The sequence below is a fragment of the Felis catus genome, chromosome F2 (genome assembly GCF_018350175.1).
Source record: "Felis catus isolate Fca126 chromosome F2, F.catus_Fca126_mat1.0, whole genome shotgun sequence".
Classification (NCBI taxonomy): Eukaryota; Metazoa; Chordata; class Mammalia; order Carnivora; family Felidae; genus Felis; species Felis catus.
In genome coordinates this window covers 8,623,651-8,695,739 of record NC_058385.1, presented here as the reverse complement: position 1 = coordinate 8,695,739, position 72,089 = coordinate 8,623,651, and the positions used below count along the sequence as shown (strand labels likewise).

The 72,089-nt window shown below is 43.1% G+C and overlaps 1 protein-coding gene across 1 annotated transcript; it reads left to right on the top strand.

Annotated features, from left to right (window-relative positions):
- Window positions 1-53,744: 53,744 nt before the first annotated feature.
- Window positions 53,745-70,940, top strand: SDR16C5 (short chain dehydrogenase/reductase family 16C member 5). The gene is made up of 7 exons (XM_003999843.6): window positions 53,745-53,894; window positions 57,598-57,944; window positions 61,820-61,951; window positions 64,029-64,128; window positions 66,401-66,545; window positions 67,418-67,543; window positions 69,174-70,940. The coding sequence occupies exons 2-7, from the start codon at window positions 57,612-57,614 to the stop codon at window positions 69,265-69,267; spliced, it is 930 nt and encodes a 309-aa protein (XP_003999892.1). The 5' UTR covers window positions 53,745-53,894; window positions 57,598-57,611; the 3' UTR covers window positions 69,268-70,940.
- Window positions 70,941-72,089: the final 1,149 nt, after the last annotated feature.

The following is a 72,089-nucleotide window of genomic DNA, read 5'->3' as shown; positions in this document are numbered from 1 at the left end:
TCCACAAAACCGTATCAAAAGAGAAATTAGAAGAATTAAACTAGAGTCGAGACAGCTCTACTAAAAATTGCCAGATAAAAAATTAGAAAAATTTGTGCTAAACTGATTGTGCTAGAATACAATCCCCTTGTTACCTGGTAACAGAATGCTAATTTTACTGGAGGGCCAACACGCCCGGCTAAAAGATGATGTTTCCCAACTTCTTTTGCACAGAGAGCGGCCGTGGAAACGTAAGCAGAAGAAGCAGAAACAGGCTTCCATGGAAAACCCTTTGTGTCTGTTGCTTCCCCTTCTCCCTCCGTAGAATTCAAATGTGATAGTTGAGGGGCACCCGGGTGGCTCAGTCGGTTACGTGACCGACCCTTGGTTTCAGCTCAGGTCATGATCTCAGAGTTTCGTGAGTTTGAGCCCCGCTTCCGGCTCTGCCTGCTTGGGATTCTCTATCTCCCTCTCTCTCTCTCTCTCCCTCTCTCCCACTCGTGCTGTCTCAGTCTCTCAAAACAACTAAATAAACTTTAAAACAAAATGTGATAGTTGAAGCACAAGCAGCCACATTGTGCCACCTGAGGAAGGAAGCCAGGAGCTAAAAGGACAGTCTAGAAGGTCAGAAGGAGGCTGGAATCCTAATGACTTTGGGGAGCTATCACACTAGTCCAGGAACAAAGCCACTATATGTGTATCTAAATATAAAGCGCAGTGCCTCCTGCAAAAAAAAAAAAAAAAAAAAAAAAAAAAAACTCAACAGTGAACCAATCTTACATCTTTATTTCATGGATTCAGCAAATACTTACAAAGAACAGACTATGAGCTTTACCTCTTGTTGGGTGCGTGGTACCAAGGTGAATTGGGCCAGCCTCTCCCTTAAGAAATTCATAGTTTTGTGGAGGAGAGAGACATGGAAACCAAAATCACAGTTTGATAAGTAATCTGAAAGATGAGGCAGAAAACTCTGAACTGTATAGTTATTTATACTTCAAAATATTTCTCTTCTGACATACTTAGTTCATACCATTTTCTATTTTCTGAGATCTTGAAAATACATTGAGAATTTATTAACTATATCCGTAATAGCATTTGAAGATCACTGTTCGATTTAATTCAATCAAAAAAAGTTACTGAGTGCCTGTTATTTGCAAGGCATTGGCTAGGTTATGGGGAAATACAAAAAATAAGGGAGTAACAGTCACACTTGTACTTTTCTGTGAGTCCCAGAGGGGCACAAAGCATGATACACCTGCAAGGCCAACAGAGTCACTTTTCTTTAGAATTCCTCATAGTGAAAGATGTTTTCTTAAAAGCATGGCACAATGTTTCCTGTGACACAAGGAGGTCAACTAATAAATATAGAAAAGAAGACAATGCTAAATTAGAAATCACCATTTTGCAATCTCCAGTGTAATCAATTCAGGCAAGGATCATGGGTGGATGTTAAAATCACTGAGTGTTCTACACACCTACTGGTAGGACTACAATGCACGGCATTGACAACACTCGGTCCTGGCCAGGATGCGTTGCGACAGGAGCTCTCATTCATAGCTGATGGCAGTGCAACTGGTCCAGCCATTCTGAGAGACAGTTTGGCGGTTTCTCACAGCACTGAACACACTCTTACCATGCAACCTAGTGACCACTCTCCTCGCTACTTACCCAAAGGAGTTGAAAACTGACATCCACAGAAACACCTGCACACAGGTGTTTTCAGTAGCCTCACTCATAATTATCCACTAAGATACAAACAAGATGGCCTTCGGTAGGTGAATGGGTAAATGCGATGTGGTACCACCAGCCAATGGAATATGATTTAGCTATGCCAAGACATGAGCTTTCAAGCCATGAAAAGACCTGGAGGAAACTTAAACGCGTATTACTGAGTGGAAAAAGCCAATCCAAAAAGGCTACATGCTGTAGCCACACCATGGAATCACCGTATGATTCCAACTATAGGTCATTCTGGAAAAGGCAAAACTATAGGTACAGTGAAAAGATCAGGGATTGGGGGTGGGAGGGATGAATAATAGGTGGAACACAGAGGATTTTTAGGGCAATAAAACTACTCTTGTGGTGCTATAACTGTGGATACATGCAAAAACCCAAGAACAGAATGAGGCCTAATGTAAACTATGCACTTGGGGTGATAATGATGTGCCAGTGCAGGATCATCAGGTGTAACACATGCACCTCTCTGGTGCAGATGTTGATAGTGGGAGGGGCTGTGCAAGTGGGAGATGGGGGAGTATCCAGGAACTCTCTATGCTTTATGCTCAGTGTTGCTGTGAACCTAAAACTACTCTCAAAAATATAAATATAGATGATATAGATAGACAGAGATAGAGATAGAGATAAATAATACATATATTTTTAAATCATTAGGGAAAAAGATTGTTGGAAGCAATATAGTCACATGGCACCCAAGTACCATCCCACAGACCACTAGTACTTATGATTACTGTGCTTTTATATTTTTTAAGGTTTATTTATTTATTTATTTATTTATTTATTTATTTATTTATTTTGAGAGAGAGGGAGCATACACGCATGAGTGAGGAAGAGGGGCAAAGAGAGAGGGAGATAGAGAATCCCAAGCAGGCTCTGCACTGTCCGCAGAGGAGCCCTGTCATCAGGGAGCCTGACATGCGGCTTGAACTCAAGAACCTGTGAGATCATGACCTTAGCTGCAATTAAGAGTCCGATGCTTAACCAACCGAGCCACCCAGATGGCCCATTACTGTGCTTTTACAATGGGGAAAGCTTGTAGTTGCCACCTTCTCCTGGGGATTAAATTCAAGCATCTAATAGTGAACAGCCTAGATATTATGACAGGTTGCAGTATGAACTGTTCAATAGTATATATGACATTTCTTGCCAAAAATGTTTCATCTGAGTATAAGCAAGTCCTTAAACTTAAATTGAAGTTCACAGAAGATACAGGGGATAGAGATCCGGTTGAACGACACCATGAGAACAGTCAGACAAACAGAGAATACAAGACATTCTACAAGACGCCTGGTCTGTTCTTTCCAAAAAGTCAGTGACAGGGGTGCCTCGGTGGCTCAGCCAGTTGAGCCTCCGACTCTTGATTTCAGCTCAGGTCATGATCTCACGGTTCATGAGTTCGAGCCCCATGTGGGGGCTCTGCCCTGGTAGTACAGAGCCTGCTTTGAATTTTCTCTCTCTCTCTTTCTCTCTCTGCCCCTTCCCACCTCCCGCCTCTCTCAAAATAAATAAACTTTTTTAAAAAATGTATCAGTGACATATTAAAAAAAATTTTTAAGATAGAGCTATTCTAGGCAGAAAGTTATTATAGGCAGCCAAATGCAACGCCTGAAACCTGATTGGATCTTTAGGACAAGTGGGGAAATATGAATATGGATTAATATTAGATGGTATTGTAGACTTAATGTTAGCTTTACTAGGTATGATCATTTCATCCTAGTTACGTATGATAGCTTCCCGCTCCAGAAATAAGCACTGGGCACCTGCATTTGTGACTTAAATGCAACTTAACTTTGAAAGGGCTCACCTTGGGGAGCCTGGGTGGCGCAGTCGGTTAAGCGTCCGACTTCAGCCAGGTCACGATCTCGCGGTCCGTGAGTTCGAGTCCCGCATCAGGCTCTGGGCTGATGGCTCAGAGCCTGGAGCCTGTTTCCGATTCTGTATCTCCCTCTCTCTGCCCCTCCCCCGTTCATGCTCTGTCTCTCTCTGTCCCAAAAATAAATAAACGTTGAAAAAAAAAATTAAAAAAAAAAAATGAAAGGGCTCACCAAAAGAGAGGAGATAAAAAGCAAATAGGGTAAAATTTTAAACACTGTTCGATCTAAGTGTAGGTTTTTGGAACACTCACGTACTATTTCTTTAAGTGTGAGGTGTGTTGGAAATTTTTCACAATAAAAACGTGAGGACAATCGTGTGTCCTGATCGGCAAATTGTTTCGACAAATCAACAACTGAGTGTCACTTCCCTAGCTGAGCTAAGAAGTAGTTCTGTCCTCTTACTGCAGAAGGAATGACTTCGTGCACCTGTTGGAGGGCGGACTAGTTGGCGGTGTTGTGCCTGTACATTACTTTAGACATGTGCCTTCACAGGACACACCTTTACCCCAGGCCTCTGTGGGAATTGAAAACACTGGGTATATGCCACACATTGTCATCATGTAAACATAGCTTAGACACAGCTAAATTCTTATGGTTGACACTCCTCTATGTGACAGCCACAGAAATGGTGAACGGTGGAAAAGGACACATAAAACCAAAATCATTTACGAGACAGCTTCTAGCATCTAGCTTGCTTCAGCCCCTCTAAGGACTTGCGTCACCACAGTGCAGCATTTTTGCAGGTAAGATTTAGGTCCTGTGGCCGCTCTGGCAGAAATGCTAGGTGCCCACTGCTGAGGCCATTCTTCTCTGGACACAGTATATAAAACGGTTCCCAAAGAGGGGCATGCGGTAGTTCTGTCATCTCCAACATTCTTCTTTTATTCTTCTTTTCTAGCTGTTTTTGCTAATTTTGCTGACTTTCTGCAGTGTGAAGCTTAAGAGGTGGTGGAAGCTCAAAGGAGAACCAAAGAAGAAAGAGGGACATGTGCGTGGGGGCCCGGCAGTGCGCACTTGTGAGAGCATGTATTTGGCCTGGCGACAAAGCCCCACATTCACCAACAGCCAACGTGAAGAATGTGGCTCCCACGAACCCTTATGCAAACCCCTCTCCCAAGCCCTCAGCAACTTCACAGTAGAGGCACAGTATAAAAAGTCGAGGACACTGGCACAAAAACAGACACATAGATCAATGGAACAGAATAGAAAACCCAGAAATGAACCCACAACTATATGCTCAATTAACCTTTGACAAAGCAGGAAAAAAAAATATCCCATGGGAAAAAGACAGCCTCTTCAATAAATGGTGTTGGGAAAACTGGACAGCAACATGTGAAAGAATGAAACTGAACCACTTTCTTACACCATCCACAAAGATAAATTCAAAGTGGATTCAAGACCTACATGTGAGACAAGAAACCATTAAAATCCTAGTAGAGAACATAGGTTGTAACCTCTTCAAAATCAGCTATAGCAACTTCTTATTGGATATGTCTCCGGAGGCAAGGGTAACAAAAGCAAAAATAAACTATTGGGACTTCATTGAATTAAAAAGCTTTAGCACAGGGAAGGAAACAATCAACAAAACTAAAAGGCAGCCCATGGAATGGGAGAAGATATTTGCAAATCACATATACGATAAAGGGTTAAAATCCAAAATATATAAAGAACTTGTAAAACTCCACACACACACACACACACACACACACACACACCCCAAATAACCCAATTTAAAAATGGGCAGAAGACATGAATAGACATTTTTCCAAGGAAGACATACAGATGGCTAACAGACATGTGAAAAGATGTTCAACATCAACTTATCATCAGAGAAATACAAATCTAAACCACAATGAGTTTACGTACCTGTCAGAGTGGCTAAAATTAACAACTCAGGAAACTACAGATGCTGGTGAGGATGTGGAGAAATGGGAACCCGCTTCCTCAAAAAGTTAAAAATAGAACTACCCTATGACCCAGCAATTGTCCTACAACTGCACTACAATTACTAATTGTAATTGCAATACAAACAATACTAAACCGAAGGCATGCATGCACCCTGATGTTTATAACAGCATTATCTACAATAGCTAAATTACGGAAAGAGCCCAAATATTAATAGATTGATGAATGGATAAAGAAGATGTGGTGTGTGTGTGTGTGTGTGTGTGTGTGTGTGTATATACACATTATATACATATAATGTATATATATAATGTATATATAATATATATAATGTACATATATAACGTGTGTGTATATATATAATATATATAATGTGTATATATATGTATATATATATACATAATATATATTATATATATATAATGGAATATTACTCAACCATAAAAAAGAATGAAATCTTGCCATTTGCAATGATGTGGATGGGGCTAGAGTGTATGATGCTTAGTGAAGTCAGCCAGGGAAAGACAAATACCATATGATTTCACTCAGATGTGGAATTTAAAAGTTTAAAAAACAAAGCAAATGATCATGGGGGAGGAAAGAAGTAAACCAAGAAACAGACTCTTAACTATAGAGAACAAACTGAGGGTTACCAGAGGGGAGGTGGGTGGGGAGATGGGTGAAATAGGTGATGGGGATCAAGGAGGGCACTTGTGATGAGCACTGGGGTGTTGTGTGTAAGTGCTGAATCACTAAATTGCGATTACCTGCGGGAACTAACATTTCACTGTATGTTGACTAACTGGAAGTTAAATAAACAGTTACAAAAAGAAACAAAACAAGGGAAGGAAAGCTTTCCATGTCTCGAAGATGGGGACCTTTGTGATGACTGTCCACAAACCGAGTGACTTATCAGAGTCTCTTGTGCAAACGATAAAAACGCACGGCATTCTATAAAATGCTTTGTTATGTTTGTTATTTCCATATTTTTAACATTCTTGAGAACCAAGGATGGAACCAAGTAAGGAATACTTACTGCATTCTCACAGCCGATCCTCTAACCCAAAGCACTCAGGAAGGGCCAGAGAAAGGAAAGGACACCTTGGGATTCAAAGCACAGTTTATTGCACGTTATTTAGGGAAGCTACGTGTATAGCGGTTAGAGGAACGGGAGCTTTGGAATCACAGTCTGGGCTCAAATCTCACTTCTACTTATGAGAGGTACACCCCTCGGCGAGTTACGTACCTACCTGAGTCCCATGCTTACCCCACAGGGCTATTTGGAGAATTAAATAAAACAAGGCATGGGAAGCGCATAGTGTTTAGTACTTGGTAAGTGTTTGCTCATCAGGATGCTTCTCGAGTTTTTTTTTCTAGCTGCCTGGTTGCCACAGCTGCCCAAGGACCTTCCTGGGAGTCGTGTCTCCTCTGGTCAGAGCTTCCTGCACACAGGCTTACATAAAGCTTTACCTCTGTCCCCAAACTGAATACTTTCAGATGCCTGAGAGTGTGGTCTGTTAGTCCAGGGAACATTTCGGCAATGAATGGCTAGAGAAATGTCAGAACTCTTGTCCTCAGAATGGTCCCAAGGCATAACAATATGTTATTGAAAATTAATAGTTTTTACAGAGAGCTACATGAAGCATCTACTTTGAGAGCAAACTTCCTCCTACAGAAAAACCAGAAAGAAAATCACGATCTTTTCTTGTTCTCCACATAAAAATCCTGTGACCCAGAATGCTTTCTGCATCACACTTGGATTTGTTTGGGGGAGGTTCCCTCAGTTTTACTGACAAATAATTGACATATCACTGTATAAGTTTAAGGCATATAGGATGATGATTTTATTTACATATATTGTGAAATGATTACCACAATATATTAAACTAACATTCACCTTCTCATAGAGATACAATTTGAAAAAAACAAAACAAAACATCTCCTTGTGATGAGAACTCATAGGATTTTTTTTATCTTCTAACGGAAGTTTGTATCTTTGACTACCTTCCTCCAATTCCCCTTCCTGCCACCCTCCTCCTCTGCTAACCACAAGTCTGACCTCTTTTTTCTATGACTTTGCACTTTTTTTTCTTTTCTAGTTTCCATATATAAATGAGATCATATAGTATTTGTCTTTCTCTGAGTTATTTCACTTAGTACAATGTCTTCAAGATCCATCCATGTCAGATATCCTGGGTGGCTCAGTCAGTTGTGTGTCCAGCTCTTGATTTCGGCTCAAGTCATGATCTCAGTGCTCATGAAGGTTCATGAGGGCTCATGAGATCGAGCCCCATGTCGGACTCTGTGCTGACAGTGCAGAGCCTGCTTGAGATTCTCTCTCTCTCTCCCTCTGTCTGCCCCTGCCCTGCTCACTCACTCTCTTAAAATAAATAAATAAACATTTAAAAAAAGATCCATCCATGCTGTTACAAATGGTAGGATTTCCTCATTTTTTATGGCTGAATAATATATACATACACAAAATGTAATACACACACACACACACACACACACACACACACACACACACACACATTTCAGCTTCATTCTCCGATTATCCATTGATGAACACTTAGGTTGATTCTATGTCTTGGCTATTGTAAATAATGCTGCAGTGAACATGGGGGAGCAGGTATCTTTTCGAATTAGGGTTTTTGTTCCCTTTGGATATCTTCCCAGAAGTGGAATTGCTGGATCACATGGTATTTCTATTTTTAATTTTTTGAGGATCCTCCATACTGTTTTCCATAATGACTTCATCAATTTACATCCCCACCAACATGCACAAAGCTTCCTTTTTCTCCACAACCTTGCTATGTGAAAAAAAATGAGACTGGACCCATATTTACACCACTTACAAAAATTAACTCAAAATGGACTAAAGATTTAAATGTAAGACCTGAAACTCCCAGAAGAAAACTGGAAAAAAGCTGTTTGACATGGATCTGGGTGATGAGTTTTTGGATAGGACACCTTAAGTACCAGCAACAAAATAAAAAATAAGGGAGACCGCATCAACAACAGGGCAACCTTGCAAGAGTTAAATGAATTGAGACGTGCAAAACACTCAGAACTTGCATAACATGGGGCGCCTGGGTGGCTCCGTCGGTTGAGCGTCCGACTTCGGCTCAGGTCATGATCTCGCGGTCCGTGAGTTCGAGCCCCGCGTCGGGCTCTGGGCTGACAGCTCAGAGCCCAGAGCCTGTTTCAGATTCTGTGTCTCCCTCTCTCTCTGACCTTCCCCCGTTCATGCTCTGTCTCTGTCTCAAAAATAAATAAATGTTAAAAAAAAATTAAAAAAAAAAAAAGAACCTGCATAACATGTAGGAAGATTCCAGAAGTGTTGTTGCTATTGCTGCTGCTGCTACTACTTACTATACCAGTGGTTATTTCCTCAAGCAGCTGTGGTCTGTGTTAACATGGGTTTTCTAGGTGTGCACATCTGCATGAAATGGTTGTGTGAGTGTTCAAGTCTAACACAATATGATTATCAAAAATCAAGAAAGTGTCACCAAAACCAAAAATTCCTCTATTATTTTTTTTTAAAGGCGGGTCTGGGAAAAGGACACATTAGCTCCAAGAAAAGCCTGCTCTGATGGTAAAGGCCTGGACTCCATTCAGGAGACCTCTGTCCTAATCCTGAAGTTACCTATTTTATTAGGTAGCTCTGGGACCTTGAATAAAGCTACTCGACCTCCCACACACACACACCCCGCCGCCCTCTTGGTCCTCACTATACAGTAGAAATAACTACCTGGCTTGACTTTCAGAGGGATATTTTAAGTATCAGGTAAACATATGTCAAGGCTTTCTTTGTACTACAATAATATTTCCATTTTATTGAACAACTGCCTGATGAAAAGCAAATTTCCGTTAGATAGGAAAACATCAGGTGGCTTCATATAATAGAAAATGACTGGACTGAGAATCCAAAGCCTTGGTTTACCAGTTACATAACATTGGGCAAGCCAAGGCTCAAAGACCTTATTTCGTTAGCTATAAAGCTGTCCTACGAATCTGTGACCTCCTTGCGGGTCAAATTAGATGATGTGTAGGAAAGTACCCTGTGAATTGGTACTATTCTTGTTAGCATAAAATATTTTCATACTCACTACTTACATAATTTAGGAATTCAGTGACTATAGCTGTTGTTGCTGAAATACATTATTTTGGAGAATCAAAGTCTCAAGGATAAATTCCCTTGCACTAAATGCACCACGCCTGTGCCTTCTCCCTTGCCTTCCTATAGGAACGAAGTGATCTTTGAAACACATTAATCAAACCATCACACTCCCTTGACCAGAAATGTTCAGACGGTTCCCAATGTCCTTGGAATAATGTACGGTTCCCTGTCCAGGCCAGGAAGCAGGTCCACGATGTGGCGGTCTTCTTCATCTACCTCCCCCCCTCTCATTTTCTCTACTCCCTGCTCACTTCCTGTGCTCCAAGGATCTTGATAAGACGCCAGAATACATCAAGCTCTTTCCTACAGGAGGGTCTTTGCCCAAACAGTTCTCTCCGACAAGAAGACATTCTTCCTCCTGACTTTCACATTGCTCCTGCCCATCCTTTAGGCCTCGTGTAGTCTCTGAACTCGGCCCTATGGCTCATCCTATTCGGTTGGCTTGATTCCGTTACATAGTTACAGTAGCAGGTACCAGTTAAGCACACAGAGCCTTCTCGTTCAATGTCAGCAAACCTTGGGAGAGATGATGCTGAACATCTAAAACCAGAGAATCAACTTCCACGTGAAGAGTAGGAATCTTCATTTGCTTCTATAAAATTCCAAAGATTTTTTTTTTTAATTTTTTACTGCTGTTATTAACTCCTGTATTCCAGGATTAGGAAACCAAGGAATGTCTCCACTGTGGTTCCTGGGTGACTCCGTCAGTTGGATGTCTGACTTTGGCTCGGGTCATGATCTTGTGGTTTGTGGGTTCGTGAGTTCAAGTTCCGCGTAGGGCTCTGTGCTCACCTGGAGCCTGCTTGGGATTCTGTGTCTCCCTCTCTCTCTGCCCCTCCGCTGCTTGTGCTCTGTTTCTCAAAAATAAATAAGCACTAAAACTAAATTTAAAAAAATGTCTCCACCAAGATTTGCCTGCAGTATTTCTAATTATGGTAGATTTCCTTTTCTTGAGGTCCTCCCATTCTTCCACGGTACCTGGTCTACCAGGAAATGACCTTCCTTGATACCTATAAGGCTGGGAGGAGACCTGTAAGCCCCAGAACAGGTATCAGTCCAGCTTCCTGGGAAATAAGGTTGGAAGGCATTGGTTCCACATATGGGCTATAACCACTGTCCCTAAAAACAGGAGTTTATCGTATATGATCAAATGACACTTTTTAATGACACTTAAAAATGACACACCTGGGCTGTGGTTACAGTATCAATGTCTTCAATTACATCCTGGCAAAGAGAAAGAAGTGGTTCTTATTGAACCTATAAAAATAAGTCCATAGCCATAAAAGAGGAAGGATCTCAGCATCTCAGTAATAGTCACTGTGATAGAATCTGTCTACTGCCCTAAATAGGTTCATGGACAAAGGAAATTAATATTTTTCATGTTACCAATACAATGGCTTGATCATTTATGGATATATGCTGGTTACAGTAAATTTCATTCCATATATTTGTCTAAGCTTAACCCATTAGCAAGACGTTCATCTGAAATCCACGTTCAGAACTAGAATTAGTCCTCTGAGCACATGTTAGTTTACAATCTACACTAAGATTCCCCATAAGACATTTCTCAAAATTCTGAGGGTGTCGGTTGGAACGAGATATCTTTCAAAAAGAGTTTTATGGCAGCTTATGCAAGCATAGCTTCCTTCACTGAGGATCAGACACATATCAAGAAGAAAGGAAAAGGACTTCACATGCCCATCAGAAAATAGAACGTTGGGAGGAGACAAGATGGCGGACCAGCATGGAAGTTTTTTGTGTGTCTCGCGTCCACGTAATACAGCCCGACCAAGCTGTAAACCATCCTACACACCTAGAAAACTGATCTGAGGATTAACACAACCATCTGCACAACCTGAACCACAGAATTCAGCAGGTAGGTGGCGTGGAGAGGTGAACTTGGGGAGTGAGAAGCTGTGAAAGGTAGGGAACCAATTTTGTGGGAGGAGAGAGGGCAGAGACTGCGGAGGGGAAGAGGATATGGGAAAAGCACCCCTCCCCAAAAGCAGCCGGGGAGAAAGTGGAAAATTGGAAACAGCCACAGGGAATAAATGAAAAAGGGAGAAGGGAGAAAGGAGAGGGTTTAAATTCCACGAAGACTGTAAATAAAGGGGAGCGCAGAGACCGCAACTCCGCAGCTCCCTACCTGGCGGTGCTCTGGTGCGAAGGGCGAATCCCCGGGAGCAGAGTGGGGTCCGGGAGGTGCTCGGGCCACACGGGCAGAAGCGGTTCCACTGCTGGAAGGACATTTGGTACAGACGGTTGAAGCCACCTGGTCCCGGCAGACCCCGGAAAACGGCCACACTCGCTGGTGCTGGAACAAGGTCGTTGAGGGTGAAGCCCGCTGCCAGGCGTGTGTTGTGATTTTCCATAATCCCTGAGACGCTGCTGCTACACCATCTCGCGACCTTTTCCTGGGGCGGGCTGGCACCTGGCCGCAGTCTCGGAGCTCCGGCAGCAGCAGGGTCCAGCGGGCGTTCCTGGCTGCAGCCGACATTCGGCCGTTGCTCAATCGGCCAGTGCTCGGAGAGACCCTCCCGCAGAGGGGCGGAACGGGTCCAGTCCGCAGTCCTTCGGAAGTAAGGGGCGGGGAAAACAGACGCATCTGAGACCAAACTTGGGAGAGAGGTACTGCCTGGGGCTTGGTCACGGACAGTGAAAGAGCGGGGAGTGGACAGAAGCTGAAGACAGAGGACAGGTGCGCGATTGCTGATCGGGGAGAACAGACAGGGTAGCTGGAGGACGCCATTTTCACGCTCCCGCGCACGCGCATACTTACGAGCACCGAAACCATCCACCCCAGGAGGCCAGCGGCGCCATCTAGTGGAGAACGGAGCCGTCACACCGAGCCCCGCCCAACTGGGACCACCTTGCTCTTCAAGAACACAAGTCTCACCGACGGCTTAGTTTATGGACTATGAATCGCTACATAGACTGACTTCTAGGGGAAAACGAAGTAATTTCAGTCTGATTTCAATCTGTTAGCAGGTCCCTGTATTCAATTTTCTTTCTTTTTTTTCTCTTTTACTCTTCTTTTTCTTGAATACAGAAAGAGAAAAAATTCATTTTTATTTTCCCTTTTTATTAAAAATATTTTTCTTTAATTTTTTTATTATATTTTTTATTTTGTGTAATTTTTTCAATTCTATCTTACTTCCATCATTTTATTTTAGTCTACTTCAGTGTATTCACCTTTTCAAATTTTCAAACAATTTCCTTTTTTTTCTTTCTTTTTTCTCTTTATCGTTTCTTTTCTTTTTCTGGAATGCGGAAAGAGAAAAACTTCATTTTTATTTTTCATTTTTATTATAAATATTTTTCTTTAATTTTTTTCTACTATATCCTTTACTTTTGTGTAAATTTTTTCAAATTCTATTTTACTCCCATCATTTCATTTTAGTCTACCTCAGTGTACTCATTTTTTCAATTATGAAATGACTTCCTTTCTTTTTCCCCTTCTTTTTCTCTAATCTGTCAAACCACTTTCAACACCAAAACCAAAACACACCTAGGACCTAGCATCATCTATTCGATTTGTGTGTGTTTGTGTGTGTGTGTGTTTTTAATTATTAATTTTAATATTTTTTTAATTTTAATTTTTTATTTCAATTTTTCTACCTCATTAATTCATTAATGAAAAATATTTTTCAAAATATATTTTTTCAAATTCTATTTTACCCCCATCATTTCATTTTAGTCTACTTCAGTGTATTCATTTTTTCAAATTCTCAAACGATTTCATTTTCTTTCTCTAATCTGTCAAACCACTTTCAACACCCAGACCAAAACACACCTAGGATCTAGCATCATTCATTAGATTTGTGTGTGTGTGTGTGTGTGTGTGTTTAATTTTTTAATTGTAATTTTTTAATTGTAATTTTTTAATTTTAATTTTTCTACCTCATTAATTCCTTTTCTCCCTTCAAAATGACAAAATAAAGGAATTCACCCCAAAAGAAAGAGCACAAAGAAACGACAGCCAGGGATTTAACCAACACAGATACAAGCAAGATGTCTGAACCAGAATTTAGAATCACGATAATAAGAATACTAGCTGGAGTCGAAAATAGATTAGAATCCCTTTCTGCAGTAAAAAATAGCCAGAATGAAATTAAAGATGCTATAACTGAGCCGCAATCATGGATGGGTGCAGCAGTGGCAAGGATGGATGAGGCAGAACAGAAAATCTGCGATATAGAGGACAAACTTATAGAAGAAAATGAAGCAGGAAAAAAGAGGGAGATTAAGGCAAAACAGCATGATTTAAGAATTAGAGAAATCAGTGACTCACTAAAAAGGAACAACATCAGAATCATAGGGGGTCCCAGAAGAGGAAGAGGGAGAAATAGGGGTAGAAGGGTTATGTGAGCAAATCATAGCAGAAAACTTTCCTAACCTGGGGAAAGACACAGACATCAAAATCCAGGAAGCACAGAGGACCCCCGTTAGGTTCAACAAAAACCAACCATCAACAAGGCATATCAGAGTCAAATTCACAAAATACTCAGGCAAGGAGAGAATCATGAAAGCAGAAAGGGAGAAAAAGTGCCTAACCTACAAGGGAAGACAGATCAGCTTTGCAGCAGACCTATCCACAGCAACTTGGCAGGCCAGAAAGGAGTGGCAGGATATATTCAGTGTGCTGAATCAGAAAAATATGCAGCCAAAAATTCTTTATCCAGCAAGGCTGTCTTTCAAAATAGAAGGAGAGATAAAAAGTTTACCAAACAAAAATTAAAGGAGTTTGTGACCACTAAGCCAGCCCTGCAAGAAATTTTAAGGGGGACTATCTGAAGGGAGAAAAGATGGAAAAAAAAAAAAAAAAGCAACAAAGATTAGAAAGGACCAGAGAACACTACCAGAAACTCCAACTCCACAAGAATCATAATAGCAAAAAATCCATATTTCAGTACTCACTTTAAATGTCAGTGGACTCAATGCTCCAATGAAAAGACATAGGGTTACAGAATGGATAAGCAAACAAGATCCATCCATATGCTGTTTACAAGAGACCCACTTTAGACCTAAAGACACCTTCAGATTGAAAATATGGGGATGGAGAACCATCTATCATGCTAACGGTCAACAAAAGAAAGCTGGAGTAGCCACACTTATATCAGAAAATCTAGACATTAAAATAAAGACTGTATCAAGAGATTCAGAAGGGCATTATATCAGAATCAAGGGGTCTATTCACCAAGAAGACCTAACAGTTGTAAACATTTATGTGCCAAATGTGACTAAATCAATTAATCACAAACATAAAGAAACTCATCGATAGTAATACCATAATAGTAGGCGACTTCAACACCCCACACACAACAATGGACAGATTATCTGATCAAAAAATCAACAAGGAAACAATGGCTTTGAATGACACACTGGACCAGATGGACTTAACAGATACATTCAGAACATTTCACCCTAAAGCAGCAGAATATACATTCTGCTCCACTGCACATGGAACGTTCTCCAGAATAGAACATATACTGGGACATAAATAAGCACTCAACAAGTACAAAAAGATCAAGATCATACCGTGCATATTTTCAGACCACAACACTCTGAAACCAAAAATCAACCACAAGAAAAAATTTGGAAAGGTAACAAATACTTGGAGACTGAAGAACATCCTACTAAAGAATGAATGGGCTAACCAAGCAGTTAAAGAGGAAATTAAAAAGTATATGGAAGCCAATGAAAATGATAACACCACAACCCAAAACCTCTGGGACACAGCAAAAGCGGTCATAAGAGGAAAGTATATAGCAATCCAGACCTTCCTAAAAAAGGAAGAAAGATCTCAGATACACAACCTAACCTTATGCCTTAAAGATCTGGAAAAAGAACAGCAAATAAAACCCCAAACCAGCAGAAGACAGGAAATAATAAAGATTAGAACAGAAATTAATGCTATAAAAACCAAGAAAACAGTAGAACAGATCAATGAAATCAGAAGTTGGTTCTTTGAAAGAATTAACAAAATTGATAAACCACTAGCCAGTTTGCATCAAAAAGAAAAAGGAAAGGACCCAAATAAATAAAATCAAGAATGAAAGAGGAGAGATCACAACCAACACAGCAGAAATAAAAACAATAATAAGAGAATATTATGAGAAAGTATATGCCAATAAATTGGGCAATCTGGAAGAAATGGACAAATTCCTAGAAACATATAGGCTACCAAAACTGAAACAGGAAGAAATAGAAAATTTGAACAGACCCACAACCAGTAAGGAAATCGAATTAGTAATCAAAAATCTGCCAAAAAACAAGAGCCCAAGGGCCAGATGGCTTTCCAGGGGAATTCTACCAAACATTTAAGGAAGAGTTAACACCTATTCTCTTGAAGCTGTTCCAAAAAATAGAAATGGAAGGAAATCTTCCAAACTTTTTCTATGAAGCCAACATTATCTTGATTCCAAAACCAGACAGAGACCCCACTAAAAAGGAGAACTATAGACCGATTTCCCTGATGAACATGGATGCAAAAATCCTCAACAAGATATTGTTGCCGGATCCAACAATACATTAAAAAAAAATTATTCACCATGACCAAGTGAGATTTATACCTGGGATGCAGGGCTGGTTCAATATCCACAAAACAACGTGATTCATCACATCAATAAAAGAAAGGACAAGAACCATATGATCCTCTCAATAGATGCAGAGAAAGCATTTGACAAAATACAGCATCCTTTCTTGATAAAAACCCTCAAGAGAGTAGGGCTAGAAGGAGCATACCTGGAGATCATAAAAGCCACATATGAATGACTCAATGCTAATATCATCCTCAATGGGGAAAAACGGAGAGCTTTCCCCCTAAGGTCAGGAACAAGACAGGGATGTCCACTCTCGCCACCGTTATTCAACATAGTATTGGAAGTCCTAGCCTCAGCAATCAGACAACACAAAGAAATAAAAGGCATCCAAATCGGCCAGGAGGAGGTCAAACTTTGACTCTTTGACTCCTGAAATCATTGTTTCACCATATGCTAACTACTTTGGATGTAAATTTTAAAAAATAAAAAAAGAAGAAGAAAAAAGAAAATAGAACACTGAACACATTTACATTTCTTTCATTGAGTTCACCATCCAGCCCTATGGCTTTATTTCTGTTCTGGTTGATCCCGATCTGAGTCTGCTTTCACACTGTCAACTGCTTCTGGACGGAAGAGGCCCAAGGGATCAGATTCTGCCTCTGCTGTGTCCTGACGAGAGCAAGAATGTCTGCAGCTCACAATGGGAAGCCCATACCTAGAGTCCACTTGTTGGCCAATCCCTTTCCAGACTGACTTTTTAGTGTTTCGTGTTGCCCTGTGTCTTCCACCAGACATCATTTCTGGCTTGTAGCACCAGAGCCTTTGGGCACATGAGAGGAGCCCACACACTTCCTACTGATGACAAAATTGAATGCACCTAATTCCATTATTTGGGTAACCAAAAGCATCAGTTGGAGAAAGGATAAACTATTTTGGCATAAGACATGACCACTTTACACGGATTTGGTTAATTATTACAACAATCGCCAGAATGTACCAACAATCGCCAGAGCCCTTCTCTTCATCCCGGCGAAGATCTCTGATGACACATATTTGTAGTAATAAATTTTCGTGGAAAAGTTTGAGTTTCTCTTTTTGACTTGACAGCTTTTCCCCACATTTCCTCGGGGCAAATCCTATAATGGGGCTAAACTAAGGAAGAAATAGAGAGCATACCAAATGTATCCCATCGTTCCCAGCATCCCGGTAGCCACTGATTGCCATGTCATGGGTTTCAGCCAAAAGAACGAGCCTTGGGTGGTTTGGTCAACTAAGAAGTGACTCCAAGCGCAGTGACATCTTCAGTTTTATTTGTCTAAACAAAAACATACAGCTGAATGGCTACCCTGGAAGCCTCAATAGCTAGAGTGACAATACAGTTGTTTTTAAATGACGGAACAGAAGGCAACAATATTAATTAATGAAGGGATGATTAATAATAGACTTAAGAAGCTTCCAGCTATGACAAATTTTTATTCTTCGTTTGAACGATTCAATAGAATGACAAAAGTTAGAGAAAGGGCTCAGAGCATTCTGACAAGGTAAGAATCGTCAGTCTCCAGGCAGGTGACACTAAGGTAGAGAACAGTTGTTGTTTCCAGCAGACTGAATATTCTATGGCCAAGTTTAAGCTACGAGGTCCCTCATCTTTATATACAAACATTTATGTTGCTTATTACTTTTAATAGGCATTAGTATGTGTGTATGATATTAAACCTATAGAATATGCATAGAGCGACATGACAGTATCAATTTTAGCTATAAACCTGAACTTTAAAATATAATTAACCTTAGCATCATCTTAGAAAATTAGGTATATGTCACACTGAACTTACTATCTCAATTCAAGCTTTACAAAAAAAAAATAACTCAAAACCATATTAGGTGACTCTATACCTTTGCTCTATGAATTTTAATTTCTTTAAAAATTTTACGGTGAACCAAAAAAAATTTTTTTTAATGTTCATTTATTTTTTGAGAGAGATAGAGAGCATGAGTAGGGGAGGGGCAGAGAGAGAGGGAGACACAGAATCCAAAGCAGGCTCCAGGCTCTGAGCCGTCAGCACAGAGCCCAACACGGGGCTTGAACTCACAAGCCACGAGGCGCACCCAAAGATTTCTCATAAATGTACCCAACCTAATTTTAATCCTAAAGTCTTCAAGTCACTTAATTGACAATGCAGAGTAACACAATCACTGGTGATACTAAAACGTTGTCAAAAAGATGATATCCAAAAATTATAAAAGGCAGGGCAAGTCCAAACAATTGTCAAAGCTATTTGAAGCTCAAAAACACTAATCCTTTTTATTTTCTTACAATAAAGTCATCATTTGTTGTAATTCAACATAACTGAACACATGTTTGCACTCTTCAGAACCTGAAATATCTTGTGGAAACTGAAAACTTTTCTGAACAGTAACCAGTGTGAACAAATTTAGGAAGTTTATTAACTAGGATTTTCCTTGAGAAAAAACAAGTCTTACATCAAATGCACTAAAATAAAATCAAGCACTTCTGATGCCTTTTAGCATTACCTCCCACACATGTTAAAATCAAGGAAAATAAATAGAGCTGTTTATCAAACAAGTCTCATTAGTTCACAGATTTGCCTTGATTAGGAGTAATGTGCAAATTTGGATCCATACATAATTCTCTACTGAGCCCCTGATTGAAAATGCTTCATAAAGGTTTTATTAATACATTTTTAATGGCTAATCGCTCACTCAATACTTCCTTACATTCCTTTTTCTTCCTTTTACTGGTGCATATCTATATAGTAAAAAAAAAAAAATGATGAGTCTATAATTCATTCATCTTCTAGAATGTCCTGAAAGAGTCTGCCACTTATATGCAAGGCCACAAACACAACAGATCCCTGAAGTCCCTAGTCACTTCCCCTCTGTGAAGGAAAACTTTTCTCGAGGAGAAGCACAGAAAACTGGTAGTGACTTTGGCCCCAGTTCGAAAGCAAATATACGTAAAGATACATTAAATAAATAAATAGTAACTTCTGTTCAGAAATAATCAGGTAAAAGAGCACAGTGTTGGGGGAAGAGAGACTGGGAAGGTTCCCTGACAGGACCTAAGAGATGTCGGGGTAAGGGGACTGGTTATTTTTCAGGGCATGAGGACTTTGAATTAATACCTTACTTGGGTGAACGAGTAAGTTTTACCAAAATAGCTAGGAATATATCTAAGTCATACTAGACAATTCCAAAGCACTTTGTTTACCAGAGCATGTTTTTCTTGCATTAACATCCATCTTTCCCTGAACAGTCTTTCCGAATTCTGCCAATCCGTTGATTTCACATCTGGTTTACAGTAAAGCCAGGCAGGTGAATGTGATTAAATTTTCATACAAATTGCTGAAAATCTCATGGAAGAACTAAGCATACTAGCTTTTAGGTTTTTAGGAAAATATAAATGTAAAATGTTGATTTCATTCAATTGGCATAGCATACTTAAAAGAAAAAAATAAGTCAAATAGTATCTCCTAGAAACACATAATAAATTTTCAGATGCTTGAGAAGTAACTACATGGTACCAGTCACTATTTTGTCCTGCTACACCATACGTGCTAAGTGAATATTGATTACATGAATCTGTAAATTTATCAATACTTATTGAGGAAATAAAATGAGAAGTGAATGAAATATTAACACAGTGTGTTTGTATCTTCCAGACTTGTAAGTCCTTCTTTCCTGCCATGATTAAATCTAACCATGGTCACTTGGTCTGTATTTCAACTGCAGCAGAAATAGTTGATATAAATGAACTATCAGATGAATACTTTACTTCACCGTATGTCTTTGAATTCCCTAGTTCATGGCACCCTGAGATTAGGACTCTTCCAAGGTACGAAGAACTCTTCCTGTCCAAGGGAAAATCCATGGTACATGTGGCTCTTTTTATAATGCAGGCATTCCTGTTGAAAATGGCAGTGATAAGGGGAGATATTCCCTTCTCTAAAAACAAGACAAAACAAAACAAAAAGAAGAATGTGCCTTATACTAATGAGTAGTCTCGGGTTAAGAGAAATTGAAATAATTTCCATCCTGTTGCTGGGTAAATAGTGTAAAGATTTAGGAGCACAGTGGCCACAAAAATGACTGTAACAGTGATACTTGGTCCCCAAGGATAAGCCAGATAAAGGAAAGGGAGTTTCAATTTTTAAAATAAGTCCAAGAATTAACTTCTTGAATTCTACCATGAACAGCTTATCCCTTTGTTTCAGATGATTGTGCAAGCAAATTCACAGCTTTTGCCTTTGCAGAGTTCTCTTTGAATTAAGAATACTTAGGGGCGCCTGGGTGGCGCAGTCGGTTAAGCGTCCGACTTCAGCCAGGTCACGATCTCGCGGTCTGTGAGTTCGAGCCCTGCATCAGGCTCTGGGCTGATGGCTCAGAGCCTGGAGCCTGTTTCCGATTCTGTGTCTCCCTCTCTCTCCGCCCCTCCCCCGTTCATGCTCTGTCTCTCTCTGTCCCAAAAATAAATAAACGTTGAAAAAAATTAAAAAAAAAAAGAATACTTAAAAAAAAAAAAGTAAAATTAAAACCATCATCATTTACTCATCATTACCATATCAAAACTGGAATGTTTGATGACTGTACAACCAAGAATGTGAACTCTTCATAATAATCTTTGCTCTTCGGATAATCTTCTAATATATGTCAATTATCATCTTTTTATTTTGAAGTTTTGAAATATGGACAAACACCAGAAATAATTAGACTGCCTAATTTAGTAAAAACAGTTCAATATGTATTAAATTAATAAATTTACTCACTTTCAAGATAATAATATGGTTAGCAAGTTAATTGTATGGTGAAAACATATAGCTAAATTGCTAATCTGAGTATTACAATATAACAGAATATTTGGTAGTGAGAAGTTATTAAAATAGTTAGCATTGTAATGTTGAGAAGATAATTTCCTAAAAATAATACAAAGTAAAAAAAAACACTAAAAATATTTCACAAGATCGGTTAATATATATGGGGAAGTGTTAGGGGGTGATATAAAGTTTACATTTGGTAGAATGGTCCAAATAGGAATACAAATGAAATATGAGGGCTTTTACACAAAGGAGCTAATCAGAGTACAGTGGAAGTATAAATATGATTTAGGGCAAGCACAGTTATTACAATTGCTAAAAAGAGGATTGACTTGATCCAAATGACATTAATCAGCCATATTTGTAGCAAAGAGTCACAGCCAACAAGAAAGCTGACTGAAAAGCAATGAGGCTATTAAAAGTCTATTGAGACTGGAGCGCCTGGGTGGCTCAGTCAGTTAAGCATCTGACTTCAGCTCAGGTCATGATGTTGTGGTTTGTGAGTTTGAGCCCCATGTGGGGCTCTGTGCTGACAGCTTGGAGCCCGGAGCCTGCCTCGGATTCTGCATCTCCCTCTCTCTCTCTGCCCCTCCCCTGCTCACACTCTGTCTCTCTTTCTCTCAAAAACAAGTACATCCTTAAAAAAATTTTTTAATAAAAATAAAAAAAAAATACAGGCTAGAGAGATGATGAAATTAAATAACAGTGCCAAAATAGGTGGTGAAGAGTTGACAGAGTATAGAGGGGAAAAGTGTCTCACAAAGAGATATGTATTAAGCTGGTCAAAATTTACAAAGGCAATCATTCAAAATCTTTGGAACTAGATCAAAGGGCATGTATTTTATTCAACAAAATCTATGGAAATTCAGTAAGAACACAAGGAGGCCATGGTCTTGGGGGTGGGGACTACACCCATCCACCCACAGCTCTGCCTGATAAAATAACGGTTCCAGTGGGCTTGGCAACCAACGTCAGTTCTCATCTCCCCCAGATCTCTGGGATGAAATTGCCATTATGGGTAGTTTGGCAGCAAGTGAACATCAGACCATCCCATTTTCTGTGGAAGACCTATAGCGAGTGGATGGACTCAACCCGACATTGCTCCTCCACCCCCAAATCCCACTAGGCAGGAAAGATCAGGAGAGAGGCTGTTGGTGAAGAAAGCAATTCTTTCAAGAACAACTCTTTGTTGTTGGAGAGCCATACCGGTATTTTAGCAGTTAAGTGGCAGGCCCCATCTCTTCCATCTTCTTAAGACAAAGATCTGTTTTACATAGACTCACCAGAGAGTAAATATTTACAGATCCCAACCTTCCAAGCTCTAGGGTGTGGAAGATCCACACAGAGTGGTGGCAGCAGCTGGGTGGCAGCCCTACTTCCTGCCATCTTCCCAACCCTCATATCCTACTCAGTAGGGACAATTCAGGTGGGGCAGCCTGTGGAGAGTGAACTACTCATCACACCCAACTCTTGCTTCATAACACAGAGGTTCTGCCAGGTGAAGGTCAAATTTAGCTTCAACGATTGGCATCTCTCTGTTCTGCTATGGGACCTAACTTCAATTGGATAAGACTATAGATCAGAGTATTGTCAAAAAAAAAAAAAAAATCAACCAGCAACAAGTTGTAGAAAAATCAACCGGCAACAAGTTGTAGTTGCCTGGCTAAATCCTAGCTATTCCTGACATCCAGGAAGACTATATGCATGCCAAAGACGTATCTTTGAAGCAACAGTATCAAATGGCATCAGTGACACGTCGCAGGAGAAATAGACTTCACTGAACTAGTCCAGCCAAGCTACTAAATAAATAAGCAAACAACCATAAGAACAAGCCCCATGGAGGACTACTATCCAGAGCTGCTACAATATATTGCCTAAGATACCTAACACAAACGTATAAGATACGCAAAGACACAACGAAGTGTAATCCATGCATAGGGGAAAAAAAATGTAGGCAATAGAAATTGCCTTGAAGGGGGTGCAGATGTTGAACTTAGCAGAAAAACTTCAAAGCAGCTATTATTAACATATTCAAAGAGCTAAAGGAATACATATTTTAAAAACAGAAAAAAAGGTGTGATGACAATGTTTCATCAAAAAATAAATAGAAATTAAAAAAAAAACAAATTCAAATTTGGGAGGGAAAAAAAAACAATGTAAATTTGGGAGTGGAACAGAAAAATTACTGAAAAGAAAGAGTCACTAGAGCAGCTCAATAGTAGATTTAAGTTGGCAGTAGAAAGAATCAGTGACCTTGAAGATAGATGGGTAAAGACTATGCAATCAGAAGAAAAGAAAGAAAATAAAATGAACAAAGTTTCAGAGAAGTCTGAGACACCATTAATCACATTAGCCTACACATGAGGAATGAGGACAGTAGGAAGAAATAAAAGAAAGAACCAGGATAAAATATTCAAAGAAATAATGGCTGAAATTTTCCCAAATTTAATGAAAAACATTACATATGCAAGAAGCTAAATGAACTCCAAGTAGGGTAAACATAGGGGTTACACACCCAGATATATCATATACTCAAAATGTTGAAAGAGGAAAACAAAAAAGAAAAGAATGACTCATCATGTACATAATGTACAAGAGGAAAAAAATGATTTATGTACATCATGTACATATACATATATAAGCTCTACCAAAATCAATTAACAGTATATTCTCAATAGGAAAAATGAAGGCCAGAAGCAGTAGGATAACATATTCTAAGTGCTGAAAGGAAAATAATTTTCAATCAAGAATTTTACGGGTGCCTGGGTGGCTCAGTTGGTTAAGCATTGGACTTCAGCTCAAGTCATGATCTCATGATTTGTGGGTTCGAGCCTGGCATAGGGCTCTGAGCTGACAGCTCAGAGCCTAGAGCCTGCTTTGGATTCTGTGTCTCCCTCTCTCTCTATGCCCCTTCCCCACTTGTGCTCTGTCTCTCTCTCTCAAAAATAAATCATAAAAAAAATTTTTTTAAATAAAGAAGATCATAGGTAATATAAACAACCTACAAAAAAAAGGAATTTTATACCAAGCAAAACTATCTTTCAAAAACCATGAAAGCAAAATAAAGTAAAACTGAATTCAAAATTAAGGCAAAACAAAAACTGAAAGAATTTGTTGCTAGCTCCCCATTTTGCAAGAAATGCTAAAGCTCTTCAGGCTGAAAGTAAGTGACACCAAAGTATAATTTGAATCCACCTGAAAAAAAAAATAAGAGTGCTAGTAAACGTAATAAAGTAGGCAATTTTTTTCTTGAGAGAGACAGAGAGGGTCAAGTGAGTGAGGGGCAGAGACAGAGGGAAAGAGAGAGAAAAAGAATCCCACAAAAGGCAGAGAGAGAAAGAGAGAAGCGGGGTTCACCCAAAGTGGGGCTCATGACTTCACCCAAAGCAGGGTTTATGCTCACCTGAAGCAGGGCACAAGCTCACCCAATGTGAGACTTGAACTCATGAATGGTGAGATCATGACCTGAGCTTAACCAATTGAGCCACCTGGGCACCCATAAAATAGGCAATTTTTAAAAGACAGCATAAATGCACATTTCTTCCCTTAACAGATTCTAAATGTATAAACAATATGGACATAATAGTATTGTTGGGCCTATCTGACATAAATATGTGATATTTTTGACAATAAGAGCACAAAGGAGGTGGGTGAGAAAATGACACAGATAGTAACTCAAACCTACAGGATGGAATGAAGAGAACTAAAAATGAGAAGACTGATGTAGCAAACTCTTTAAACATATGCTTGTTCTCCTTTCTTCTTCCGGGTTCTTTAAAACATAAAATTCATAAGATAATAATTACAACAATGTATTCTTGGGTGTATAACATATAGAGATCTAACATGTATAATGATAATAGCACAAAAATGGAAGAGATAATATAGCCATTTAGGAATAAAGTTTGTGTATTTCACTAGAATTAAAGTAGCATAAATCTGTTAGGTTAGGACATTGTATGTCCCAGAAACACCTTTAAGAAAAAAACTCAGGGGCACCTGGGTGGCTCAGTCAGTTAAGCATCTGACTCTTGATTTCAGCTCAGGTCCTGATCCCATGGTTAGTGAGTTGGAGCCCTGCATCGGGGCTCTGTGCTGAGAGCACAGAACCTGCTTGGGATTCTCTCTCTCCCCCTCTCAATCTGCCCCCCCCCACTCATGCTTGTGCTCTCTCTCAAAATAAATAAACAAACATTAAATGTATATTGAATATATATTAATATAAATATATACAGTTTAAAAATCATTAAAGGAATCCCCTATGATTAAAAGGGCATGGAACACCAGAACACTATAAACTAAATTGACCTAACAGAAATAGCTGTACATAAGTAAATTTTTAAAAAAGAAGAAAGATCTTAAATGAATAATCTTTCACCTTAAGAAACTATTAAAAAAATAAGAGCACATTAAATTCAAAGCAAGCAGAAATGATTAAAAAAATGTAGCAGAAATAAGTGAAATAGAGATTAGAAAAAAAAACTAATGAAATCAAAAGTTGGTTCTTTAAAAAGATCAACAAAATAAAACCTTAGCTGGACTGACCAAGAAAAAAAGAGAGGGAGAGGGAACTCAAAGTACTAAAATTGAGAATAAGAAGAAACGTTACTACAGACAGAAAGATAAAGGATAATAAGAAAATACTATGAACAAACACATGTCAACAATTTAGATAACTTAGACGAAATAGACAAATTCCTAGAGACATAAACTAACAAAACCAACTCAAGAGGAAATAAGATAATAGACTGAAATAACATATTGAATTAGTAACCTTAAAAACGTCCCTCAAGGAAAATCCTGGGCCCAAATGGCTTCACTGGTAAGTCCTGTTAAATATATATTTTTTTCTTTTTAGAGAGAGAGAAAGAAATAGAATCTTAAGCAGGCTCCACACTCAGTGCAGAGCCTGATGTGGGGCTGGATCCCATGACCCTGGAATCATGACCTGAGCCAAATTCAAGAATCAGATGCTGAACGGACTGAGCCACCCAGGTGCCCTGAGTTCTATTAAATATTTAAAGAGTACTTAATGCCCATCTTTCAAAAACTCCTCCAAAAAATAAAAGAGAACTGAACACCTGCCGACTCACTTTATGACCCTCAATTACCTTGACACCAAAACCAGACAAAGACACCACAAGAAAAATAAAACCAAGGATCAACAGCCCTTATGAATCTAAATACAAAAATTCTCAGTAAAATACTAGCAAGGACAAATAAATTCCCCCATAATCATCTCAATTGACACAGCAGAAGTGTTGACAAAATCTAACATCCTTTCACCATAAAAACACCCAAGGAACTACGAATAGCAGGGAACTTCTTTTTTTTTTTCCATGACACCTAACGTGAGTCATTTATTATAATATTTTTCTTTATTTTATTTTATTTTATTTTATTTTATTTTATTTTATTTTAATGTATGAAATTTATTGTCAAATTGGTTTCCATACAACACCCAATGCTCATCTCAAAAGATGCCCTCTTCAATGCCCATCACCCACCCTCCCCTCCCTCCCACCCCCCATCAACCCTCAGTTTGTTCTCAGTTTTCAAGAGTCTCTTATGCTTTGACTCTCTCCCACTCTAACTTCTTTTTTTTTTTTTTACCTTCACCTCCCCCATGGGTTTCTGTTAAGTTTCTCAGGATCCACATAAGAGTGAAAACATATGGTATCTATCTTTCTCTGTATGGCTTATTTCACTTAGCATCACACTCTCCAGTCCCATCCACGTTGCTACAAAGGGCCATATTTCATTCTTTCTCATTGCCACGTAGTACTCCATTGTGTATATAAACCACAATTTCTTCTAAAACCTAATAAGCAGCATCTATGAAAAACCTATAGCTAACATTTCATTTAAGAGTCAAAGATTGAATGCTTTTACCCAAAGATCAAGACCAAGACAAGGATGTCTGCGTCACTGCTCTGATTCAAGTTCTGTTCAACGGGACAGTTAGGCAAGAATATGAAACAAAGGTATTCAGATTGGAAAGGAAGAAGTAAACCTATCTTCAATCTCAGATAATATGACCTTGTATATATGGAAAACCATAAAGAATATATGTACACATGCACAGATTATTAGAGCTGAGAAATTAAGCAAGGTTATGGGATCAAAATACAAGATTAACACACACAAAAAAATAGTTGTGTTTCTATACACTTGTAATGACTAACCCTGAATTAAATTATTAAACAATTCCACTTAAAGTAGCATCAAAAATAATAAAATATACAATAAATTCAGGAATAAATTTAACAAGAGGAGGGCAAAACATACCCTGAAAATTATAAAACATGTTTGAAAGAGATGTTAAAAGACTTTAAATAAATGGAAAGACATTCCAAGTTCATGGATTGGGAGACATACTATTGTTAAGATGCAAATACCCTCCAAATTGATCTACAGATTCAATGATATTCCTATTAGAATCCCAGTTGCCTTTTTTACATGTATTGGTGAGCTAATTCTAAAATTTATATGGAAATGCAAGGGATCCAGAAAGCCAAAACAATCTTGCAAAATAATAAAGTTGTAATGCATCACACTTCCCAATACCAAAACTTACTGGGGCACTTGGGTGGCTCAGTCAGTTAAGCATCCAACTTCAGCTCAGGTCATGGTCTCGCTGTCCATGAGTTCAAGCCCCACATCGGGCTCTGTGCTGACAGCTCAGAGCCTGGAGCCTGCTTCGGATTCTGTGTCTCCCTCTCTCTCTTGCCTCTCCCCCGCTCATGCTCTGTCTCTCTGTGTCTCAAATTAAACATTAAAAAAAATTTTTTTAATGAGATAACCCTTCAACATCAACTAGGATGGCTATAATCAACAACACAGACAATAACAAAGTTGGTGAAGATATGGAAAAATTAGAACCCTCACATATTGCTAGGGGGGTTGTAAATTGGTGTGGTTGCTTTGAAAAATAGTTTTACAGTTCCTCAAAATGTGAAACGTGGAGTTACCACATGGCCCAGTCATCTCACTCTTAGGAGTATACCCAGGAGAAATGAAAACATAAATCTCCACAAAAACCTGTATGCAAATGTTCATACAGCATTACTCATGACAGCTACAAAGGTAAAAACAATCCAAATATTTGTAAGCTAATGAATGGGTAACCAAAATGTTGCATATCGATAGAGCAGAATATTATAGATGATACAGTAATCTAGCAAAAAAGCAACAAAAGTATTTTATGAGAAGCGACTGACTATATGGAATTTACAATATTTGATAAGTCACATACTATACACACTTTATATCAGCAAAAGTTATAATAAATTTCTATATATATACACAAATATATGCACTTGTGTAAGTTTATACATTTTGAAAATCTGAGTTGTGCCGGTGTGCGCCCAAGGAAGTCAGAAGGTGAATTTTATGGCCCATTTTGCACCCTCCCAACTAATCAGTAACACAAATACAGCAGAATGACACTGTTTTTCTTTTTTTTCCCTTTTTTTAAGTTTTCTTTATTTGTTTTGAGAGAGAGAGAGCATGAGCCGGGGAGGGGCAGGGAGAGGGAGAGAGAATCCCAAGCAGGCTCTCTGCTGTCAGCGCGGAGGCCAATGCGAGGCTGGAACTCACAAACGGTGAGATCAGGACCCGGGCCAAAATCAAGAGTCAGACGGAGCCACCCAGCCACCCTGACAATATATTTCTCATAATTATTGAGTACTCATGACTTTCTGGAGATCAGACCAAGCACTTTCCATGTGTCCTCTCATTTAATTCTAAGAACCATGTGAAGTAAATACTATTATTACCTCCCTTTTATGGGTGAGTGAACTGAGGCACAGAGCAATTCAGTAATTCACTCAAAGCTATATACTCCCTAAGAGCTGGATTCCAGATTCTCACCCAGGCATTCTAAATATACAGTCTGGGGACACCTGGGTGGTTCAGTCAGTTGAGCGTCAGACTCTTGATTTCGGCACAGGTCATGATCCCAGGGTCATGGGATTGAGCCCTGCAGTGGTCTCCATGCTGAGCATGGAACCTGCTTAAGATTCTTTCTCTCTTTCTCTCTCTCTCTCTCTCTCTCTCTCTCTCTCTCTTTCTCTCTCTCTCTCCCTCTGCCCATCTTCCCTGCTTGCACTCACTCTTTCCCTCCCTTTAAAATAAAACTAAAACAATAAAAATAAAAAAAATTTAAATGAATATATAGTCTGTACTCTTAAATACTGTGCCAAATATGCAATATATTTAAACTAAAATGAAATAAATTGGGAGACAATATTTTTAATATATAGAACATAGAATTATCAGCCTTAGTAGATAAAGAGATACAAAAGATAGGAAGAGGCAATTCATGCCAGCATGGTGAAAGCTAACAAACATATTAAAAAACTCCATCTAAATGAGTAAAGAGACTTTCTATACATACAGAGACTATATATATATATATATATATATATATATATATATATATATACATATACATGTATATGTATATATATATGTATATGTATATGTATACACACACACACACACACACGTATATACATTTTACCAGGAATATTTGTAAACACGTGTTTTTATTTCTCTTGGATCAAATACCTAGAAGGGAATTGTTGGGTCACAGGGTAAGAAACAATCAGAACTTTTCCAAAGTTATATCATGTACATTCCCATTCTATATTCCACTTGCTCCCCAACCCGTCAACGTATGTTGTTGGCAGTCTTTTTAATTTTAGTCCTTCTGGTAAATGTGTGCTGGTACAGAAGTAGACACATTTTTATACATTAAGAGACTTTTCTTATGCCGCTAAATATTGTTCTAAGGCATGATTTGGGTTGGCTATGTCCTGTTATTGGGATGAATGTACTATAATTCATTTAATCACTTCCCCTCTTATCTTCTTGACAGATGAGTAGATAACCAAGTAAAGCAGATAAGAAAGTATGTCTGGTCCACGAGAACAGCCTTGAATGGGAGGAAGAGGTTCAAATGATGAAAGCCGAAATAAGACTTTCACATTTGCTAAGAAACTTTTTCTGATACCTGAATATAATGTTATATCTATAATATAATGTTAGCCTCCCCAGAATGGGGAGAACTAAAGCTACACTGTCAAACTCACAGAATGAATGTGGCCTGCCCAGAGAAGATGGCCTGATAGCAAAGAAGGCAGTGATGTTAAATGACGGCTTTTGTAAACTTGGAGTGCTTATGTACATAAAAGTTGAAAACAAAGTCTCCAGGAAAAGAAAGATTAATAATCCTAAAATGGTAGCGGGTGAAAGAAACAAGAATGAGTAGATAAATTTTTTCCCAGAGTTATTAAAATATAATTGACATACAATTCTGTGTAAGTATAAGATGTGCATTTTGGGGGCACCTGGGTGGCTCAGTCACTTAAGTGTCTGACTTTTGATTTCTGCTCAGGTCATGATCTCACAATTTGTGAGATCGAACCCCGCGTTGGGCTCCACACCGACAGCACGGGGCCTGCTTGGGATTCTCTCTCTCCTTCTCTCTCTGCCCCTCCCCAGCTCGCTCATGCTCTCTCACTTTGTCAACACAAATACATTTATTTTTTAATGTGCATTTGGTTATTTTTGAACAAAATGCCCCATCATTGCTACCTCTTTTCCCAGAAAGCAACTTTACATTTTTAAATGATAAGAGTTAGTACTTTCATAGCACAGGGACAATTTATTGGACTATTGTTACTCCAGACGCTGACAAAATTTAGCAACTATTCCTTACAGAGCACAAATGATTTCTTTCAACAGAAACAAATAAACACCCCCTTCCCTCATTTTTTTTTTCTTTTTGGTGAATTCTTTTAGTTCAACTCATGGGGAATTTTGTTCTGAAAGTGAAAGATTAAAAAAAAAAAACCAAGTACATTGCCAGGAGAATATTAAGGATATTTAGCAATTTCCTCGTTTCATTTAGTGAAAGAACACCTACACCTTCGTGCAAGGCAACTAACTCTATGAGTTCCAGAGTATTTATTTGTAGATGGATTCGGCCCAGATGCCCTCTCTTCTCTAGAGAGGATACAGGACAAAAACCTAACATTCAATCAAGTGCCTGTGTGTGCCATGAGCTAGAGGTACAGTTCGTCTGTCTTCAAGGAACTAAAGCAAGGGTGCCTGTTGGAACCACTTGGGACATATTTAAAACTACAAATGCCCGGGACCTGCCCCCCTGAAAAGTTCCGCTTTCATCAGTATGGTTTTCAGACTAGTTTTTGCCACCATTTGTTGGTCCCAGCTGCTAAGGGTGCACGAGTCTTTCCACAGACTATGTGAGTGTAATATACCAGAAAATTGTGGCCAGAGCGTCGGGATTTTTCAAAGCTCCTCGGATCACACTTATACCTGTCATTGAGCGACACATCCACAGCATGAATCACTGACAACTCACACCGGGTAATTTAAAAGCAATCTTTGTGCGGCGCCTGGGTGGCTCAGTCGGTGGAGCATCCGACTTCGGCTCAGGTCATGATCTCTCCGTTTGTGGGTTGGAGCCCCACATCGGGCTCTGTGCTGTCATCCCGTCAGGGCACAGCCTGCTTCGGATCCTCTGTCCCCCTCTCTCTGCCCTTCCCTCACTTATGCTCTCCCAAAAATAAATAAAAACTAAATAAATCTTAAAAAAGCAATCTTTGCAAAGACCTCTTTTTGACTCCTCTTCAAGGATTATGATATATTTTTTTGCTTTCATTTCTCCAGAAAAATATCTCCAAATATGATGACGGTCCTTGCTGAGTACGTTGGGGTGGATATTTGTGTGGCTTCTTTCAGAGGGAGAGAGAAAGCAAATGAAATTCAGCCTGAAACGTGGGACACCCAGAGCGGAAGCCCCAAATGTGGTAAAAAATAAACTGTTATGAGGATAGACTATCTAGAACTCCTCCCCATGCTACAGCATTCCTGTTCACCAATGGTTACTGAGGCTTTCAACGGTGCCAACCGTATTCCTGGCACATGGTTAGCACACTGATGATTTTTCTAGCTATTCACACTACGTATGCAGTTTTTCCTATCATTATTTAGTTCAGTACACGAGGACGTCACAGCCATTCCAATGAATTCAGTGAATATGATGTATTTACAAAAACATTAATGCAAATCGACCCGAATTTAATTTTTAAATAGACAATATATGACACTTTTTAAAAGGGGGGTGATTAAAAGTAATGACCCTGTAAATCAGTGTTTTAGGCTGATAATTTTTCGACACCAGATTTAAAGACACACACTAGTTTTGTAATGAAGAAAAATACCATTTACCTCACAAAGCGAAGACTTATTTGTGTTGCCTATTAATCCCTACTGGAGTTGGGTGATCATACCAACGTCCTTAGTGGGATTGAATCTGCTTATTCGATAAACTCGTAACTAATCATGTTTGTTTGCATCTAGATGTGCTGAAAAATTCCTAAGTTCTTTACTCCATAAGGAAAAAAAAGGATACTTTAGACATCTATACACTACCAGTTTTTTTTTTTAACGTTTATTTATTTTTGAGACAGAGAGAGACAGAACATGAACAGGGGAGGGGCAGAGAGAGAGGGAGACACAGAATCTGAAACGGGCTCCAGGCTCTAAGCTGTTAGCACAGAGCCCGACGCGGGGCTCGAACTCACAGACCGCGAGATCATGACCTGAGCAAAGTCGGCTGCTTAACCGACTGAGCCACCCAGGCGCCCCTGGCAAACACTCTTAACAACACCTTCTGGCTTTGGAATGGATCTTGAACCATGATCACCGACCATCAATCTACCAGGTACAAGAGCTAGTGAGTCATGTTAAAACCAAAAACATGAAATTTCAAATAAAATATGTATTGTGTTAACCAAAGAGGGGGCACTCAGTATAGAAGATTTATCCCATTATGTGAGACATAATATTTCTACATTTATACAAAGAAAGGAGTTTAACTTGATATGAACAAACTAGAGAAAAATTTTGGAATTAACAAAGGAATAAAAATTCCCAAATGCAAGATTTTCAAGAAAATGAATGCTCTTTCAACTGTCTTTTAATTTACAATTATCTTAGTTATCTTTTAAAATGCTGACACCTCTCTGCCTTCTTGTTTTTAATTTTTTTAATGTTTATTTATTTTGACAAACAAATCCTGGTCCGAAGTTGGATGTTTAACCGACTGAGCCACCCAGGCACCCCTCTACCTCTCTGTCTTCTTAAAACAAATATTCAAAGAATTATTTAACCCTTCTTTAATGCCTCAGGGGCATGAACATATTTTTGTCTAACTAGGTTGACACCCAGCAGTGGCTTTTGAAGGGCCATTTATCTCTAAGTAAATTGGGCCACACCTCCTCACTCAGGTGTCAGAAGGCCTGTTCTGTCAGCTTTGATTCATTCAGCCAAGAATGAATCCTTGTGCTTCTAAGTTGAACCTATTCCTTTATGCACGCATTCAACACATATGTCCTGTGTATCTACATCTATGATAGTAGAAAAGTAGTGGCGAATAAGATAGTCACTAAATAAGATACAGGACCTTCTGACAGCTGTTAGCCACACAGAAGCTTTGGTGTGGCCGGGTTTTGCCTATTTCCTGGTTAATGTTGTTGGAAGTTCACTCAGCCACTTATCTATTAGATTTATAATATTGAGAAGCCGTATGGTCCACTCCTCTGTTACCTTTCATTTGTGTTTATGTATCATGGGGAGAAGGTTAACAAAACCTTTGCTTTTCTGCAAGAGAATTTTCTCTTAGGTTAACTCCCTACCTCTGTTCCCCTGGTAACCTGGTAAGAGTCAAATGTCAAATATGTTTGCAAGCAACATTGCTTATGATAAAAAGGACCACCAATTGGTAACTTGCATCAGATCGAGAGGAGTTATAAATAAATTATAAGTACTTGATGGGGAAGGACGCCACACTTTGGGCTTTCCTAAACCAGGGGGTTCTGGTCACTGGATTCATGGAGTTGGTCACTGGGTTCATGGCGTCTAAGCCCATGAAGTTATGGGCCCTACGGAGCACGAAGCTTTAATGCCTGGGCAGGTCCCGCACTTGCCCTGTGTGAGTCTCCTTGCACTTGAGCTGGCATCTGAGGAGAAGTTCCCTGGACATGTATGTTGAATGTTGTAAGGCCTACCCACCCCTGCCCCCCATTCAAACCAGAGGAATGCCTGTCACTGCCCACTGGCTCCTGATATTCCTTCTCATACCCACTGAGTAGACTCCCACCCATGGCTGTCTTCTGAGTCTGAATGTTGAGTTGAACCTAAAAAGACTCCCTCGTGGGCATCGCACTTTTTCTTCCTATTTCAGTAACTTTGAACTTTTAGAATATATAATGTCTACGTAACTCTTCCAAATCTTCACATGTACTCATGAAATCTGTCCCCAAAAAGCCACAAAACTGAACTGATCATGTCTAAAGAATTTTTTCTTCACCAAGTTTGCCAAAAAAAAAAAAAAAATCCTGGTTACTGCAACACTTTTCACGTGAGGTCTCATCTCGCACGATCACGGTACTTAAAGCACTTCGTGGGTATGTCATCTGGGGGAAGCAAAGATTCGTTTAGACCTGTCTGTCTTTGGAAGCGAGGATTGATTTTTTCAGCATAATATTATAATTGGAAGTTACTCTTAAAGAAATGTTTCTAACCTAATGAAATAAGGAATAGTCAAAAAGTTTAAACATTAGGGGCACCCGGGTGGCTCAGTCAGTTGAGCGTCTGACTTTGACTCAGGTCATGATCTCGAGGTCCGTGAGTTTGAGCCCTGCGCCAGGCTCTGTGCTGACAGCTCAGAACCTGGAGCCTGCTTCGGATTCTGTGTTTCCCTCTGTCTCTGCCCCCTTCCTCGCTCTCACCCTGTCTCTCTCTCTCCAAATAATAAATAAACATTAAAAAAATTTTTTTAATGTTAAACATTCTAAAAATATTGGGCAACAGTATTTAAGTAATGAATTACCCATTTTTAAACCAAATGCTTGAAAAAAATGTAAAGGCTGAGGAGATATGAGTTTTTGATGATTCTGAAAGAGATATCTAGAATCTTCCATGGGCTTTAGGAAATGAGAGCACATTCTCTTACAAAAGTTCATTCTCAAAAGTAAGTCTTTCCTTTCCTTGATACTGGAAAACACACAGATCTTGGCTTAACATAAGAAAGAACTTTCTAATAGCAACAGCTGTGCAGGATCAAATGACTCTTGCTTTGACTCGTGAAAATGGACTTTCCCATTTCTGAAAATCAACAGTTAATGACTAAATTATCTAGATTCCTTCCTATCCTTAAAAATATCTATTTAGGGCTCATTCTTGCAATAAATCTTTATTGAAAACCTAAGTGTAAAGTATAAATATTTTTGAAATTAATGAATGCACTTTTGAGTCACAAACAGAACGCAGCAAGAGAAAAAGGAAACAGGAGAGTTGGGAGAATTTGGAAGAAGAACAATGAAAAGTAAATGGAAAAGCCAGGAAGAAAATGGAGAATGTCTTTTCTAAGAAGAATTATACCTAAGGCTGGAACATGCTTTTTCTGGAAGGAATATTAGAAACTTCTTGGAATAAGGAATGAGAACACCTGAACAAAAAGGCAAGACTGAGAACAGCAGATTCTTCCAGCGAGGCTCTCTATTGGTCTTTGGGTCACTTGGGTATGCAAGTCTTAGTTGAGGCCTGAATGATCCAGGACATTGGGGTTCTTGAGAAATGATGTGGAGAAAGAAAACTATAATAAGCTAATTAGAGAGCAGAGGAAATTTTGGGCTGAGGACCAACTCCTGAAGTGGGGAATTTTTATTGTGTTTCTCTTGTAAGTTATGTGAGAAGGATTATCTTTCTTATCCATTCACACTGTTTCCCTTGGCCTCCTGTGGAGACAGACTTGTCTTAGATAATGCTGTTAACATCAAATGCTAAGTATGGTCTTCAAGTGCATTCAGAATGAAAGCAGAGTTGGCCCAGGAAAGCCCCCCATACTAGGGGCATATGGATGGTAAGAAAAAAAAAATACTGGGTTGGAGTTAATATGGCAGAGAAGTAGGGGGACCGGGATTTCCCTCCTCTCCCAAACACAGTGGTATTGAGGTCAGAACACTGGGAACACCCAGGAATACAGGCTGCCTGGTGGGATCAAGGTGCATGTATGCAAGTTGGAAAAGATAAAGAGGTGGGCAGCATATGCATGGAGGGGAGGGGACCCCTTCTGTGGAGAGACAAAAGGAAGAGAAAGAGAGGCGGTGCAAGTGTGGTATTGTGTTTGGACAAGAAGACCACGGACTGGGGAACGAGAAATATGGAGTTTCTACTTTGCAAACAGCCTCAGGAGCTGAAGGTAAGAGTTTTCAGGGGTGAGCGACTTTCAACCCAAGCCACTGCCATGTGCGTGCACCTGGGGGTGGGGGTAGAATGAGGGGAGCCGGCCGCTGGGAGTGGTAGTGATCTCAGGGGCAAACTGGAAGAGCAGTCCCCTTCCTTGAGTGCCGTGGGAAGAGGGTAGATTGCCCTCCCAAGGACCAAAGACTCCGCAGGGCCAGCCTGAGGCCCTTTGTCGGCTGAGCCAGTTGTGCTAGCCCAGAATCCGGTCCACACAGTGTGGGGTCCTTTAAGACATCAGGATTTGGATCCCAGCGAGTACCTAGGAGGCGCTGGAGACTGGAGCAGGACAAGCTGGCCGTCAGCGCTACTCTGTGAGGGCTGCCTGGACAGTGTAGTTTGAGACACCGGGTCCTGGGAGGAGAGATCGGGGTGTCACCATTTTCTCCCCATCACCAACATGGTGGGGCTTCAAGGAGCAAGACAGCGGCCCCTAGTGGTGGCAGGACCTGCTTACACCAAGTACCGCCCTTCTGTGCCTGGTAACTGCTTATCTACCCCAGTGGGACTGACATTGACCAAACCAGATGGGCCTGTCCTCCAGACCTGCACAGCCACCGGTCCCTGGCACCAACAGGCAACTGTCCTTCGGTTTTGTATGTTAGTCTATTTTTTAAAATTATTTATTATTTTGGGGTTTTTTTCCCCTCTATTCTTTTCTTTCCTTCTCTTCTCTTTTCCCTTCTTTTTCTTTCTACCCTCTTTTTTTTTTTTTTTTTTTTCCTTCCCTTTGGAATCAGGCTCATAGTTCCAGATTTGATTTTTGGTCAATTCTTACTACATATACATATTTTTTATTTTCTCTTTCTTTCTCTGTTCTGGTTGTTTAATCAGGCATTTTTCCTCTCCTCTTTTTACACCTTTTCTATATCTCTGTCTTCTTTATTTTCCTCTCTCTCTCTCCCTGGATTAAGTCTTATAGTTTCTTTGAGTCTCTGCCTGGTCTTCTTTTTTTACCCTTTTCATTTTTCTCTTTGGATAGGATAAGTTCCCCCTGCCCTTTTTTCCTTTTTTCCAGGGTTACTTCAATGAACAAATCAAAGCACAGCTGGTACAAGGTCCAAACAATCCACCACTACGAGTACGGAGATAAAGCAACCAGAGTCACAACACCAGAGAGCATGCAACACACTCCAAAAACACTTCCTGAAGGGCCAGGCCCCGGACAGCGTATGACCCCTTTTTAATATAGTAGTGCTCGCAGGTGCGAGACGCATAACAAGCTATTAAAACACATAAAAGACAGAAACCTAGCCAAAACGATAAAACAGAAGAATTCTCCTCAAAAGGACTTCCAGGAAAAAATGACAGCCAGAGAATTGCTCAAAACAGATATAAACATATCTGAACAAGAATTTAGAATAATAGTCCTAAGATTTGAAAAAAAGCATAGAAGGCAGCAGAGAATTTATTGCTTGAGAGATCAAAGACCTAAGAAACAGGATGAATTAAGAAATGTTGTAAATGGGGTGCAAAATAAACTAGATACGGTGACAACGTGGATGGAAGAAGCAGAGGAGAGAACAGGTGAACAGGAGATAAAATTATGAAGCTGAACAAAAGAGGGAAAAGAAATTACGAGACCATGAGGGGGGAATTAGAGACCTAACTGATTCAATGAAATGAAATAATATTTGGATCATAGGAGTTTCAGGAGAGGAAGAGAGAAAGAAAGGGGCAAAAGGTTTATTTGGACAAATTATAGCTGAAAACTTCCCTAATCTGGGGAAGGAAAAGATATTCAGGTCCAGAAGATACAGAGAACTCCTTCCAAATCAACCAAAACAGGTCACCACCATGACATATCACCGGCCTAATACAAAGATAAAAAGAGAATTCTGAAAGCAGCTAGGGACAGACAGGCTTTAACCTACAAAGGTAGACACATGAGGGTCGTAGCAGACCTGTCCCCTGAAACTTGGCAGGCCAGAAGGGAGTGATGGGAAATATTCAATGTGCTGCATAGGAAAATTATACAGCCAAGAAGTCTTTATACAGCAAAGCTGTCATTCGGAATAGAAGGAGAGATAAAGGCTTTCCCAGACAAATAAAAACTGAAGGAATTCATGACCACTAAACCAGCCCTGCAGGAGATCCTAAGGGGGACTCTGTGAGTGGAAAGCAGCAAAGACTACAAAGGACCGGAGACATCACCACAAACAGGAAAGGTACAAATAATACAATGGCACTAAATCCACATCTTTCAATAATCACTCTGAATGTAAATGGACTATATGCCCCATTCCAAAGACATAGGGTATCACATTGGATAAAAGAAATGATCCATCGATATGCTGCCTCTAAGAGACTCATTTTAGATGGGAGAACACCTGCAGACTGAAAGTGAGGGGATGGAGAAACATCTATCATGCTAATAGATATCAAAAAAAAAGAAGTAGCCATATTTATATCAGACAAACTAGATTTTAAAACAAGATGGTAACAAGAGATGAAGAAAGGCATTATATCATAACAAAGGGGTCTATCCATCAAGAAAAGCTAACAATTATAAATGTTTATGCCCCCAATGTGGAAACACAAATATGTAAATCAATTAATTGCAAACATAAACAAATGTATAGATCATTTGTAATTGTAGGAGATCATTGTAATTGTAGGAGAATTTAATACTCCACTTACAACAATGAACAGATCACGTAGGCAGAAAATCAGTAAGGAAACAATGGTTCTGAATGACACATTGGACCAGATAGATTTAACAGGTATATTCAGAACTTTTCATCCAAAAGCAGCAGAATACACACTCTTCTCAATGGAACATTCTCCAAAATACATCATATGCTGGGTCACAGACAGTCCTCAACAAATATAAAATAATTGAGATCATACAATGCATATTTTCAGATCACAACACTATGAAACTTGAAATCAACCACAAGAAAAACTATGGAAAGCCTCCAAATACATGGAGGTTAAAGAACACCCTACTAAAGAACGAATGAGGGGCGCCTGGGTGGCTCAGTCAGTTAAGCATCCGACTTCAGCTCAGGTCATGATCTCATGGTTCGTGAGTTCAAGCCCTGCATTGGGTTCTGTGCTGACAGCTCAGAGCCTGGAGCCTATTTCAGATTCTGTGTCTCCCTCTCCCTGCCCCTCCCCCACTCGTGCTGTCTCTCTCTCTCTCTCAAAAATAAATAAACACTAAAAATAATTTTTAAAAAAAAGAATGAATGGGTCAACAGGGTCATTAAAGAAGAAATTAAAAAATACATGGAAGCAAATGAAAATGAAAACACAACAGTCCAAACTCTTTGGGATACAGCAAAGGCAGTCCTAAGAGGAAAATACTTTGGAATCCAGCCCTATCTCAAGAAGCAAGAAAGATCCCAAATACAGAATGTAACTTCACACCTAAAGAAACTAGAAACACAGCAGCAAAGAAAGCCCAAAACCAGAAGAAGAAAAGAAATAATAAAGATTAGAGCAGAAATAAACAACATAGACCTCAAAAAAAAAAAAAATAGTAGAACAGATCAATGAATCTAAGAGCTGGGTTTTTTTTTTTTTTTTAAATAAACAAAATTGATAAACCCCTAGCCAGATGTCTCAAAAAGAAGAGGACCCAAATAGATAAAATCACAAATGAAAGAGGACAGTTCACAACTAACACCACAGAAATACAAACAACTATTAGAGAGTACTATGCAAAATTATATGCCAACAAACTGGACAATCTGGAAGAAATGGACAAATTCCTAGACACCCACACACTGCTGAAACTCAAATGGGAAGAAATAGAAAATTTGAACAGACCCATAACCAGTGGAGAAATTGAATCAGTTATAAAATATCTCCCAACAAATAAGAGTCCTGGGCCAGATGGCTTCCAAGGAGAATTCTACCAGACATTTAAAGCAAAGTTAATACCTATTCTCAAGGTGCTCCAAAAAATAGAAACAGAAGTAAAGCTTCTAGACAAATTCTATGAAGCCAGCATTACCTTGATTCCCAAACTACACAAAGACCCCATTAAAAGGGAGAATTACAGGGCAATATCCCTGATGATCATGGATGCAAAAGTTCTCAACAAGATACTAGCAAATCTAATTCAACAGTATATTAAAAGAATTATTCACCATGATCAAGCAGGATTCATTCTTGGGCTGCAGGGCCGGTTCAATATTCACAAATCAATCAACATGATAGATCACATGAATAGAAGAAAGGATAAGAACCATATCCTGTCAATAGATGCAGAAAAAGCATTTGACATAATACAGCATTGTTTCTTAATAAAAACCCTCAAGAAAGTCAGGATAGAAGAAACATACTTTAATATCATAAAGGTCATATATGCCCAGAGCTAATATCATCCTCAATGGGGAAAAACTAAGAGCTTTCTTTCTGAGATCAGGAACACGACAGGGATGTCCACTCTTACTGCTGTTGTTTAACATAGTGTTGGAAGTCCTGGCCTCAGCAATCAGACAACAAAATGAAATAAAAGGCATCCAAACTGGCAAAGTTAGGAAGTCAAACTTTCCCTCTTCACAGATGACATGATACTCTACATGGAAAACCCAAACGACTCCACCAAAAAATTGCTAGAACAGATACATGAATTCAGCAAAGTCACAGGATACAAAATCAATGTACAGAAATCTATTGCATTTCTACACACCAATAATGAAGCAACAGAAAGAGATACCAAGGAATCGATCCCATTTACAATTGCCCCAGGAACTAAAAAATAACTGCGAATAAATCCAACCAAAGAGGTAAAATACCTGTATGCTGAAAAGTCTAGAAAGCTTCTGAAAAAAATTGAAGTAGATGCAAAGAAATGGAAAAATATCCCATGCTCATGGATAGGAAGAACAAATATTGTTACAATGTCGATACTACCCAAAGCAATCTACATATTCAGTGCAATCCCAATCAAAATGGCACCAGCACTCTTCACAGAGCTAGAACAAACAATCCTAAAATTTGTATGGAGCCCCAAAAGACCCCGAATAGCCAAAGTAATGTTGAAAAAGAAAACCAAAGCAGGAGGCATCACAGTCCTGGACTTGAGCCTATATTACAAAGCTGGAATCATCAGGACAGTCTGGTATTGGCACAAAAACAGACACACAGACCAATGGAATAGAACAGAGAATCCAGAAATGGACCCACAAATATATGGCCAACTAATGATAATAGCACAAAAATGGAAGAGGTAATACAGCCATATAGGAATAAAGTTTGTGTCTTTCACTGGAATTAAAGTAGCATAAATCTGTTAGGTTAAGACATTGTATGTCCCAGAAAAAACCTTTAAGAAAGTAACTCTGGGCGCCTGGGTGGCTTAGTCAGGTAAGTGTTCACAAACGGATTTCGGCTCAGGTCACGATCTCGTGGTTTGTGAGTTCGATCCCCGAGTCAGGCTCTGTGCTGGCAGAGAGAGGGGGGATTCTCTCTCTCCCTCTCTCTCTGCTCCTCCCCTGCTCATGCTCTCTCTCTGAAAATAAATAAATAAATAAATAAATAAATAAATAAATAAATAAATTTTTAAAAGTATATTATAGATTATAACAACACTAGAATACATTTTTTTTTTGCTTTCATTAAGATACACTGCTGATAAATTATTTCTAAACACAGTTTTTAGTAACAAGCTGATAAACTTCCTGGAACGATTTTTCTAAAAACATTAACTCCTGATACAATCCAGATGCATGTAGGTCTATATTTAATTTTAAGTGCAAATGTGTCCAATGGCATTTTAAGATTTTCTCTGACATTTCCTATAACTTGTGGAGGTTGTACAAGGAACCAAACTGTCCTTCATAATTTGTTCATAATTCAGAATGCCTGCTGGTGTATTCTGTCACTATATCTTCAATTATAAGGGGCAAAATAATTTTTTTAAGTTTATTTTTTTTATTTTGAGAGAGACAGAAACAGCTTGAGCAGGAGAGGGGCAGAGAGAGAGCGAGAGAGAGGGAGAGAGAGAATCCCAAGCAGGCTGCACACTGTCATTGTAGTGCCCGACTTGGGGCTCGAACTCACAAACTGTGAGATCATGCCCTGAGCTGAAACCAAGAGTCAGACACTTAACCAACTGAGCCACTGAGCCACCCAGGTGCCCCCAAAATAATTTTTAAGTTGTTTTCCTCACTAATAATTGGTTCACATGAAACTGCGACTGAAACGTGTTTTTTCCATCCAGTGCAAAAATATTTCATTTTTTTAAATGTTTATTTGATTTTTGAGAGAGAGAGAGAGAGAGAAAGTACGAGAGAAGGAATGGGAGAGGGGTGGAGAGAGAGGGAGACCGAGGATACCAAGCAGGCTCTGTGCTGACAGCAGAGAGCCCAAGGTAAGGTTTGAACTCACAAACCGCGAGATCATGACCTGAGCTGAAGTCAGGCGCTTAACCACCTAAACCACCCAGGCGCCCCTCCATCCAGTGCAATAATCTTTAAATTTAATTTCTGTTTCCAAGCCTGTGACTGTTGGCTCTGCAACACAAGAGCAGCTCTCACAGCCAGCAGTAATAAATCTTTGAGGAATTCTAATAACTCTTTGATGTGCTTGGTTGCAACGGTGTGTGCACTTTGCCTAATGATTTGCTGACAAAGTTCACCGCCTGAGAACGGGCCATGTCTCTTCCGGTGCTCAGATGGGAGATTTACTATTTGTGCGGATGCCTCATTGCCGGGGACGATGAGCAAGACCGCCTTCCACCCCTGGTCTTGACATTGCCCCCATGTAGGACTCGCTGTCTCCTGCAGCCGCCTCCACACCCAGGGCTGCTGCCAGGAATCTGGGCGCGGGTTCGGGCTAGCCACCTCCTCGGGGCTTTGTGGTACCCCTAACTGCCCCAGGGCGTGCACACGCACGCAGAGCCACCTGCTGTTTGCGCACTGGCCCCTCTGTGCACGCCGCCCCTCATGTGCACGCCGCCCCCCAGCTTACTGTCCCTACTCACGCACATGCTGCATTGTGCTATGGAGCTCAACTTCCACAAGCCAAGTTCGAAGGTAAATGGTAACAAATTTTTAGGCAGCAAAGGCAGACGCTACACCGAGTACAAGGGCCTCCTGAGCACAGGGCTTTGAGCTGCCTTACATGTCGAAGGATCTCCTGCAAGAGAGATCGCGCGACGGCTGGTTCAAATTCAATTCCCAACTTACCACCGACCAGACCTTCACCAAGGTTGCCGGGCCCTGGTTTTCTAATCTGTAAAAGGAAAGCAGTAACATGCCACAACTCAGAGAAACGAGGCCACGGACCGACATGGGATGGGGTCACGGGGGTGGGCGGCCTGCTTTACAATAATCCGTGTAAAGCTCTTCGCACAGTGCCTGCCATAGAGTAAACGCTCAATAAATTATAGTTACTGATATTTTGCTGCCCATGATGAGAAGCAGGAGAGCGCCGTGGTCGAGGTGGTCGCCCCGGTGAGAATCCAGCCCTGGTGCCGCTGATGGCCCGCTGTGACTCTGGGCGAGTCAACCTCTCTGAGCTTCGGGCTTCTCCTCTCTAACAAAACTCAGTGACTACTACAGGCAGAGAGCAAGTACTCGGTTCCCGGCCGTTCGTAGTTTTCATTACCATCGTCGATTTCTCCTAACAACCAGAACAGGCGTGTGTGGCCCCGCTCCCGTTGCGGATAAGAAACCGAAGCTCCGAGAGGTCAAGTAGCAGCGTATCCAGCGTCACACGGACCTCCAGGCGCGGAACCAGCTCTCGAACCCAGGCTACGCCACCACATCCAGCCCCAGAGCCTGGACTCATACACTTGCTCTCCCCCAGAACACAAGCCATTCACAGAACCGAGGCACCTGCCCGGGCAGTGAGGGTCGCCACACGGCCCGGGTTACCGGCAAGACCACGGTAGAAAACTTCTGGGTGTAACTGATTTCCAAAACCCTTCTTGCCCTAACGTCCTATGAACCCCAGTCCGAATTGGATTTACATCGCTTTTTGACTTTTCCACGGTTGCACTTCACTCACCCGCAGCGTCCACAGTATACGCAGACGTGCCTGAAGCGCCCGTGACGGACGGAGCGGATCAACCGACAGACGCCCGGGGCGGGATCAACCCTGACTGCAAGCCAGCCGTTGGCTCACCTCCTCCGGTCCTGCTGAGCCAGGGCCCGGTGCAATTTTTATCACGCTTCCCCACCCGCCCCCTGGAACCGCTCTCCTCGGGCACAGCCCTGTTTCTCCACGAGCCAGGCTGGGCTCCAGCCTCAACCCGGAGGGGCCCCTGGCTGGGAGCGGAGAGGGGACAAAGGCAGGCCCCACAGAGTGGGAGAGAGGTCAGGGGCGGTGCCTGCTGACCCCCACAGGGGGCAGGTGGTGGTCCCACCCCCCACAAGGCGCACCTCTTGTCTGGAAGGTTTACTACCGTCACACTTCACACTGTGAAGGTCAGATTGTGGCGTAGCATGTGCAAAACCCTTAATTATGAATTTGATGATGTGGAAGCTCTTGGTGAATTAATCCCTTAAAGAGCATGAGCGACTGCTCCACGTTGGAGGAATCAGTGAGGGTCTAAAAGCAAAGAGATTGGAGGCTCCTGCTGCGCGTGCCGGGCTCACGGGGAGCACCGGGGGATGGGGGCGCTGGGTGGAAGGATGCATGGGGGTAAGGATGGAGGACTGGGAGTGGGCGTGTGCACACTGGGGCGTGGGCACGGGAAAAGGCACCACGTGCTCAGTGGGGAGCCCCCTGCACCTTCGCCTGCCGCCTCTGTCCTTTGCACCCACAGGTGCCTCTGGAAGGGTCGCGCTGTTCCCAGCAGGCACAAACCTTCGCCATTCAAGGCTTCAATTCAAGGCTTCGCGATTCAACCCTCCTGTGGACCCGGCATTTCAAAATCCCACTTTGGGGGCGCCTTGGGGGTCTCAGTCGGTTAAGCATCCGGCTTCAGCTCAGGTCACCATCTCGCAGCCCCTGAGTCCGAGCCCCGGCACCGGGCTCTGTGCTGACAGCTCGGAGCCTGGAGCCTGCTTCGGATTCTGTTTCCCTCTCTCGGCCACACCCCTGCGTTTGCTCTCTCTCCCTCTCAAAAAATAAATGAACATTTGAAAAAACAAATCCCACTTTGGCCCTGCCAGAACGAGAGATGCCGCAAGAAACCCAGCCCAAGCGAAAGCTGGTCACATAGGACTGGACTACACCTGCTCTGTGGGGACTGCATCAGCCAAAGGGGCTGCGGAAGGAAGGACAGGAGACCTAACAAGGTCGAACGGGCAAAGCACACTGCGTGGCACAACCAAGCTGCAGCCTGACGAAGGCTGAAAGATACTCTCAGTGACAAAATAGCACCCCCCCGCCCGATTGCATCACCATTACGGGCGACGATAAAATATTGGTAAAACAAAGACTACTTAAAATAGTTGCCACGATTTTAATCTGCTGAAAACAAGCACAACGTGGTTTGTTTGTTTGTTTGTTTATTTTTTTCAACGTTTATTTATTTTTGGGACAGAGAGAGACAGAGCATGAACGGGCGAGGGGCAGAGAGAGAGGGAGACACAGAGTAGGAAACAGGCTCCAGGCTCTGAGCCACCAGCCCAGAGCCCGACGCGGGGCTCGAACTCACGGACCGCGAGATCGTGACCTGGCTGAAGTCGGACGCTCAACCGACTGCGCCACCCAGGCTGTTTATTTTTTTCAGTACACTTCTGATCGAAAGACAACATATATTCAGGAAAGTGCCAAGTGTATATCCAGCTTGATAGTTTCTCCGCAGGGAACACACCTGTGCAAACTTTGTCCAGATCATGGTGTTGAACAGGGCACCACCCAAGCCTCGCCTGAGCTCTCTGTCATTACTCCACCTACATAACCACTGGCCTGATAAACATCACTGGTTTTGAACTTTGGATAAGTGGTTCCACGCAGGATCTTCTTAGGTGTGTCATTTCTCTCCTCGACATTATGTTCGTGAGGTTCTTCCCCAAATTGTGCATATAGCAAGACTTTACTCCTTGTTGTTGTCATAGAATATTCCGCTGTATGACCCTGCCATATGTTACCTGGATATTCGCGCCATTACAGATAACGCTAAAAAGAGCACCTAGGTATGTCATTAAAATGAGGTTAACCTAAGTCACTAAGGGCCCTTCCAACTCGAAACTAATTTCTAACCGTAGAAATCTGTATTTGATAGCTGGATATTCTGTTCGCTTCTTTCCATTGTTTCTGGCTAGATGAAACAGGTTTTAAAAGTTTTGCAAATTAGTAACAAATTAGTTATAAAATCCATTACTAAAATCACTAAAATGCTAAAAGGGTCATTGTAAAGGCAATTAAAAAAGCAATACAAAAACATGAAAGAAAACTTGGTATATGTCAGTGGTCTTAAAACCAGTTTGAAAAGCCCCTAAGACAACTTTTATCTTTCTTTGTTGATTTTTTTAATGTTTATTTATTTTTAAAAGAGAGAGAGACAGAGCGTGAGCGGCGGAGGGGCAGAGAGAGAGGGAGACACAGAATCCGAAGCAGGCTCCAGGCTCCGGGCTGCCAGCACAGAGCCCGACGCGGGGCTCGAACCCACGAACTGTGGGATCATGACCTTGAGCCGAAGTCGGACGCTTAACTGACTGAGACACCCAGATGCCCCTTTTTTAACTCCTTTAAAATAATCAGTCTGGAAAAGGAGCTAGGAAATAAGAAAGTAACATTGCTGCGGGTTAAGCCTATGTTGTGCTGGTGTTTCTCAGGAGGTGGGGGAGAGGATCTATCTGTCTGTCCTGTGTGCTCATATACTGGGGAGGATAGACAAAAACACAAAGCCTGTAAAAGGCAAGAGGGTTGGCTGGGAACCATCCACACGAGCCCAGGATCCCAGAAAGTGTATCCTGCCTGGAGAGGGAGGGGGGCACCCTAGACACCGTGCGTTGGGGCCAGGATTTATATCATCTGTGTTACCTCCACTGCCCAACAAATCTAAGCCAAATAGTGGGTTTAAAATGCTCCTGACAGAGTGTATTGGGGTGATGGGAAGCACCCCAGTCATGCAAAACTGTATAAATTTACCAAAATTAAAATAAGTGAGCTTTCTAGCGTGCAAATTGCACCTCAGTGCAACTTTCGAGGGTGGAGGTTGGAGGAGGGGGCGGACCGCCTGCCTAGCCTCCTCATCCCGATCACAGATCCACCATCAACAACTTTTTCTAGAACCAATACAGGAAGTTGATGCCTTTCGCCACTAGTATTCACACGGATCAAAAGTAGAATCAAAAGGGAAAAAAAGAGGGGTGCCTGGGTGGCTCTGTCGGTTAAGCATCCGACTTCAGCTCAGGTCATGATCTCACAGTTCGTGGGTTCGAGCCCCGTGCCGGGCTCTGTGCTGACAGCCCGGAGCCTGGAGCCTGCTTCGGATTCTGTGTCTCCCTCTCTCTCTGCCCCTCCCCTGCTCACGCTCTGTCTCTGTCTCAAAAATACATAAACGTTAAAAAAAAAAAGTTTAATAAAAAAAGGGAAAAAGAAATTCAAGATGCTCACGCTGTGTCTCTGTCTCAAAAATAAATAAACATTAAAAAAATTTTAATAAAAAAAAGGGAAAAAGAAATTCAAGAAGAGAAAGGCAAGATAAAAAGAGGAGAAAATTTATGTGTGCCATGAGACATCGGCTGTGTTTGAGTCGCCTTCCAACATGTTTAAGCAACCGAGGCACAACAAACCAGGTGAAATCTGCATAAACTCATTACCATAAATTCATGATCGCTCAGTGATGGGTTCTTTTGAAAGCTCTTCAGAGGTGATAACGACCTTGGAAGAAACAGGGGAACAAAAATAAACATATAACACCGCTTCTCTTTGTGTTTTTCCAGGAGGGGCAGACCGGGGAGCCTTTGGCTCTGAGCTGGACCCTCCAGAGAAATGTCATTCACAACGATATCCAATCGTGTCTCTCCAGAGCCGGACCTTTCTGAAACTTCTCAGTTTCCTTGAAATATGGTTACTTCCCCAAGAAGGTGGCAGTACAAATGCCACACCCCCCTCCCCGCCTCTTTCAACGCTTGGATTAATTATTCTTCCTGTTTTTTGTGTTTTTTTTGGGGGGGGGGGGTTGCCTTATTCCTGGGTGGTGTTCCTCTGCTTTCACGTGAGTCACATGTACCTGTTTCCTGCTTCTGGTCCAGCTTGCACTACTCCCGTCTTGTCATGGGACAAACCAAATCTACCTTTAAGCTAGGTCTGTGCTGTTCTGAAAATGCTATAATCTCCTTCCACCAAAATCAAGACAGCATTCCCCAAATAATACATTCTGGTAAAACTACTATATTCTGAATGTGTCATCAGGTGACTAGAGTTCTTCCACTATTTTGCAAAGAAATCCCCAAGGACCATGTGTTCTTAAAATGAGTCCTTTTTAAGCAGAAAATATGTACTTTTGTTTTTGAGAGAGAGAGAGCACGCAGGTGGGGGAGAGGGGCAGAGGGAGAGAGAGAAAGATCTTAAACAGGCTCCACACTCACTGCAGACCCCAATGTGGGGCTCAATCCCATGACCCTGGGATCATGACTTGAGCTGAAATCAAGACTCAGAGGCTCAGCCGACTGAGCTACCCAGGCTTCCTGAAAGTATGTACATGTTAATCATTATTTTGGTTTTTGATATTATAAAATAATGCATGGCATTTATAAAAAGTCTAATAATACGGAAACATCTATCATAACATGAGAAGCCCTCCCTACATGCCTCTCACTCAATTCTGTTCCCCTCTGTGGTAACCACTGGGAATGGTTCTGTCTGTACTTATACACACACACACACACACACACACACACACACACACACACAGAGTCACACGCTCACAATGTACTTCGGTTGTATACAATGTACACCATGTAACTTCAATGGAGTAATTCTGTACTTTTTGCTCACTTAACACACCCTGGAGATCTTTTCCTCATGGTAAAGATAGTCCTAACTTCATTGCTTTTGTCCACTTCCTAGAATTCTGCTAGGCGACTATACCATGAATCAGGGAATAGACGGGCATTGAAGTAGTTTCTAATTTTTTGCTATTGCAAATCAGCTTCGGTGATTCTTAGACTTGAAAGAGAAGCATTACAAGGCACGACACTCAGTTGCCTTCCATAAAGGGTGTGCCGGCCCATGAGAATGTCCGTGTTCTCACATGCTCACCATTCCTGGAGTTTTAGCTAACTTTTTAATATCACAGGATCGATGAATGAATAAAAAACACTATTCCTATTCAATTTGCATTTTCCTGAATATCAGGAAAATTTAGCACGTTTTCAGAGGTTTTCAGTCATTTGTATTTATTTGCCTATGAATTGCCTGCGCATTTCTTTTTAAGTTTGTAACTTAATTCTAGTTAGTTGACACATAGTGTTCTATTAGTTTCAGGTGTACGATATAGTGATTCAACAATTCCATACATCACCCACTGCTCATCACGACCAATGCCCTCCTTCATTCCAATCCATACTTAACCCATGCCCCCACCCGCCTCCCCTCTGGTAGCCCTCAGTTTGTTCTATAGTTAAGAGTCTGTTTCTTGGTTCGTCTCTCCCTCTCTCTTTAACCCCTTTGCTCATTTGTTTTGTTTCTTAAATTCCACTTTTGAGTGAAATCATAACGGTATGTGTCTTTCTCTGACAGCCTTATTTCACTTAACACCATACTCTGTAGATCCAACCGTGTCACTGCAAATGGCAAGATTTCATTCTTTTTTCTGGCTGAATAATATTCCATCGTATATACTGCCTCTGCATTCCTCCACCCATTTTTCCGACTGCCTTAACTCCAATTGGCTTCAAGAAATGCTATCAAGTATGGCTAATTATCAATTCTTTATGTGAAAATATCTTCTCCTACTCTGTTGTGTGTCATTTTACTTTGTTCGTGATATTTCTTTGCTGTGCAGAAGTTTACATTTTTTACGGAGTCAAAGGAGCGACTGATGGGATTTCCTTGCCCAGCCCCAAATTACAAATTGATTGTCCTATAGTTGATTCCAAGACTGTCGTAGTTTTGTTTTTACATCAAGACTCTAATTCCATCTGGATGCCCCATGTTCTATTTCCATTGTCTGTGTTCGTTTACTAAATGGGAGTTACTCAGGAATTCCATTGAGAAGAAGGGCCCCTTTCTGCAATGCCTTCCCCAGGTGCGTTTTAGGTTAAGGTGTCTTTTGCTGTGGTCTCTGGAAATGGAATCCACCTGCTTACTAAGTTCTAGTGAGTCCTCACTGGTAGTCCCTTTCTTTCTTTAAGCACTATTATGTTTTTATTCACATTTTTATATCTTCCTTTTCATTTCAATGGAATCTTGGAACAAAATAGGATATAAGTGCATCTCTCAGTCTGCCATCTTGAATGGAAATGTCTGTGTATGTAGGCTCCAAACAACATTTGTATTGGGAAATACAAATATGTACATAATGGAAAATTCGGTAAATACAAAAAAGACACAAAGGAAAAAAATTCACTATTTAAAAATGATACTATGCTTTGAAAGCTAACATTGTGTACTTTCCTATGCCCTTAAAAAAACATGATTTTATTTTTTTCAAAAATGGCTGTGAGTACTCCATTTGCGCATAGTTGCCAGAAACTAATGGTCAATTTGCTTTTTTAATGACACACTTATTTCCAGAAGAGTAATACAGTGCAGTCAAAAGTCTCCTTTCCAACCCGTGACTCCCTTCCTGGAGTTAACAAATGATACCTGATTATTTTGTAAAGATAAAGTCCCATTGGTAGAATTGGGTGAGAAGCTATTTACCTTTCCAGCTCTTGAGACATACTGGTTCTCCAGTAATGTATAAATCACATCACCCCTTTATGAAGGCTTGCTCTTTTTTCTAATATTTGTTATTTTGGGGGGGTTGGGTTTTTTTTTTTAAGTTTATTTATTTATTTATTTTGAGAGAGAGAAAGAGAGGCAAAGAAGGGAAGGGGCAGAGAGAGGGAGAGACAGAATCCCAAGCAGGCTCCACGCCGTCAGCAAGGAGCCCAATGCAGGGCTCGAACCCACGAACTGTGAGAGCATGACCTGAGCTGAAATCGAGCGTCAGACGTTTGACCAACTAGCCCCCAGGTGCCCCTAATATTTGTTATTTTGGAAGACAAGAAACATTCTAATATTCATTTTGCTAAGGATGAAGTTAGAGCATGTTTTCATATATTCATTAGCATGTTTCAGCGTTAAATGGGCTTTTCCCAGCCTTTGCCGCAAAGAACCTTTTAAAAATACTTTCTCACCTCTCAGGCTTATAGTCAACGCACTGAGTTTCCCCCACATCAAGTAAAATTGGATTGGGGTCTTCTCCTAACACGAAGGTCTCCACTTCCTTTAATGAAGATACCATCAGTGAGACTGCCCAGTGCTTTCCATTCATATTTGTTTTAATGAGATTTCTAATAATGCTCGCGATTTCTTTCCCGAGGTCTACTCTGAACTTCTCACCAGAAAGTAAAGTAACAGCCCAGAATTTTGTCCAGAGAAAACACGGAGAGTACGTAGGCTGGTGTTTTCCACTGGCTGCCCATCTGATTTCTTACAGGCAGGAGGTGTGATCTGAAGGCCATGACCAATTCGTCTGGGCCAGAGTCCACTGCCACTCCCTGGTGTCACTCACCTCCACATGTTGGCCCATTCCGTCTCCGAAGCCTGGAACATCTCCTCATCCAGGCTGGCCCCTATTGTCCACATGCCAGGCACAAGACGTATATGTCTATCATTAGAATAAAAAAACCATCAGAGACCAGCCTTCAAAATTCCCCGAGCAGACAAAACCAGTGTCGTTATGAAAGCAAAACCGAATTTCAGCTTATTTTGTAAGACTCCCTTGACCTGGCTTCTTTCTTGCCTATACCTCTGACAAAACTCGAACTGTTTCCCAAGGTTGGTATGTGGTAACCACTGACCCAGTTTCCTATCATTTAAGAAGATTCTGACATTACAACCAATCGCAGCGAAGAATAAAGTCACCGCGTTCTCACTATACAAGCTGCTTTCGTATGAGACTCATTCCACGTTTTGGTCTGTGTGTGTTTCCAGCGTGCAAACTTTCTGGTGTGTGCGCAATAAACTTTGGCTAATTGCTGGTTCTGTGATTCGCTGGTTTTATGCCTGTTATTTCTGAACTTTCGACACTATCATCCATACATGTGCGGTTCAGGAATGAGTCTCCCCATCGCTCCGAAAAGTTCTGCCGTTCTCCGGAGCCGTACAGAGTCTTGCACGGCACATACCCTCATGCGATGATTACAGAGCTAAAACCAGGGCACCCCCGGCCTGCCCCATTCACCTTCAGACGGCACAGCTAGGCAAGTGCTTTCCCCAGCTCACCGCAGCCTACAGAACACAAGTAAGTAACCTGCGTGCTGAAATGACATTCAAGGCTCTTCCCTGCACCTGCTTTTCCAGGCTCATACAACCGAGTGTTCCTTCGTAGGGAAAACTGTGCGGTTCTTTCCACACCCAGCTGGCTAACCTGCTCTCCTCTGAGCCTTCACCACTGACGCGTGTCCCACTCTACCCTGGGTGAATTCCAAATGCGGTCTTACCCTCACTCCCCGGTTTTCCTTCAACATCCCATAACTCACTGATATTTCAGCTTCTTAGGTCACCCAACAAACTCCACCCTATATAATAAAGCCTTTCAGCAGTGATGTGTGCGGTATTAGAGGATTATCTAATGTTCACTGAGTATCTTTTTTTCTCCAAGGTTGCAGCATTGCTCTATCTTCTAGATCTTTGTACACACAGGTGTTCAATAAACAATGGTTGGGCCAGAGTCCATTGTTGACCTTTGCTCAACCTCATCTCCTTAGAACAAACTTCGCCCCCGCCTACTTCTTGGCCTCCTGCCAGCGCCGCACCCACTCCTGCCCAGCACCCCCACTCCTTCCAAGCGTCTCTCCCACACCCACCTTCCTTACAGCCACAGGTCCAGAGAAGCTGTTGACCTCGACTGCAGGAGTCAGATTCTGCTAGAGAACTCCGCATCTGTGCCCCATTCTGCGAGGCGCAGAGACCTGACCTGGCTCCCTTCGGGCAAACCGCGTCGCCCCCCCCCCCCCGCACCCCGCCCCCATCCAAGGACTCTGCACCTTGCCTCCTTTTTGTTCTCTAACACAACGGTTCCCACCCTCGGGACTGCTCTTTGGAAACACTTGGGGAACTTTTTCCGTGCTGATACCTGGGCCCTTTCTGACTTCATAACCCAGGAGGCAGCCTGGATATCGGAATTTTTCGACACCCTGGGATGACTCTTCGAAATCCCGGCGCGCGCGTCCGGCCACGGCGACCAAATAAATGTCCGGCCTGTACATCTGGCCGCCAGGGGGAAAAGACAGGCAGGGAAGAAGGAGCGCGGGCCTACGTGGCCTGCGGGAGCCCCGGGCGGCTCCACCCACCGCGCGGGCGCGGCTGACCTACCCTTGGCCTCGGGCCAGCTGCGGGAATAAACCCCTGAGCCTCGCCCGCCACGAGCCAGTGAGGCGGTGCGCGTAGCAGGGACTGCTTCTCCGCGGACAGCGAGGGCAGCGTGTCCCGGGTGAGTTACCCGAGTCCTGATCCGGGGCCAGGGCCGGGCAAGACCTCCACGGGGACGGGGCTCCGCGCCGCGCCAGCGCCCGCACCCGCGGGCGGGAACCCTGCGACACCGTGGCGGCGGGGTGGGGGTGGGGGAAGGGCGCGGGCAGGTGAGCCGGAGGGAGCGCCGCTTTGTCCCCGAGATTCAGACTCGCGAGACCCAGAAGGAAGGGCTGCTAGCGTCCCCGCCCGGTCCCGGAGCAGAGGGCGGGATCCGTCCCTGGTATCCTCTTCCGTCCACGCTGCCTTGGTCCCCAGCTCTCTGCTGCCCAGTGCGTCTGCCTCTCCCTCCCCGCCGCCCCCCCCCCCCCCATTCATCCCATACCTCTTACCGGAGCACTTTGCCGCCTTCCTGGGCTGGGAAGAGAAAGGCACCTGCTCACATTGCCCCTAAATAGTTAAGCTTACTGTGTTTGTTTGTTTTCTTTTTGAAAATAAGCTCTGGGGCGCCTGGGTGGCTCCGTCGGTTGGGCGTCCGTCCGACTTCAGCTCAGGTCACAATCTCACCTTGGCCCCGTGAGAGGTTTGAGCCCCGTGTCAGGCTCTGTGCTGACAGCTCAGAGCCCGGAGCCTGCTTCGAATTCTGTGTCTCCCTGTCTCTCTCTGTCCCTCCCTTGCGCTCTCTCTCTCTCTCTCTCTCTCTCTCTCTCTCTCTCAAAAATAAATAAACTTTTTAAGAAATTTAAAACAGTATATAAAATAAAATAAGCTGTATATACCCAACGTGGGGCTTGAACCTATGACTCTGAGATCAAGGGTCGCCGGCTCTAAAGGCTCCCCCAGTTAGTTCCGCTTTTGAACCAAGTAGTGAGAGGCCATGGGATGGAGACGCCAAAGAGGTGTCTATAACCTGATTACATTTAATATCCTCTGTACCTACATAAGGCACAGTCTTGACACTGAAACCGAACCCCGCATTTACTTTTGTTAGTAAGGATACTTCCTATAACCATCCTGTGTTGTTACGACCAGGGATTATAACTTACATGCCAGCAGGAACGTCAGTCGGAGCTCTAGCTCACGCACAGGCATTCTGCTGCTGTCATGTGCCTGGCTTTGTTCTAACAAGGCCCCCACATGATGAGCATTAGGAGTAGAGCCGGAGATGATGAGTAACCTGCCGGCAGGCGCTGAAATCCAGCCCAATCCCTCTTGCCCCACCCCCACCCCATGCACCCTGGAGGGAGCCGTGTGCAGAGCAACGAGGACCTTTTTCTCTTTCCAGTTGGCTCAGAAATTTCATAAGAGATCATCGTGGCCATATTACACACCCTATTACTTTACCTGTATTAAGTCTTTTGACTTCCACAGCTGCCCCCATTGGTGCCTGCTGTGGAATCCCCTTATTTAGAAGAGGAAACTGAGGCACAAGAGATAAAATCATTTTTACCAAGGTTGCCGAGAAGCCAGTGGCAGATCCAGAATTCCAACGCACGCTGTCATGTTTTTTTAATGTTTATTTACTTTTGCGAGAGACAGACAGAGTGCGAGCAGCGGAGGGGCAGAGAGAGAGGAAGACATAGAATTTGAAACAGGCTCCAGACGCTGAGCTGTCAGTACAGAGCCCGACGTGGGGCTCGAACTCACGAACTGGTGAGATCGTGACCTGAGCCGAAGTCGGACGCTCACAACCGACTGAGCCCCCCCGGGCGCCCCCCAGTGCACACTTTAATCTCTACACCTCACTACCTGTGCAGATCCCCGGCAGACACCCTAAACCCCAGATGAGCAGACCTCAGGATGCGAGGCTCTTAAGAACCTAGTAAGCATCTGCCGAGACAGCAATAAGACCTTGCCCCGGGTCTTAGGTCGTGCCCATGTGGAGATGGTAGAGTGCTGGAGTCTAGAGCCTGTGGCATTAAGAACCTCCCCCCAGGTCAGTGGTGAGACTTCTAAGCACCCAGATGGTGCTGGAGTCCAGCGAGGAGAGGCGTGGACCCCTGGCCTTTGGGCGTGGATTTACACAGTGGTACTCCCGGAGGGGGCATTGATAAGCTGGTGTGGGTTTTCCCCGGAAGAAGTGTTAGCAGTGACCAGGCTGCAGCCGGGGCAGGATGCCCGGGGTGCCCTATTAGTGGGGGAAGTCTGACCCTCATTGTTGTAGCTCTCAAGCCACACGTCCCGCGAGTGAGCTTAAAATAAGAGCGTGCAAACCGCTGTCTGCCCTTCAAAGCACCTTCCTTCCAAACCGCGCAGGGCCTGAGAAGCCCAGTCAGTCATCCAAAGGCGACTGTGTGAAAATAAATGTGAACAAAGACGGCGGAGACTTTGAGGGCCATTTCATCCAAAGCCTGGTGAAACCAGCACCCCGCAACATCCATGCCCCCTACCGCCAGCGCTCTAATTCTTTGGGCCGTGTTGGACACACAGGCCAAACCTTCCTCGAGCCTCAGGCTCTTTCTCCCCTCTGTCGGTCAAGCTGCTCCCAGCTCTCTCTACCGCTGGCCATTCATCAGTTGACTACTTGCTCCAATGCCACCTTCCAGCAAATCCCTCCTGTTGCTTCTTCCCCAGCACCCGGCCTAAATCAGATCTCCTGTCTACTCTCCATAGCACCCTGTCATTCTTTATTTATTTTGCTCAATGTCTGTTTCTTCAACCAGACCCTTTGCTCGTGAGGGCAGAGATCATGGGAGGCTACCCACCCCCTCAGCCCCAGTGCCCGGCATCAGACCTGCCCGGCATCGGTGCTCGGCGGACGTAATAAACGAACTCAGCAGGCCCTGCGCTAAACGGCAGCCAAGGCCCTGGGTGAACCACATCCCCATTCGTTGTGATCTCCAGCTCCATCCATAGAATGAGACAAGAAACAGCAACTGAGCTCCCAACAATTTCCTAAGGGTCCCACCATGCCCCAAGCCCTGCTGTCGATGAACCTCTCCACGCATCGTCATGAGCCGTGACTAGTCTGTCCTCCGCCAAACTGCAAAACAAGTGACCACCTGCTGTTCTTTAATGAAGGACACCTCCTCACCTCTTCTGTGCCTCTCCATCGGGCACCCCATTCGGGGAAGCTTCCCACCCCCGGCACAGTAGCCCCCCTGCTAAACATGTCTTCTCACACTGCAGGAAATAAGACCTACCCTTCTTTCCCAGCGGGTCTTTCGTAAAGCATCTTGTAAACTCACTCTCACTAACGTGTGAGTAACCGATAACAGGATGTAAGCTATGGCCCTGTATGAGTGACAGGGCAGGCCTTTTATTCATTCAACGAACCTATCAGGTGACTTCTTGGGGAGCAGCTCTCTGAACCTGAGTAACGTGATGACGTCCCCAAAGCACATACTATGGGCCAGCATCGCAGTCAAGCACACGATGCAACCAACAGGGCTTTCGTGATTACTATTAAGAAAGGTTAACTACGAGAAATAATTTTCTTCTTCGGGTCAAATGTTGACACGGTTACAGTGCCTGGGGAGTGAACATTTCCGTCCTGTACGGCACTCAGATGTGTGCCCCGCTTGGTGCTGCGAATGAAAGTTGGCCAGGACGCAGTCCCTGTGGGCCCCCTGCCCTTTCTAAGTTCAGAATCTGCTACCAAGAGAGAAGCTTCAGTTACACAGCCAGTTTCTTCCACTGTCTCAGAAAGCTTGCGCTCCACGTGGATGGCACACTCAGAGGGAATGGTCCCCGAGGTCTTTATGTGGGTCTCTCTTTCTCTGTAGGTCTCAGCCACAGCATGGCTTCCAACCTGAAGTTCACCAAGGAATTGGTCACCTTCTTAGGAAAATCAGTGATTGCTCTTCTGGAGACCCTGATTTTCACCTTCATCCCCAGACCACGGAAGAACGTTGCTGGTGAAATCGTGCTCATCACCGGTGCTGGGAGAGGACTGGGAAGGCTCTTGGCCCTCAGATTTGCCCACCTCGGATCGGTGCTGGTTCTCTGGGATATTAACAAGGAGGGGAACGAGGAAACATGCAGGATGGCTCGGGAAGCCGGAGCCACAAGAGTCTATGCCTACACTTGCGACTGCAGCCAAAAGGAAGAAATATACAGAGTGGCCGAGCAGGTAGGTGTTGCGTCTCGCCATCTCCTGTGGGCGGTGAGCTCTCTCCACAGATTCGCTCACGTGCATCCTCCTCTTTGTCTCAACCCCTTGCTCGGTGCAGATTTGCCTGTCTCCAGCATCCCTTTAATTTAAAAAGTATCGGGGAGTGGGAATGAGGATTTTTGAGAGGTCACTGTATACAATATACCGCACTAAGCAGCCCATCTATATTGTATCATAATCTTATAAAGTGAGGTCCAATATTATCTTCATTTCACAAATAAGGAAACCGAGGCTGAGGGAGGTAAGTAGCTCACCCGAGAAACAGCTAACAAGTGGCAAAGACCGAGCTTGGCCTTGAGTCTGTTGACTCCAGAATACTCCCACTACATACCAGGCAATACGGACTGTGCTTTCCCCTGTTACAGTAGAAGAGGCAGGGGACAGCCCCTTTCTTGGAGGGAAAAGGGGGCACAGAGATCTTGAACAATCTGCTCGGGGTCCCGGAGCTAGCCCGTGACTAAGCCAGGACTCGACCCCATTTCCTGTCTGAGTTTAAACCCAGCTATTTCCACCATACCACAGTGCCTTTCACATGAATGTATATTTCGCCTAACTAGTCATGAGAAAAACAGAATATCGTATTCATCCCAAAGACCCTTAACCACAGTTGCTCCTTTGGCGATGATACCGCTGCCCGTGTAAAGAAGGCTGGCAGGATGTCACCACTCCAGCAGGCAACGGTTAAGGGTTTCCTTAGTGCGTGGAGGCACATAGTCGCACGATGGCTGCCTCTTCTCCCTCATGAGGATTTCTCTCCCCTCGCGTCCTCATGAGGACTCCACACATCACTGTCCTGGGCCGCCCTTGTGGCAACACCCAGAATTCCCCAGTTTAGTGAGAAGGAAGGAACCCGCCACGTTGGAATGTTCTGGCACAATTTCTAGGCCCTGAGTCGAATCCCCTTTGCTGCTTCCCACCTCACTGTCTCCTGGTAAGGTTGGCAGGTCACCGGCTGGTGGGTGTGCTTTGAAGTTTTGTTTCAGTTTCCGCATCGGTAACTGCAGCCTCTGTCACAGGTAGCCCCGTACAGTCCGGGGACCCAAACCTGACAAGCGCGCGCCTCCCTCGAAGCACAAGTATGTCTCTGCTATTGTGAGCTCACAGCTTCATCCCTGTGCACTTAAAGCACCGATGGCCTGGCATGCTCACTCGTGCCGACTGCAAACAACTCCTCTCAGCACTCCTCATGTTTACTTATTTTTGAGAGAGCGAGAGAGACAGGATCCGAAGCAGGCGCCAGGCCCCGCGCTGTCGGCACAGAGCCCTACACGGGGTACGAACCCACGATCCCACAAACTGTGAGATCGTGACCTGAGCCAAAGTTCAGTGCTTAACTGACAGGCGGGCACAGCTTGTGTGGGACTGTCACTAGACCTATCAGGCGGGGTCTGTGGCCACATTCTCACAGTGAGGAGCGTAGTGATTGCAGAAGAAGGAAACTAGTTAAAAAATAGAGTCGGTGGCCTTTACCTTAGATGCTACCCTCTGTCTCTTGTACACGATACTGACAAGCTTACTCTCATCCCATGGGTGAGCATTTTATTAGGCTGTCATTGGTCAGTAATAAATATGTAAGTCACATACAGTTAAACCTGGTCCCTTTGGCTCTAGTGTGGCAGGGGCTGAATACTCATGATGTCTTTCCAAGTTTAATTTAAAGGGAAAAAGCAGACTTTGGAACAAGAGAGTCCTTTAACAGAAAAAAAAAAATAGATGAAGATCAACCTATATGCTAAATAGATAAATCAATAGGAAGGAAGGTTATTCACATGAAAAATCTTATCACGGATGCTTAGCCCCGCACATTTAAAGCATGATTCATAGAGATATAATTTTCATATACTGCAAAGATACAAGCCTAAATGCCATTTAAAAAATTTTTTTAATGTAATTGATTAATTTATTTAATTTTTATTTAATTTATTTATTTTTGAGAGACAGAGACAGAGCATAAGTCACCGGTGGGGGAGGGGGATGCAGAGAGAGAGGGAGACACAGAATCCAAGGCAGGCTCCAGGCTCTGAGCTGTCAGCACAGAGCCCGACATGGGGCTCGAACCCACAAACCCGTGAGATCGTGACCTGAGCCGAAGTCGGAGGCTCAACAGACGCAGCCACCCAGGCGCCCCTGGAAGCCATTTTGAAATTAAAGTCTGATGTTTATTTGGTCAAGTGTTTGAGAACACTCTTGATCTATGTGAGAGGCCACAGTGGACATACATGTCCCTGTTTATTTCCCTTGGATGTCACTTCTAGCCTTGCCACCCCTGACTCTGAGCTAACGTGTCAGCCTCTAATGCTAGTACTGTCTTCCGGTCCACAGCCCGGACCAGCTTTTTTTTCTTTCTTTCTTTCTTTTTTTTTTTTTTCAGTTGAGTGTAGTTGACACACAATGGCACACTGGCTTCAGGTGTCCAACATGGTGACGTGGTAACACTGTTATGTGTCACAGCCCACTCACCACAGGTGTGGTATCACCGTGCAACACTACCACAGTACCATTGGCGACATTCCTCGCGCTGTGCCTTCCGTTCCTGTGATTTACTCATTATTCCGTAACCGGAAGGCCGTACCTGATTCTGCCTCAGGTAGGGCTGGTTGTGGCTAGCCTTGACAGCCGGTCAGCTTGAATTTGGCGACGTTATTTTAGCTACTCTCCAAATAAAACTCTAATTTAGATTGTTTTGAATGCTTTTATCTGAAAACTCTACCATGAAGTGTGAGCTTTTCTTAGTCTGTATTTCGTCCTAAGGTTTTTCTGTAGGCCACCCATCTAGTTGGGTAACAAATAAATACCCAACACATCAGCCTCATTGCTAGGACCCACAACCTCACATGACAGCCTCAGGTGGTGTCAGTGATATGCCCCCCTCTGTGCCGACTGCTACCATATACACAGGTGCACACATGCACACACACACACACACACACACACACACAGAGCTAGAGATGTGAGAGTACTGCGTGAGCTTCCTGTTGAGCATGGGGCACCTGCAGCCGGTGGCTGTCGCTGACCTGGGGACAGAGGCCCTGCTGTGTGATACAGATCACAGTGATGAAATTCAGAACACAGAAGGGAGCAGAGGGGCACCACCCTCTCCCGTGGCCAATCCTGGAAAATCCCGTGCTCCCTTCTGCCAGTAGAGCCAAGATGGCAAGCTAAAGATTCACCGTAAGCGGAAGGCCCCGGGGTCACACCCAGACATTTTATTTCTGAAATAAAAGTTACTGAGTGCCTACTCCGGCCGCCACAGGGAGCCCACTCAGATCCTCTCTTGACACATCTTCGTACCCAGAAGCCTGTGCCAGGGAGAAGAAAACCAGTCCACTAGCCCAAGCAGGACAGACGGGTTCTGCGCTGTGCCTCGAGTGTAAAACGTGTTTAGGAATTTTGCGCTTTCTCCACACCCTCCTGCTCCACCCCCGTCTCAGTGTGGGCTGGGTCTTAATTTATAGGTCATGCCTATAATGCCTTAGGTCCTGTCGCAGTGATTGAAATCACCTGCTACATACACAGAGCCTGCCACAAAGCGACTGATCGCTAAGTATGAGGATAGCTGTAACCGCTCTGTTAAGGCCGACGGCCCTGCAGTGTTGGAACCGCCCTAAGAAGGGGGGCACGGAGGGGGGAAGAATGAGAAGAAAGCCATCAGACTTGGATCTCTGATGCTCCGCAAACTGAGCAAGGGAAATGAAACGTGCTTTGTTTGCAAAGGACGTAAACCCCGTCTGTGTTAACAAGGATAAGAAGCGTCTAAAAACTATGGGAAAATTAAACTTCGATCACGTAAGGAATTACTCTGTGGGTGGTGTGGCTCTTGTTACTCAATTCAGGTTAAAAAAGAAGTTGGCGATGTCTCCATCCTGATCAACAATGCCGGAGTTGTGACAGGCAGCGATTTCCTCAACTGCCCAGATGACCTGATGGAAAAGTCTTTAGATGTGAATTTCAAAGCACATTTATGGGTAATTATTTTTTCGTCTCATAACCAATATACAGTTACTCGGAATTTAGACGTACTTCCTCTTATTCTCTTACAATTGTATTCACGTGTAAATAAAGCACAGGCTTCTCAGTTTTAGACTCCTGATCCAACTTAGCCTGCACTTGCCTGAGCCCCTGCTCAGGAATCTTGCAAAGACACAACTTTGCCCATGTCTTTACTATCATTTATCGATCGCCAGCCTATCTCGGGTGCTAGCCTAGGCACCTCCTGCATAATCCTTGATACAGCTCGATGAAATAAGGGATCAGAGGAGTCAAAAGGTTTGCTCGAGGCTACACAGAAATGACACCACATACATGACCAGGCTGACCTTATCATTTGCCTAAGTTGGAACTCTTTTGAAAGTGGAGGAGGTAAAAAATCTAGAAATAACAAAAAATAAAAGAAAATAAAGTGGAAGAGGGCATTATTAATAAGCAGGCATTAATCAGGTCTATTCTGGGCAAACCAAGATGTATCGTCACCTGGCTCAGTATCCAATCAAGGAAAGGAAAGTTTCTTCCTGTAGCCTCGGTGACATTAAAGGGCACAGCACAGGTACCATGGACGTTAAGGGGCACAGCTCCTGATCTCCAGAGGTGATGGTCTTCCTTGCAGAAGTTGTGTTTTCCTGGTCTTTGCTGAAGCCTGTCTTGCCATGCCTCCGCACCCACTCATATGCCCCGGCTTGCCTCTCCCTGTTCCTGTTGCCCTGGGCAGCCTCTCTGCTGGGAGGGAGTATTTGCTGGAGACTCCTGAGCTCCCCTGTCCTCACGCTTTCCCACCTGACCTCCCCACCCAACTCCCATGTGGTGGCCTTCAAATGGCACTTACTTGCTAGAGGGTCAGAGAGCTCATGGTGACCATGCTCCCAAGGGATGCGTCCCCGGGAAGAAGTGACTCCCCTCAGACGGTCGGAACTCGGGGGGCTTTTTATTATGCTGCACTGTTGGCTCATTTTGTTTTTCCACCTCTCCCTACATGTTAGTTTCTTTCTGAAACTCATTCGATGCGTGCAAACGTTCTTTGACTTTTATAAGAAATCCCTTTTCTCATATTTATTCGTATTACTCACATTTGAAAGTAAATATGAAACATAAGTTCATGTAAGTATGCAGTTATTCCTGTTTAATGAATTAGTTTTTTGTTGTAGAATATCTCTTCTATCAAAGCTCATTTCTCTCTCCTTTACCTTCTTTCTTTCCAGGTCCCAAATCAAAAGCGAAGGTGTGCTGTAGCACTGAGACACAGCATAGGTCCTCTTTTTCTAGCATATTCTCTTTAATGACATGACATACAAATAAGAAACCATTATTCAAAGAAGTAGAGATGAATTTCAAGACGAAGTGATGTTTTTATTTAGTTTTTTAAGTTTATTTATTTTGAGAGAGAGAGAGAGAGCACACACATGCTCACACACACACACACACACACACACACACACACACGTGTGTGTGAGCAGGGGAGGGGCAAACAGAGGGAGAGAGAAAATCCCAAGCAGGCTGTATGCTGTCAGTGCAGAGCCCGACTCGAGGCTCGATCCCGTGAACCGTGAGATCACGACCTGAGCCAATATCACGTAACCAACTAAACCACCCAGGCACCCCGAAAGTGGAATTTTTAAACCAAAGCCAACAGCGGTGTGTCCGATGAACAATATTCAGAAAAATTTGAAATTCAAACATGACCGAAGTTGGGGGAGAAAGGCAATATTAATCTGAATAATCATGTCTCCGAGTTCTCTTACTGGTTTATGGATTGTCCCCACCATAGTTCAGGCTGTCCTGTACAGCTTCAATTCCTGTCTGAATAGTGTGTTTTTGAAAGTCAAATGTGAGCAAAATGTAAGTCTGAATAAATTATTTTTAATAATATTAGAACTGCCATCAGAAAAAATATTGATTTAAAGGTTAAACAAGAAGCTTACTTTCCAGATGTTTAAATTTTTATATCCCCGTGCCTTCAGGTATTTTTATGAACTTAAAAGACTTTCTTCATCATACAGAAACGTCTGAAAAAAAGTATAAAAGGTTAACAGTCTTCTTTGCCTTTCTTAGACGTATAAATGCTTTCTACCTGCTATGATAGCTAATGATCATGGCCATTTGGTTTGCATTTCAAGTTCAGCTGGATTAGTTGGAGTAAATAAACTGGCAGGTAAGAGAAATGTAATATTTTGCACTCACAAACTCTTTTATAACTTGTCTTACTCAGCTCTGAATAATCAACATTGACCTCAGGTACTAATGATAAAGGGGAATAAATCAAGAGATATATTCCACAAGGTAAGTGATGGAGAACATTGTGCCTCAAAACTGCCCATCAGATATGCTTACACAAACTTGAACTCTGCACTTGGGGATCGTTGGGTCCATGCAATCCCCTGGAATGAAAAAAAAGAGAAAGAGGAGCGCCTGGGTGGCTCCGTCACTTAAGCGTCCGACTCTTGATTTCAACTCAGGTCATGATCTCACAGTTCACGAGATCGAGCCCTGCCTCAGGCTGTGTGCTCTGTGGAGCCTGCTTGAGATTCTCTCTCTCCCTCTCTCTCTGCCCCTCCCCTGCTTGCGCCCCCTCTCTCTCGCTCTCTCAAAATAAATAAACATTTAAAAGAGAGAAAGAGGGGCGCCTGGGTGGCGCAGTCGGTTAAGCGTCCGACTTCAGCCAGGTCACGATCTCGCGGCCCGTGAGTTCGAGCCCCGCGTCAGGCTCTGGGCTGATGGCTCGGAGCCTGGAGCTTGTTTCCGATTCTGTGTCTCCCTCTCTCTCTGCCCCTCCCCCGTTCGTGCTCTGTCTCTCTCTGTCCCAAAAATAAATGAAAACGTTAAAAAAAAAAATAAAAAAAAATAAAAGAGAGAAAGAAAGAGAGAGAGACACCTGACTGCTAATTTTTTTATACAAGTGGTTAGCATAGTCCCCCCCCCCCCCCCGCAAATCCCCCTGGTACTGTTATCAGGGCGGTGAGGAGAAGCACTGGGCCTTCGGAAGTTTCCATCAAGCGGTCCCCTTCGGCTGTGGGTCTGGAGAAAGTTTCTCCAGCCCAAGAAACCGAAAATCGACCTCTCTTCTTTTCCGCTGGTCGAAGACTCGCGGCTCGAGACGGCGCACAGTGGTCTTAACACAGTTCGGATCGGTTCCGCGAACCGGGTTTTCAGAACCACTGGCCACCCCAGATGCCACCCGTCTACACACACCTCCCTGAACGCAGGACCTCCTTTCCTCCAGCCTCCTTGGAATCCACCGCATTCTGTTACTACCTCACGGGTCTTTGGACTCACACGGGGCTATTTGCAGCTTCTCTGAATCCTCTTCCTGGCATATCTGTCTAAAGATGCAAGACCGTCCGGCGCCCTGTTCACCTTAGGAACGTGTGAGCTTTTTGCAGTCCCCACGGTGTTCTCTTGGCTCCCCGGCAGCAGAGTCCCCAGGCGTGCCATTCAGGAGGCAGGCTGCCCGAGTCCCGGGCCATATCGGCTCATCTGAATCTCAGAGATCAAGGGGCTCAGTGAACCGCATTTGCATCAAATGACTCAGAGGACCCTGGAAGCTGCTTGGGACTCCCCCTCCCCCCTCCCCTCCCCCCACCGGCTAACCCGTGGCCAATCTGGGGACCGGAGTCTTGCCGGTTGCGGTACCTGCTTTCCCTCCAGAACAAGGATGAACAACAGGTTTGCCCCTTCTGATTGTGTGAGGAAAAGGAAAGTCAAAGTCTACCGAAATGCCTTTTCTTCTCCAAACGTTTCCATGCCTTGAGTTCAAAATCTATATTGTTTTAACGTTCCCTGGGTCTCGCTTGGCCATCTAGCACGATGAGTAATTCCATTCCTCTGCAGTCAGTGCAATTGTAGACCAACAGCCCACCAAGGACGCGAAGGCCACTTTCCATGCACCCTGCATTTGCAGGATGCATAAGAGGTAGAGGTTGACGTTCTCCAGAAGAGTCGGAAGAAAGAGTCCTAGTTAGGAAAAAACTTGATCTGAGGGTTGTGACCCGCGTTGATCTCCTCAGCCTGGACTCTACCTCCTGTATTATTTTATTTATTCTTGTGTGTGTCTCCCCACCCTGATTGTGTTGAAATTCTTTGGGACGGGGACCAGTTGCACATGCTGTGCCCTGCGTAACAGCTAGCAGAGGGTCTGACGACCCGTCAAGGTGAAAGTGGAAGTGAAGTCTAGCATTGTGACCCGTGGGAGGCACCCCCGGGGCCCTGCTTCTCCGAGAGGGCCCTTGGTCCTTGTCAACCAACCTTGAAGTGACAGTGTTCCTTCCCACTCGCCCCTCGCTTCCTCCAGTGGGCACAGACCAAGGCCATACAAACTAACTCTGAACTTGTCCCATCCTTTGTCGGTATTAGTGTTACGAGGAAACCTCGATGTAATGCCGTTTGAAAATTCCAGTATAAACATTAGTGTCGTTTGCCTTTTTCAGATTACTGTGCAAGTAAATTTGCAGCCTATGGATTTGCTGAATCTATATTTACAGAAACAATAGTCCAGAAACTAAAAGGGATCAAGACCACTATCGTGTGCCCATTTTTTATAAACACTGGAATGTTTGAAGGTTGTTCTACTGTGTAAGTACGTCCTTTGATTTTAAGAAAAACTACATTTTAGGGGGGCGCCTGGGTGGCTCAGTCAGTTGAGTTTCCGACTTGGGCTCAGGTCATGATCTCACGGTTTGTGGGTTCAAGCCCCACATTGGGCTCTGTGCTCACAGCTCAGAGCCCGGAGCCTGCTTCGGATTCTGTGTCTCCCTCTCTCTCTGCCCCTCCTCCACTCACGCGCGCGCACGCGCTCTCTCTCTTGCTCTCTCTCTCAAAAATAAACACTGAAATTTTTTATAAATGAATAAAACTACATTTTTAAAAATGATGGACCACCTATTTTATTTTATTCTATTTGTTAATGTTCTTTAAGAAGGTCTTCAGATTCAGCCTGATCTATAATTGGTTTCAGAATTTTTTTCTTTCTTCAGATGTCTTTGTGTTGAAGATATTGAGTTTACTGTGGATGCTTTCTCAAGGCTGGGTCCAGCTCCTACCACCCCTGGAACCGGACCTGCCCCCCGTACCGCCCCCCACACCCCCCCCCCAGCATTCCTGGCCTCACTCTCTGTCTGCCACCAAACTCTGTCCTGCCCGCTTCCCTGTCTCCATGGAAAGACTGAGAATCACTGAAGGGACACACGGGCAGCTATTTAATATGGTTTCACCTAGCTGCATATTGTGACCTGAGTGTATGAGTTAGAATCCTCTCGTGCCATTTCAAATTAAAGTTGTTATTATCGTGTTGATAATAAAGCAGTAAATCTAGAAATAGGTCAAATTGGCAGGGAAAGAAGCAAGCAATAATGTCTTATAATCTTTCTTATCCCTGATTTGTGAGATTTATTGTTATTAATTTATTAACTTGGGCTTTTTTGTTTTTGCTTTTTTTCACTCCCTAGCCGTCCTTTTCTGTTACCGATTCTGGAACCAGAATACGTGGTTGAAAAGATAGTCGATGCTATCCTGAAAGAGAAAGTGTACTTATATGTGCCAAGGTTTTTATACTTCGTAATGGTTCTTAAAAGGTAAGAATATCACCTTCCTATGACTTCTCTAATAAGCCAGTCAATAACTTATCCCCTACCAGGAGGGGCCACTGAAAAACTGTCTGTTAAATGACTGAACTTTGATCCCTTCATTGTGTCTATTTGCTGACATGATCTCAAATTCCCATAGTTGTAGTGTTTCCCGTGAGAGTCTAGAGAATGGAATTGGATTCTTCCCGCCCTCTTAGTATTGCATTATGGTCAAAAAGAAGTGTATTTCCTGAATGATCTGTGGACAGACTGAAGTGATTTTTTTTTTTTTTAAGGAGAGATGATTTTTCTTGTGGGCATCATAGAATAATCATGTTGGAACAGATAATGTGTCCATGCTTCCTCGAGGACAGAGCCCCAAAGTTAAAGACAGACAATAAGCCAAACATTTCAGGAATCTGTGGTATGGGTAAAGCTGGCAGTTGGAGGATAAATTTGGAGTATAAGATGGTTAAAAAAAAATGGGGGGGGGGGGAACCTGAGAACATAACGACCTCTCGGAAGCACAAGAGAGCATCCTTGCTTGTTCTCTCTGCCCCCCATTGGGTTTCAGTGCTGAGACCTTCAGCAGCACTTTGTGGGCACGGGACCCCAGTTACAGGAATTGTGATGCCATATTGCTGCAGCTACTGCCGATCCCCACTATCTCAATTCATTTTCTGGACTGTAACAGGTCATCCAATTACACTCCCCCCTTCCCCCCCCCAGCCCCGCCCCCAGGGAATGTGCTTCCTGCTTTGCAAGGAAGCACATTCCATTACTGAACCACTCCCCCGCTGTGGCGTTGAAATCTGTGTTGTTTTAACGTTCCCTGGGTCTAGCTTGGCCATCTGGCACGAGGAGCAATTCCAGTCCTCTGGGCAACAGTTGTTCATTATATGAACGTAGATATCATGGCTGGTAGCCATTGTCCCTCTTGCCTAAGGAAGTGCCTTTTTCTTTGCAGCTAATTGTATCTACTTTGTGCAACACACCGATGTATGTCATTCCTACATCCTTTTGCTGGCCAGGCTTCACTTAGCACAAGAGTGGTACTGTGCCTGTGCTATTTAGTGTACCTCCCCGAGCTCTGTGGTGTGAATGTCAGGGTTGACGGGGTCTGTGCTCTGCTAGGAAAGGTGAGCAGGGGTGGAGAAGGTGAGCAGTCCTCAGCTGGATATTGCCAAAGGTCTGGAGACCTATTACATCTAATCCTCACAGGAGTCCCAAAAAAGAAAGATCGATGACTGGTTTCACACCTGTAGAAACAGGCTCCAGGGCTAAGTCATGTGCCTGAGCTGGCATATAAGTGACCGAGCTAGGACTCAAGGCAGGCTCGTCCAAATCCACCAGACTTCCCTGCTTCCCAGCAATCATTACATAGTGCAGTGGAGCTTTGGACACTGACATGAGGAGGGAGACAAGTGAATGCAAATAAAGCAGGGAGAGGTAGAGAGACTCCGGGCAAGTGTCCTCCCACGTAGTGGACAAACCCTGGGTGACCCTGAAGCATGCACACTAATGTGTGCCTATGACAATGACTTCAGCTACAACAAGTCAGTGACACTGCACTTCAACTGAACTGGCAAAGGTGCTTTCATGGTAATAACCGAGGAACCTTCTCTTGTGTTCTCTTTAGTATCTTGCCTGTCAAGATAGCGTTGCTTCTGTCTGACTTTATGGGCGTCTTTAACATAATGGATGGCTTCGTTTTCAAGAACAAGAAACACTAAAGACCAGCTCCACGGCCGACACGATCCGATACCCAGTGGTGCATAATGCTTATTTCGATGGAGAACAGCATTTTTGTCCAACAGGATGTATCTGGAAACTACAAGTACCCTTCTTTTTCTGTTATCTAGACTCGTATTTTCAACTGATGCCTTTGCAAATAATGTTGCTATCTGCTTTTTGGCTAGGTTATTCTTTTTTTAATGAAAAAAAAATAGCCCGTTTTGTCAAGTCTGCTTGCAACAGATGGGAGAGAAAAATAATCCTCTCTCTCATGAACTGCCCTTTACTTTGGTCACGGGGGGGAGGTGGCTCAAGTGAAGCAGGGAACCGGAGTGAGAGGTGAGGAGCATGAATGAGTACAGTAAAACCTTGCACTGCAAGTAACTTGTTCCGCAAGTGTTCCACAAGATGAGCAAACATTCCTAATAAGTTTTGACGTGATAAAGGAACGATGTCTTGCCATACGCGCAGTACGTGACAGCGAATGTCACATGATCACGACTTAGCCAATGGTTCTTGAAATTCGCTTTGAGGTACAAGTGCTTTCGATTACAAGCACGCTTCCGGAACAAATTATGCTCGCAAACCAAGGTTTTACTGTAGATTGCTAGAATGCCCTCTTTACGGAGGACACAGGGCTCTGGGTTCTCTATCGCCCTGCTCTCAGCCTTGGCCTTTTTGAGCCTATGCCACCAGGTGTAGGACAGGCCAGCCTCCCGTGTCCTTCTTCCCAACACAGTCATACCAACGCTGACTGCTTAATGCCCTGTGTGCTCACAGACTAAGTGCCAGTGCTGCTGAGGGTACATCAGGAGCCACTGTGTCAGGAAGCCTTCCTGCACATTCCCTGAATGAACTTGGGAGACAGTGACTCTAGCCCAAAGTCTACACAGGAGCACATTTTTTTCCCTAGAAGAGATCAAAGAATGGTTGCTTCTGACTCTGAAAATGACATTTCTACTGAGCTAGTTTAACTGCTGCCTGTTAGTCCAGAAAACATATGCACGTGGTTAATTTCAAATGTTTAACTCAGCACTTCAGGTTGGGGTTCGTGTTGTATTTTTCCACAGAACGGGCAATTCTACGCGTTGGTGTTCATCGATGCTGCCTTTATCTCAAATCTGTTGTATTCTTGCAGCTTAATGGCCTGGCCAACTGCTCTCATGATTTGGATATTAACTATAAAAGCAAGGTTAAGAAAACTGTGTTCATTACCGTATCCCTGGAACTCCTTCGCAGCCTGGGAGGGGGCGCCTGCCTCGGGAGAAAAACAGCAGCCTTTGTCCCTTACCTTCTTTTGTACGGGGAGCAGGAAAGGATGAGAAGTGCTTTGCAAGACCCTGTGAGAGTCAAAATAAACAAGTCATGAACGTCGTGGGGTAAGATGCTCTTAGAAAGGCAGTGGTCTCAGGCAGTGTGGAATCAGTGGAATCCACCTCGGACTGATTTATCTTGAGCCGCCTGCATGATTCTGACTCTGCCCCTGTATTTCCGTTTCATTCAGAAAGCCTTAAAAAAAGGGGGGAGGGGGGGAACCTTGTTTTATAATAATAAAAGCAATAGCTAAGGTTTCATTGTGCCTGGCACACAAAGCTATGCGCTTTGCACACATTGTTTCGCTAAACAAGCCTGTCACACCATTTCTCAAAGAATAATAAAGGTATTTGGGGTATGCCAAAGAATAAAAGGCATTTTATTTCACAAGAGGGACATCCTACTCAACTGCAGATGTGTACTGAGCGACTCAAAAGGCCCTCTTAGCCTAACCGGCTAATGTTCCAAATCCTTGCTTAACAAGGTTAATTAAGAGAGAGGCACAATATCGCTCCTATATTACGATTCCAAAAGCGTATATTCTAGGGGCCTGTCTATTTAGCTGAAGAATAAAGAAGAGACTCGAGGGATTTAGGAGAACAAAGGTCCGGGGTATAGCGGGCAGCCACCACATCGTAACAGCATTAACAGCAATTATTTCTAATTGGAGTGCATCTTGGCGGGACCTCTACAAAGGCCTGGAATTCAATTGTGGTTTTACAGTACCCATAAAATTGTCTAAACAAATTCAGATTTACTTGAAGAGCTCCTATGAGAAGAGAGCGCATGTAAATGAGAGGGTTCCAGAGGGTAATGTGCACCAAGGTGACCTAACACAACGGGGAGCAAGTGTTCTCACTTGAACCGGGTTTCGTACCGGTCGTCATTTGAAATGGAGTCCTAACGAAGCCATGATCAAGAGCCCAACACGGGAGCAACCCTTGAGAAAGGTTCAAGGACGAGAGCTGTACCTCAGGACCGGGCACTCTGCCCTCCAGGATGACGTCATCTAGCGTCCCGTAGTCCCCACGCCGCTCAAGAACCAAGAAGAAGTCTTGGTATTCTGAGCTTGGCTGAATAAAAATAGGTGACTGTGTCCTTTTCCTTGTTCATTTGGTGATGCAGTAGGAGTCAGCTCGGGCTGCCGTGCAAAATACCACAGACTGCGTGGCTTCGACCACAGAAATGTATTCTCTCGTAGTGTTAGAGGCTGGGAAGTCCAAAATCGAGATGCCAGAGAACACTGTTTCTGGTGAGGGCTCTCTTCCTGGCTTGCAGACGGCCTCTTCTCACTGTGTCTTCACACGGCCCTTCTTCCGTGTGTGGGCACCGAGCGAGACCTGTAGCTGTTCCTCTTCCTATAAGGCCACTACTCCCCTCACGAGGGCCCCCCTGCCTGATCGGATCTGTCCTTGATTGCCTCCCCAAATCTCCATCTCCAAGCACCCCCACACTGCGGGTTTGGGGCCTCCCTGTATGAATTCGGAGAGATGTAAACAGTCCATGC

Bases quoted from the DNA above. Each gene is read 5' to 3' on its own strand.
- SDR16C5 (XM_003999843.6), top strand. From the start codon at position 57,612: ATGGCTTCCAACCTGAAGTTCACCAAGGAATTGGTCACCTTCTTAGGA. The intron at 57,945-61,819 runs GTAGGTGTTGCG...TACTCAATTCAG, and splicing joins TATACAGAGTGGCCGAGCAG to GTTAAAAAAGAAGTTGGCGA. The intron at 64,129-66,400 runs GTAAGAGAAATG...TGCCTTTTTCAG, and splicing joins TGGAGTAAATAAACTGGCAG to ATTACTGTGCAAGTAAATTT.